At 55.1% G+C, this 55,597-nt stretch overlaps 1 protein-coding gene across 2 annotated transcripts; it reads left to right on the top strand.

Moving 5' to 3' along the window:
* The first annotated feature begins 3,375 nt into the window (after nt 1–3,375).
* Nucleotides 3,376–52,122, top strand: PAPSS2 (3'-phosphoadenosine 5'-phosphosulfate synthase 2). 2 transcript variants are annotated; one of them, XM_038576044.1, is made up of 13 exons: nt 3,376–3,491; nt 32,609–32,726; nt 35,739–35,974; nt 36,620–36,758; nt 37,515–37,633; nt 37,757–37,870; nt 39,498–39,609; nt 42,862–42,876; nt 45,339–45,544; nt 48,326–48,461; nt 49,602–49,870; nt 50,181–50,410; nt 50,812–52,122. In XM_038576044.1, the coding sequence occupies exons 1-13, from the start codon at nt 3,465–3,467 to the stop codon at nt 50,951–50,953; spliced, it is 1,863 nt and encodes a 620-aa protein (XP_038431972.1). In that variant the 5' UTR covers nt 3,376–3,464; the 3' UTR covers nt 50,954–52,122. The 2 variants fall into 2 exon arrangements, with proteins under 2 accessions (XP_038431972.1, XP_038431973.1); XM_038576045.1 differs by lacking the exon at nt 42,862–42,876.
* Nucleotides 52,123–55,597: the final 3,475 nt, after the last annotated feature.

Raw genomic sequence — 55,597 nt, forward strand, 5'->3', positions numbered from 1 at the left:
ACATTTTCACATTTACACACATACACGGTTGTTGGGGAGGGGAGGGGAGGGTTGGCCTATCCGTCTTTCAAGTCTCAAGTTCATGTAGTCTGTTCCCCAAGAAAATTTGACACCTGTCTCCCAGAGTCCAGCTGGATGCCCCTCCTCTGCACTCGCACGACGTCCTTTCTTTGTACACAGTGGCTGGCTCAATCCATGCCCTCCATTTCTCCTAGAAAAGATAGTGACTGGGGCACCTGGTGGCTCAGCGGTTGAGCATCTGCCTTCGGCTCAGGGCATGACCCCGGGGTCCTGAGATCGAGTCCCGCATCGGGCTCCCTGCATGGAGCCTGCTTCTCCCTCTGCCTGGGTCTCTGCCTCTCTGTGTGTGTGTGTGTGTCTTTTGTGAATAAGTAAAATTTTTAAAAAAATCTTAAAAAAAAAGAAAAAAGAAAAGGTGACTGATACCGATAGCCGGGTGAACATTCTCTGATTGTAGGGTGCGCTGAAATGCCCACACCCTCCGGCGTTCCCCCTCCCTGATGTGTACTGAGCTCCATAGTATTTGACCCCAAACCTATTTCTGCCAGTTGTACCTGTAAGTGAAATTAAGTAATTTCTGTCCACGTGACTTAAATGAATAGCACACGAGTGCCAAAAAAAAAAAAAAAAAAAGAGTCGGGCTTTCAATGAGAACAGTGGATGCCTTGGAAAGCTACGCATCTGTGAGTTGTCCTGTTGACTTAGGTGCGACAGAACGGGGATGGAGTGGGCAGCAGGAATCTTGAAGGAGTCTCCTCTCCCGTTGCTTAAGGGCCCTGCGATTTAAAGGCCCTGCACAGAATCCCAAACTGGAAATGGTTGAAGATGCCTAACCAGAGCGCTTTTGGGAACTCCTCCGCGCTTACCCGCCGCCGCCGGAGAACCCTTCAGCTGTGCATCAAGGATTAACGACTAGATCAGAGTCTCACCTGCCCAGGCCCGGGGGAATGAAATGCTTGGGATGCAGGAGGGCGGCAGTTTGTCTCCCTCACTGGACTGAGAGTTTCTCGGGGACAGAGACCACATTTTGCTTCTCTTGGGAGTACCTGTGTGTGGGAAGAGTGTTTGGATCCTTTAGAGGACTTTCTCGAAGGGCTTCTTGACTCAAGGGAACTCCCTTTTGGTTCAGGAGGTGTCAACAAGAAGGTCTTTTTAAAAAAAATTCATCATAGCCACTAGGGGGCGGTGTAGCTGCGTCCTTTGGGAACGGCCCTCCTGGGGAGCTGGTCTCCAGGCCAGATCCCCTAAAATGTGATGAAACTCCCTAAAATGTGTTGGGGAGCCTCCGGCATAAAGATCTCACCAACACGGGTGTGCTTCGTATATGCATTTCCCTTGTTTATTTGTGGGAGCTGATTCCATCTTTTCTAGACAATAAAAGGATCAAGGAGTCACCACCAGCTCATTAAAGTTAATTATTAAGCCCAGTCAGTTCTGGAAGGAAGAAAAATAAATAGGAAGAAGAAGAAGAAAAACAAACCCTCATGCAAGTTAGTGTAAAGATTACAAACTGTAGAGCGTAGCTCGCGGTGCCCTGTAGCGGGGTCTCGGGGGGGGGGGGGAGGCTGCTGAGACATTTATGGAGATGGGGCCGCGAGAAGGGACACACTGGGACCCTTCCTCCCTCCTCCCGACGGGGCCTCCTTTCAGCTCTGACGGGCTGGGCCCGCAGGCTCCCAAAGTGGAGCATCTAGTTGCTCCCACGAGGAAGCAAGCGTCCTCCTCTAGGACCACGACGGTCCTGCGGTGAAAAAGAACCCAAGCCACTGCCCTTAGATGGAAAACAACAACAACAACAACAATTGGGAAAGTAGGAAGGAACGATTAGCCTGCTCCTCAGGGAATTGCCCCGCTCAGCGGGGAAGCTGTGACCTGCATGGGTCTTCACGCGCGTGGGCCCGGGCAGGCCAGGCCTCCCCTTTCACAAGAACTGCTTCCCAAGAAGCAGGAAAGCGTGTCTGTTCTGGGGGCTGTTTGACGCTTCATGAAATCTAAGACAAGAGAAACGGTCCCGCTGACAGTTTCCTCGGCATCTTGAGGCCCGAGCCCGAGAGGTGCAGTGGTTCAGGTCACAGGGCGCTGCGGGGGTCTGTGACCTGGCCTTGAGGTGGCCCCTGCCTCTGGCCGGTGACGACATCAAGGTCCAGGTCCATCTCCTGCCCGGGCACCAGCTCTGCGTTTCCTCTTGGGGAAATCAGGGGGGGGGACAGGGAGGCAACCAAGGATCTCGAGACGTCCCCCAGGTCCAAACACTCATCTGTTCCATCTCCAGGGAGGGACCCTTAGAGACCTGCCTTGTGTGTCAGAAGCACAACTATTTTAGAGGCCAGGTCTCTTTTTCAAAAGAGACAGCAAGTGCACAAATCGCTGTTGCTCCATCCACACTTCGTGTACCTTGTTGTCTGCATCCGGCAGGGTCCGAGACGCGGCTGGCGGCGGCCGCAAGAGGATTTTCCCAATGAAACCAGAACGGGCGCTCCTGTTTAGACCACGCAAATTCAGGGTGTTTGTGTTCGGAGCAGAAACGGACATCCAGCGTTTGCCCTCGAGCTGCTCACCTCGAAGGGGGTGGTGGCAGCTGACCCAAAATGCTAAGAAAATACATATATAGTGGCATTTGGGGCCCGTGCCACGCTTGGCCGCCTTCTCAGGCTTCCGACCCGGGTGTTTTTCCTCCGCACGTCCCCACGGAGCAGGAGGCCGTGGCCAGATCTTCCGGTTCCTGCTCCTAGTAGGACCAGGGAGGCCGCACGGCGGGGACCCCCCACCCCGGGAGGCCCTGCAGGTGCGCTGCAGGGGCTGCGCGTCCTCGGGCATCTTCACGCTTCTTTTCCAGCAGGTCGTGTCCTATTGATCCGTGCGTGGCCTGACGCTAGGGTTAAGGTGCAGGGGGCCGAGGGCGATGGCCTGAGCACCTGCCGCTCCTCCTTGCCCCCCCCCCCTCCCCGCTGCCCCCGGGCTTTGGGGTGAGTGTGGCCTCGCCCTGCCCCGGGGTTTGGGCCTGAGCCCTCTTTGTGCTGCTTCCCCCACCTGGGGGCACCTGGGGACACCCGGGGGCGGGCGCAGGGGGCACCTGGGGACACCCGGGGGCGGGCGCAGGGGGCACCTGGGGACACCTGGGGGCGGGCGCAGGGGCCCGGGGCACCGGGGTCGCCGGCCTCTGCACCTGGGCTGCGAGCCTGGTCTGGATGCCCCCCCCCCCCCCGCGGAGGCCCCTGCCCGCCGGGCGCGCTCAGCAGCGGGGCGGGCCGGAGTCCTTCCTGGAGGAGGCGCGGGGGCGGGGGCGGGTCGGGGGGGCGAAGTCGAGCGGGCGCGGCGGCGGGTCCCGGGCGGGGCGGGCGGGCGGGGCGGGAGGGTGGGCCGAGGGGCCGGTCACGGGAAGTGCGACGTGTCCGCGGCCTCTTATAGCAGCTCCGGCCCGGGCCGCCGCAGCCGCCGCCAGCATGTCCGCAGCCGAGCAGCGCAGCACGGTAGGGGGGCGGCGGGCCGGGCCGCGCTGTCGGGGCGGGGAGGGGGGAGGAGGGGAGGGGAGGGAGGAGGGAGGAGGGAGGAGGGAGGAGGGCGCGCGGGGACCGGGGGCGCAGACAGGAGCCTGGAGAGGAGGGGGCGCGCGGAGAGGAGGGGGCGCGGGAGGAGGGGGCGCGGGAGGGGGCGCGGGGAGGGGCGGGGAGGGGCGGGGAGGGGCGGGGGCCCGACCCCGGGGTGCCGCGGACCCGCCTGCCCCGGGGGTCTCCGCGGGCTCGGGCTCCGGGCGGTGTGGTCCTGGCGCCCGTGCGCCGCGCTCCCTGCGCTGGGGCCCCCCTCCCCCCTCCGCCCTCCGCCCTCCCCCCTCCGCCCTCCCCGGCCTCGGGACCCCGCGGGCGGCACCTCGGGGCTCGTCGGGAGTGAGCCGGCGGGAAGGGGGGCTCGGCCCTGCTCACTTAGCAGCGGGGCTCGGGGGGCGGGGGGGGCGCAGGGCGCGTCTCCTCCAGCGCAGGGCCCAGGGCGTGACCCCGGGTCCCGGGATCGAGTCCCGCCTCGGGTCCCTGCGTGGAGCCTGCTGCTCCCTCTGCCTGGGTCTCCGCCTCTCTCTGTGTCTGGGTCACTATGAATAAATAAACAAAATGCTTTAAAAAATAATAGAGTAGCCTCCACCCCGAGCGTGGAGCCCGAGGAGGGGCTCAAGGCCCGACCCCGAGGTCCAGACCTGAGCGGACATGGGCCGGTTGCTCCACCGACGAGGACAGGCCCCCGGAGATCCTGCTCCTGGACATGTCAGCGGTGGGCGCCGACCCCAGCCGGGAGGAGCTGGCCCTGGGTCCCCAGCAGGTGCCCCCAAGCCCTGCTCAGACCCCAGCGGCGGCGGCACTGCCGGCCCCAGGCTGCTTGTGGCCCTTACTGAACAGGTTGCCCCCTATCATATACTTAGATGTGCACTTGGCACGTAGTAGGTGCTCAATACACGCCGTTACTATCATCTTATAACGGTCCCCACTGGACTGTCTTTGAGGTGCGTTCTGGGCCGGCTGGGAGGAGAGGTGACAAACCAAGAATCGGGGCAGAAGCCTGAGGAGGGCTGGGCTGGGGCTGCAGTGGAGGCTTGGGCAGCAAGAGGAAGGCAGTGGAGTGGGGACTCTGTGGTTTCAGGGGACCACAGGACCCCCAGGAAGGTCCAGGACAAAGGTGGCATCAACCCCAGGAGGGAGAGGGATTGGGGTCCGGCTACCACGTACAGGAGCGATGTGCAAGTGGAGACACTCGGTATCGTAGTATCTTTAAAAATGTTGTTAAGTGAAAATCACTTGTGTGAAGTGCCTATTTAATTTGATTAATTTCTGTAAAATTCTAAACAGTATCTTCTTTTCCTTTTTAAGATTTTATTTATTTGACAGAGAGAGAAAGCACAAGTAGGGGGAGAGGGAGAAGCAGGCTTCCCACTGAGCCGGGAGCCCGTGCGGGATGGGATCCTGACGGGAGCCCAAGGCGGCCACGTCCCCGGCTGAGCCACCGGGCGCCCCTAAGTGGTGTCCTCTCAGGGAGGACACGCTGCGGCCCTGGGCAGCTGCGCATAGCAGTGGGGCTGCAATCCTGCCCTGCCTGCTTCAGGACTTCTCCCCAGTTCTGAGCTTTGTCAAGCATTAGTAGCGAAGGGGCAGGTGGTCTTTCCCTCCATGCCCCCAGTCAGCAAGAGCTCCTGAAGTGGGGAGGGTCCAGGAGCAGCGGCCACACACTGATCCCCGACACTGTGCAGTCGGACAGAGGGAGACATTCGTGGGCCAGAGGCTTTGCTTTTTCTTTTCTTTTTTCTTTCTTTCTTTCTTTTTTTTTTTTGCTTTTTCTATTTACTTGTCTTGAACCTTCTTTTTTTTTTGGTTTGGGGCGTGCGTGTGTTCTGTGTAGGATTAAATTAACAGCTGAAAAAGCTAGCAGGATTCCTGGACTTCTGTTTAGCCAACACGATTATAATCCAGGCACCAGCAACAAGCTCCAGAAGGGCCAGGTAGAGACAACTGGGCAAAGCAAGCCAACTTTAAAAAACCTGTGACACTTCCCAAGCTTTAAATATTGGCTCAAAATATATTCTGAAAAGTTGGGGTCTCAAACAAAATATGTCCCCACGTGCTTCCTCTGAAATAATCCTTATTTGAGAAGTGGGTCTTGCTGAAGAAGCTATCCTAGAAGTGAGGCTGGGCTGCCTTTTTGAGAGACTCACAGGGATCATCACATGATTTTCTGCATCGTCCACAGAGGATGGTCCGTGTACACCACGGTCACTGCAGTGGTTTCAAAGATTGGTTGTGCCCCTACTGTGTGGGATGAATACATCTTTCCCAGGACTTTTTTTTTTTCCACACTCTCTGGATGAGAGAGACTATAGGATGATTCTTCTCACGAGCTTGAGAAGAAAATGAGACGTCCTTTAATAAGAGAAGGTAGCACATTCCTTCTGTGCTAGGCATCCTGACCATGAAAAGCCAAGACAGCTAGCTATGGGTTACATCCCTCCCTCCCTCCACTGCCGCACCTCCAACTCTGGCCACCAACATCCCGCCTACACACACTCGTACCCAGGACAAGGAAGGAGGCAGTCTGCCTCCAGAGGACTGGAGGGAAAAGCAAAGGCTTGATTCTTTTTTTCCTTGCATCATTTCCTGGATTAGCATTTTTCAAGGCAATGTTATCATGTTCAGACAGTGTTAGTATGTCCCAGAGACAGACAACCAATCAACTAAAACAAAAACAAAAAACAAAAACAAAAGCAACAAAAACAACAACAACAACAAAAACAAAAAACAACAACACAACTGAGATAGTAAAATATTTTCCAAAGGATCAAACAGGCCAGTGGTTGGGAAGGGGTGTAGGGCTGTGGGAGCTGTAAAGCAGTCTGTAAATAGAAGAGATTATTTACCTTTCATTATTTTATAGAGTGTGTACAATACCACGTTATTTATCCAGTAGTAGCCGCTTTGAAAACTCTCTGAAGATGCTCCCTCGGGCAAGACGTGAACTTTCAGATGAGTAACTGTTGGAAGGGAGGCGAAACCAGCACGGTGAGGGCCCCGGTGTGTTCCGTGCCATCCAGGCGGCGGCCTGTGCCCGGGCAAGCTGATCCTCGTCCCGAGGGGAGGGGGATCCCGGGAGCAGGTCAGGGTTTGAGTCCAGGTCTGTCCAGCTTCCAAGCTCGTGCTCTCGCGCCCGCTCCGTCTGCTGCAGGATGTGAGCTCCGCGGTGCGCAGCAGCCACCCGTAAAGCGGAGGTGAGGCCGACTTGCCCCTTCCTGGGCCGTGAGCAGTAAATAACTCCTAAAAAGTGTCTCGCACGGTCCCAGGCCCTGAGTGAGCGGCCCGCGCGTGGGTGCGGTGGGCGTTCCTACTGCAGCACGCTACCACGGTTTGGCAAGCAAGGAACAGAAAGCACAGGCCATACCGTTCCGAAAGCTAAGTAAATAAGAACCACGAGAATATTTAATAAGAGCAAACGGATGCAGGAGAATAGAAGGGATGACATGAGCCCTCATTGTGAAAAGTGGGTAGAAGACCCAGGCGGGCCGTGAGTGTGGACACCCCAAAGGAACCCAGGTATCCGCAAGGTCTCGCCAACGAGCTTGGCCAGGAAACAAAGGCCTTCTGCGTACGTCAGTACGGGCCCGGCTTCTCTTCACTTGCCCTGCCCTCGACTTTTGCCAGAGCTTCCTTAACCTCAGCGTTGTCCGGTTCATACTCTTCTCCCAGAATCATCTGTGTGGTCGCCCACAGTGAAAGGTAGTCATCTTTGGCTTTCACCCCCTTTCACCCCCTTTCTGGTCCTGCACGCAGCCCTGCGGTTTGCTCAGGGGATCATCAGGCCCCACCTCCAGGGGCTGGGGGCCCGGGGAGGGACCAGGGATGTCCGTCTCAGTCCTGCAAGAGATTATGTTCAGAATCTATCCGTTAATAGTCACGGGTGCTCCTTCTTCTTTGTGCTGGGAAGTCCAGGAAAACACTGAGACCGAAGGTAAATGAGCATGAATATAATGTCATTGCAACTAACCTTGCACCCGCCGGGTGATTTGTTCCTGCGGGAGCCGGGGTGACACCCGTGCCCAGCACCCTACACAGGACCTGGTGCACACACCCGGTGCTCGAGTAGAAGTAGTTGCACAAACAGCTACAAAATTCACTAAAGGACGAATCTGCTCTTGTAGGATCTAGATTTTTCTTAGATTTTCCCCTTCTCCTCGTGTGCTTGCTTATTTTTGCCTGGACGTTTGTCATTACCACTGAAAAATGACTCGGAGGGGTGCTTTGAGGCTGAGGACGAATGGCCTTTTTTAGGGGTAGAATTTGAATTTGCTTTTGTTTCTGCCAGGAGTCTGGCGGCACCACCAGTCTGGGACCACTTTGACCTAAACCTGCCCCTTTAAAGTGTCTCGGACCACCCAGGTGATGGGACTTTGAGTTGGAATTTCGCACACAAGGGCCAGCCTTTGAATACAAGTTCCCACACCCACCCGCCTCCCCTGTATGAATACTTCCAACCCCAAGGCCCACCGTCCCTGCGGCCTGCCGGGCGGGAGGTGGGTGGCTGCACCCTGCGTGTGGGCTGTGACTCTGAAACGCCTCAGCTTCACTTGACAAGGGCTTTTTTTATTCTTCCCACTGGAGCCCGTTGTAGGCTCCAGCTCTGATCCCGCTCCCCCGTGAGGCTGTGGCATCAGCTCACACTCACAAAGCGCCTCCCTGCAGGCTGGTCTCTTAGGTTCCTACTTCCTCGCAGATTTTTAACCTGGTAGCTTCTTCTTTTTTTTTTTTTTTTATCTTGTCAGCTTTTGATGTTTCTAATTAGATGATTTCCTATTATAACTTGCACGTTTTATCTGTTTTCATGGCAGGAAATGTATGTGAGCTAGACCGTTAGGGCTGGAAACAAAAACCTCTGCCTCTTCTCGATCCCTGAGTGTCATTAACGTTTCATGTCATACCTTCACCTTCCGTATTTGTGCCATTCTTAGAAAGGGAGCACTTAAAAAAAAAAGAAGTGCTTTAAAAACCTGAATCAGCTCTCCAGCCAGAAATATTTATTTTTTTATTTTTATTTTTTGAAAATATGATTAATACAGTCAGAAATATTTATTTATTTATATTTTTTGAAAATATGATTAATACATCAATTAAAAATTTCTCATGGATAAACACTCATCCTTAAAGTAATTTCACACTCGAACAAAGATGTTTCCATTTCTCAGAAATCACATAAGTGATCCCTAATTAGTCCACGAACTTGGTTTTTTAATCCGAGTTATATTCTGATATCTGGATTTTTAAACCAGGACACAAAATCGCCACTATGCATCTGTAAGTTAATTTCGTCATTATCATTTACATTTACTTTTCAGCTATTAGACTTAGTGCTTAAAGTAGCAAGTTACCTAAATTATGAACACATATTTTCAAAGCAAAATCCAGTTCACAGTTATCAAAGAAATACTTAATTGCATCCTTTCCCCTACAGAGCGCTCAGGGCGGGGCCGGGGCGCTGGCTGGTCCTGCGGGCTCTGGCCGCGTGGGCCCCCGGGGAGGTGTGCCCCGCCCGCCCCAACCGTAGCACTGGTCCAGTTCAAGTGCGTCCTGGCCTGAAAGGCCCCTTCTCTCGGACTCTGCACGTCCACCAGGCACCCCTGGGGCCGCAGCTGGCCCAGCTCCCCCGGCTCCCTGGACTGCGGGAGCCCGCGTCCTGGCCTGGGGCGACCGTGCGGGGGGCTGCTGGCGTCTGTCCGTGCCTCCTTCCTCCGGGGTCTGCCCGGGATCCGAGGTGCACCCGCCGCCCCCTGCTCGCAGAGTCCCCAGAGCAGCCGGCCCCTCCCTGCCGGGCCCACCCCGGCACAGGACACCCACCCTCTCAGACGCTCACTGGCACGTAGCACCCTTTGCCTTCAAGAAATAACAAATAAAATTTTCCAGGAAGGTCAATTCACCATAACACTGGATTTGGATGGATTCAGTCTTCTTATTCCTCTTTTCTGCCTTTTCTTTTTTTTTTTTTTTAAAGATTCTATTTATTTATTCATGAGAGAATGAGAGAGAGAGAGAGAGAGAGAGGCAGAGACACAGGCAGAGGGAAAAGTAGACTCCCTGCAGGGAGTCCGATGTGGGACTCGATCCTGGGACCCCAGGGTCACCCCCTGGGCTGAAGGCAGCACTAAACAGCTGAGCCACCCGGGGGTCCCCCTCTTTTCTGCCTTTTCGATCACGAAATAATTTTTTCAGCTTAGAATAATTTGGTACACAAGATGGACTTTTTTTTTTCTCTGCAAGAGAGCCACTGTCTCAAAACTTGAACCTAACTTTCCTCTGATAACACGGTGATCTCCATCAGTTGGCTGGTGTGACTGCCGTTAAAGCCTTATCAGCCGCTCTCTCTGCATTTCAGATTTACTCTGGAAGTTGATTTTGCTATAACTGGTACCAGGAAAACAGGACTGCAGCATAACCATGGCAAGCTCAATTTGTCTTGCACCAAATATTAACTTTTGGCAATAAAACTCTATAGCTCTGACCTGTTATAAAGCTTTGCATAAATGTACTGAATCAAATCCTACGTCAGTAAAGGTGATCGTTTCTTTTTTTTTTTTTTTTTTTATTTATTTATGATAGTCACAGAGAGAGAGGCGCAGAGACACAGGCAGAGGGAGAAACAGGCTCCATGCACCGGGAGCCCGATGTGGGATTCGATCCCGGGTCTCCAGGATCGCGCCCTGGGCCAAAGGCAGGCGCCAAACCTCTGCGCCACCCAGGGATCCCCAAGGTGATCGTTTCTATGCCAGGTTAAGATTTGCTTTAATTATCTAGCGACCATATATGCTTTCATATTTTGTTATGAAAAATTTTGATGTTTATCCCCCAAGCATTTATAGTAATAGATGTAATATTACACTCACCAGCCTAGTAATATTATAATTACTTTTTCCTTCTTTTCCTTATTTTAAGATTTTATTTATTTATTCATGAGAGACACAGAGAGAGGCAGAGACCCAGGCAGAGGGAGAAGCAGGCTCCCTGCGGGGAACCTGATGTGGGACTTGATCCCAGGACCCCAGGGTGATGCCCTGGGCCGAGGGCAGACGCTCAACCCCTGAGCCACCCGGGGACCCCACTTTTTTCCTTTTTAATGTATGCTGGGCTAGTGCTTTGAAAATCACTTGCAGACTTTAGTTAGAGACCTAAATCACCTACGTTAAAGTCTGAGCTGTTATCCCCCTAAGCTCATTCGTCGACTCCCTCCCCAGTCATCATTTATTTATGGATAAGTCATGCCTTCCCGATTTCTAGCAAAATCAGCAACCCAAGATACTGCTGATGATTTTTACTTCCAAGTGTTTCCTACTGTTCAAAACCTGACTTTACTCTTTGCTGCTCCGCTCCTCGTCCTGTCGATCTCTACTTTGTTTTCCTTAAGGTCTCTAAAATCTTTTTGGTTTTTTGTTCCGAAGCCCCACGTACGTATCCATGTACTCCATTTACTCAACAAGTGTTGACTGAATAACCCGCCTGGGATCTGGGCTGGCCCTAATTAACTATAGCTACTAAAGCCTTGTATTTTCTAATTATAGTTTTTTAGCCCTTTCAAACTCTGTCATTAAGTCTTTTCTAAACATAGCATTTACTTTTTTCTAATTGCAACACCCCACCCACAGCCTTTATATTCTTTCCACCTTCTGCGAGGTCAGTACTCCCTTACCATAGGCCCAAATCCACAAGATTCCCAACTGACTTCTCATACAATTTTAAAATCCTTTTCTCTGCTAAGCTAAAACTTTAAATTATTTACTTTCAATTCAGGCTGTCCCTCCTTTAGTTTTGCTTATTTATGTATTTTGAGTAGGGTCCACGCTGGGCATGGACCCCAACGCAGGCCTTGACCTCGTGACCCTGAGCCGAGATCAAGAGTCAGACGCTTTAAGTTCCTACTTTAAAAACGTATTTTCAAAAGAACCCTAGCATTTTACTTCCAGGAGAAAAATTAAGAGCTCATGTTAACAAGCCCCGTATGATTGTGATGGATACGCAGCTTGTGAGAGCTCAGCAGATGAGGCCCAGGGCCGCCCCGTGGCCAGCCTGACTGCTCCCCCACGCTTCTATCACATGCCCTTTGAAGGAGGCCCTACCCACTTCTTTCTACAGCTTTGCTTCTTCTTTTATTGACTGGGAAGTATTTTGCATAGATTGAAAAAAAAAACAAAAAACAAAAACCGCTCCCAAGCTGATTATCAATGAGTCATGATTACACCCCGATTTAGCTTTAGCATTTTGTTTTGACATTATGGAGACAGAAAATACAGACCAAAGCTCAGCCTTCAAAAAAATGGAAGTTTCCCATTTTGAAATATTTTTTGATGGGGCAGCCTATTTCCCTTTAGAAAATTCAACCCGCTCCCTCAACCTCAATCAACTCTTCCATAAGCCTTCTCAAATGGTTTAATCAGTTTATCCAAAAAAAAAAAAAAAAGAACAAGAGATGCCAGTGATTACACGGTGTGTAATAGAGATGAAACTATTTTTGGCAGAAGTCGGACCTCGTCAGTTACTCTCTACAACCTCAGTTCTTGGACTTCTCGGAACTTCTAGTTTAGCCTCAAAATCCATCAATCCCCGTTCACCCTCAGTTTACGAAGTGCCGTAAAGTCTATCATTACAATAATTGTGTGCTGGTCCTGCAGGTGAATCTGCCCATGGTCCCAGCGGAGAGAGAGGGTCTGTTCCAAAATTACACGAGTAATTACAGCTCTTGGGCTATGGGGTCGGTAATACAAGCTATGTTTTGAGTATTGATGGGAAAAAAATAAAAGAAAAATCTGTATAACCATCCACTGTGTTTACCTTAGTCACTTGAGTAAGAAGAGAGCTAATAAAACTTTGACATTAGAAATTCCAGCGGAGGGATTTGCATATTTATCAGGAGTTTTGATGAGTGGGGCATGTTTTCTCGGAAAATTCTTACTGTGTTGTGACTTGTTTTTCGGCAGCGCCGAGCGCCTGTGTGGCGGCCCTTCCTCCCGGCCTGCCTGTGCGCCAGCTCGCCGTGGGCCCTCGGCCGGGAAGCAGGCTCGTGGGCGCAGTCAGGAGGGAACTCATTTGACCAGAGGAAGTCTTTAGAGGGTTACTCACAGGAGAAGCTAAGTCTTAGTGACTCCTCTGGGGTTAACAGGTTGTTTATTTCTTAGAGGGAATGAGACTTAACACCAAGTAGCAAGGGCGGCTAGATTAGAGACCTAGAATTACTGCTTCATTTGTAAAAATTTTTGGCAGCTGCTTAGTGTTAAAATCTCAAGATAATAGTAATGAATTTTTTTTTTTTTTTTGAGAGAGAGAGAGAGAGCGAGCGTGAGTGGGGTGGGCAGCAGAGGGAGGGGGAGAGAGAGACTCCCAAGCAGACTCCACACCCAGCACGTAGCCTGACGCGGGCTCCGTCTCACGACCCCGAGGTCACGACCTGAGCTGAGGTCGAGAGTTGGACGCTGAACCGACGGAGCCACCCAGGCGCCCCGGTAATGAATTCCCTTTGGGGATATTCCCCAGCACTTTTTTAAAAAAGCATAAATAGCACACGGTAGCAAACGTATTCTCCTCTACCTTGACACACTTTTGTCCCCCCCCCCCCGCGGTGACATCAGGTGAATAATTGGAAAATGAATTTTCCTCGTTTTCAGGCTCAGCAAGTGCGGGTAATAGTTTTTATCGCTCAGCCTTGACCACTATGTCAGTATTCAGCAAACGCGGACAGAATGACTCGTTTCCACAAGCTGCTAATACTCGAGCCAAGTACTCAGCGTGATTTGTAGACGACAAAAGGAGACCAGGCCACCAGTGCATTTTTCATGCAATAAAAATTTGACCCAAGCAGAGGTCGAGGCTCACGGATGTTGGCAGCCAGCTAGAGATTGCTTGGATTTCCCCAGGGGCCGAGGAGGAGAGCATAGAAACTCTGAGGGTAAAAGGCGCCTTCCACGATGTTTGGAGGAGACGTCTGGGGAGTGGTCTCTTCTGTCGTCCGAGGTCGGACAAGTCCAGGGCTTGGGCAGGCCTGGGCCGTCTCCTCAGCGACAGCAGCAGGGAGACGGGGTCGCCCAGCCCAGGAGGCCGGTTCGCCCCTGGTGTGCAGGCCAGCAGGACCAGTGGGGCGGTGAGGTTGCGGGGGCGGCGGTGGGGAAATTAAGTCCCGAATCCACGTCTTCACGGCACCAGGTACCTCGGGGACACGGTTGTCCCCAAAGGATGTGTAGTAGCTGCGTGGTCAGCCACTGAGTGGATGGCAAAATCGGGGCCCTCATGAATACCTCGTTTCTGCCACTTTTTTTTCAGTGTTGGGTCTGCTTTTTTTAAAAGATTTTATTTTTTTATTTGAGAAAGAGAGTGAGCGAGCGAGCACAGCAAGGGAGGGGCCGAGGGCACCGGGGACTCCCTGCTGAGCGCGGGGCCCTACTCGGGATTCGATCCCAGGCCCTGGGACCTGGGAGCAGCCCCGAGCCACAGGCAGACGCTCCGGCACACGGGCTGGGCCTCTGAATAGGCTTCGCAGGGCTCGCCGGGCCAGCACTGGCCGATGGCGCCGTGAAGTCCCGGGGCTCAGGGGGCGGCTGGCTGACCGCTGGGTCCCCCGGGCCTTCCCACGCGCGTGCCCGGTGTCCCCGAGGTCCGCGGCCCGGAGCCTGAGGCCCACTGAGGCCCGATGGCTTGCCCTCGGGGGCCGCAGGTGCTGCGGTTCCCTCGGGTCTTTGTCCCTTCCCCTTCCCTGGCTGCCTGGTGGCTGTCACGCACGCCAGGAGGCCGTGGGCGCCACGAAGGGCATCCTGCAGGTTGAAGGCCCCTGACCTGCCGTCTCTCGGCTGCAGAGCAAGGCGGGGACAGGGCGACAAGGATGATGCGGGTGCCTTGAAAGGGACCTTCGGCTGTGGCCTTCTGGAATGTGATGGAGCCTGCAGCGGACGCGGGGCTTAGCAAAGGCCGTTCAAGGCGACACATGTCTAGCGTGGACGAGGCCGCGCGGCCGGTTTGCGGCACAGGGGCGTCTGGAATGAAAGCCAGCGTTTCGCTTGAGCAGCACAAAGCCCCAGTGTCCGGGCTGAATGCACCCCCTCGAGGAGAGGGGTCCTTGGAAGCGGCTCAGGGCTTCCCTGTAACCCGAGCCCTCGCTCGGCTGCTCTGCGGGCGCCGCACAGACGCGCATTCATGAGCCCCGCGCCCCTTCTCTGCGTGTGCTAGAAGCTTCGCGGGCGTTTCCATCCTCAGCACAGACTCTTAGTCTTTCGTGATGCACAAGCCCAGCCCTTTAGCAGGACTAACCGCGGGAGTACGGGGGCGTCGCTCCTCGCAGCCTCCGGCCCACGGCTCCCAGGGCCCGTGTTCAGGAGGCTCCACCCGGCTGCACCCCAGAAGTGGGCGGTCCGGGGCGCCCTCTGATCTGCCGCGCGCTTGTTTCCACGAGGGCGAGCGTGGGCTCCCGAAGGCCCCGGCTCGGCCTCTCCCCCTGATCTTACGTCCAGGGCGGTGGGCACGAGCAGCCGCGCCGTGGCCGCGGACGAGCCGGGCCTTCCTGCGGCCCGAGCGAGAGCGGCAGCCGCCGGGTCCCCGGGACCTCTGCAGACGGCAGCTCGGGGACATCTGCGTGGTGGGGAATGAAGGCTGCTTCCCGGATGGCAGCCACTGTGTCCTGACACGCTACCTGGCCCCGCGTCCACTGAGAGAGCTGGTGCTGTAACTGCCACAACACACGCGTGACACGCGTTTAGCGATTCAGCCCGTTATACGTGTGTTCACGTGTCTCTAAAAGACGCAGGAGCCTGTAACTTTCTCTCAAATGGAGAAAGTTATACATTCAATTTTTCTGCTTCGTGTGTGTGTGTTTATTTTTAACAAGGAGACTGGGGACCAGATCATGTCTTTGCTCTCATTCATCTTGGATTATGTTCTTATTTCCATGGAACGTAAAGTCCTGAAGCCATTCTTTTGATGGTGTCATCCTACTTGGCTTGGTGTGCTGTTGCCTAAGGAATGTGGAAATGGTTAATTATCTTGAACAGTGGGTATCGACAGAAATTGAGGAAAGAGATGGGTGTGAGTCAAGGAGACCCCTGGGGGCGGGGGGCACGTGGCCCTGTGGGCCAGGGGTCAGGAGAGTATGTCCCGGTGGCCCCAACTCCAGCCTCTTGCCTGCTGTGCTATGGCCTGTAAGCTAAGAACGGGTGTTACGGGTTTTAAACGGTTAGGTAAAAAAAAAAAAAAAGAAAAAGAAATCAAAGGAGGAATTCTATTTCATGACATATGAAAAGCATATGAAATTCAAGCTCCCGTGTCGATAAATAAAGCTTTATCGTAACCGGGAAGCGCATCTTCGTCTACACATTTTTCGTGGTTGCTGGGACAGATGAGTATTTATAATCAGGCCCGTGACCTGGAAAACTGAAAATATTTACTCTCTGACCCTTTAAGAAACATTTGCTGTTGACCGTGGGGCCCCCCTGCTGGGTCCCGACCCACCGCGGCCAGAGGCCTGTCAGCCTGCCCTCAGTGCGAATTCAGCAGCTGGGTGCCCAGCCAACCTTCCCGAGCCACCCCTCCTAAGCCCCCTGCTGAATAGTGTTTGGCGTCTTTCCTTTGCTTTGTTTAAAAAATTACTTTTAAAGAAGTTCAAGAAACTCCTTGTCATTTCTCCTATAATGATGTTATGGGGATTATTGGTCGTTTATCGTGGCACAAGATATTTATCTCCTTACAGGGATCCATGGGAGAAATTTCTATCTGGCCTTAGTACCAGAAGGGTTGGGTTCTATTTTTCTGGGGTGTTTGCCTCTTTCTTTGTTTTGTTCTGGTTTTGGCACAATCCTTTGGGCACTATAAACTGTGTGACTTTCTGGGTTTTCCCCTCAACACACGCCTGCCAGCGGACACGGAGGTGAATCTGCGGCCTGCTGTGTATTTTTTTTTTGCGCCAGCTTCATGCGTGGTGCCGTGTTGCTTTATGTCTCGGCATTTTCCTCTTTTCTCTTTCTCATCCATTTCTGCTTCACGAGCTGTTGCTATGTTTTATGTATACAAGCCGCTGTACGTTTTTTAAGGAACCATACGGAAAATATTAAATTAAGAACAAGATTCATCTGGGGACGCCTGGGTGGCTCAGCTGGTTCAGCGTCTGCCTTGGGCTCAGGTCATGATCTCAGGGTCCTGGGGTCGAGCCCCACGTCGGGCTCCCTGCCCAGCACGGAGTCTGCTTCTCCGTCTGCCTCTCCCCTGCTCGTTTGCACTCTCCTTCCCTCTCTCTCTCTCTCAAATAAATAAATAGAATCTTTAAAAAAAAAAAAAAGGTGCATCTCCCCATTTTCAGAGCCTGATGCATATACATATCGTAAGCTTAGAATTGGATAAAAAAGAACAAATGCCAGCAGGGGCTAATGACATAATACCTTTTGTGTGGTTCTGTGCCTGGAATGGTTCTGTTATTGTTTTGATTAATCAAGAATATTTATTGTTCATGTACGGCGAAGCCACGCAAGCTTCATTTGAGCATATCACCCTGTGCTAATATCCAGGTTTTGTAAGTCCCTGGCTAGAATTCTCTTTACACTGGCCCGTGTTTTTTTGCTGTCTTGTGTCCCCGTCATTACACTGGTTCTGTGTGTTTCCCTTAATTGATTGAGGGACCCTGGGGACATCTGTCTTGTCCAGTTTTTTTCAGCCCTGCTGAACTGCATGAAATATTGATGCCTGGGCCCCACTCTGAGAGGATGGGATTGAGTCCGTCTCTGTTGGTTTCTTAAAAGCCGGCTGGAAGGTTCTTCCTTAGTTCTTCCTGGCTGGAGAACCATGGCCTAGCCTGTCCTGCCCTGTACAGATGTGGAGCGTGGTGACGTGCCTCCGGGCCGCCAGCTAACTAGCAACCGTCTGGTTTTCTCTACTTCAGGATGCTACTTGCCCTTTTCAGATTTTTTTTTTTTTGTCCTCCAGAAATGTTAGGCCATTTCCCAGCTAAGGCAGACTGCTGTGATTGGTGCATCCTCGTGGAATATTTAAAATTAAATATTGCAACTGGAATGTTTAAGCGCTTGCCAGGCCCGTCCGGTTTTACCATTACCTAACGAGCAGATAGCTTTCTGGAAAAACCTGGAGAGCAATCTTTTCATCAGCTGTTCTTGGCTGTGGTAACTATTTATCCTTGGAAACTTGCCCCATTCTTGTATCACAATCAAGAGAGTGGCCCGTGTTTGCTAAGTAGCTTGTGATTCTGGATCGTCAGGTGTCCGGTCCTCGCCGTTGAGCCTTGTGTTCTGCCAGGAATACATCTAAAGGAATTCCTTTGTCACATTTGATGGACTGGAGTATTAGGAACCCGGGTTGGAACAACTGTCCCAAAATACCTTTGCCTGGTGAGTTGTCAGTGTCACTGTAGCGTCTCTGGGGAAACGTCTCTGGACGTACCTCCTGGGCAGAGATGCTGCCCCTTTATGTCTTTTGTGCTTGTCACTTAAAATTACTTAGAATGAATCCAATTAATTCATAACCAAGCCTTTTCCACCCATTGTGTGTTTTCTTGCCTCAGTTTTCCTGGGTATGGATTTTGGTCAACTTTACTTATCTCCTTAGGTTTAAAAATTAGTGATAAGTAATCTAGCACTTAGCTTCACAGAGATTATTCATTCTTGATGCGGTAAATAAAAGAAAAAGTAGACATTTATTACACATATTTCGGCTTAAAGAGATGAGATGACTCAGGCGCAAGGCAGTTCTCAAGTTAATGGTAGGCTCGGTGCTTTCCAGCTGGTTTCTTTAGGGCGGCACCTTTCTTTTTCCTTCTGTCTTACTTTGAAGGGAATTTGGTTGCAACTGTTCTGAAAACTATGTGTTCACCTATACTAAGCCTAAAAGAAATGAAAAATTGTCCTTTTACTATAATTGTATACAACCATCAGGAAGGAAAGCAAATTTCACCTCTTGAGGGTCGGGAGACCTTGGCACCAAAGATGGTAGAGAGAACACGGGTGCCTGGCCGGCCCAGTGGGTGGAGCACGGGGCTATTGCTCTCAGGGTTGTGAGTTCAAGCCCCATGGTGGGCATAGAGCTCACTTAAAAAAAGAAAAAATGACAGAGAACAAATGGCTTGGCGTCTTGGAAGCAGGGTAAACAAGAATAGAGAATTATCCAAGCTTCTCACCAGCTGCAGAATCAGCCTGGAGCGCTGCCAAGTGAATTTCCTCCTCAAGGAAGCTGTATGTGCCTCTTTTGGACCATTTTCATTTTCATAGGTGATATAATCTCAAAATATTGCAGAGCACAATCTCTTTACCCAGTTACCACTAGAGGCGTATCTGTCCTCTTTATAGGAAAACATTAACTCTAATGAGGTTTATGTTACACGCCTCTATGTGGACTATACCTTGAACCAATCCATATTGAAGGCTGATTGATTTTAAAGTCTCCCTGCCCAGGATAGAGATAAGAAAAATGTGATCACAAAGTTGAGATAACAATCATTTTTTTTTTTTTAGCTATACTTAGCCTTATGAATAAAGATAAAACATTTTAAGGTATGATTTGAGAACTTACTTTGAAAAGGCTCGGTGAAGCAAAGATTTAAGCATAAAAGAATAAAATCATAAAGCTACAAGAGGTAAACATGGATCGTTTATAGTCTCATAACCCGGAAGCATTTCTAAGTGTGATGCAAACACAGATACTGTGCACACACTCATGCACAAATACAGGTTAATATAAACCATTTTTAAAATTAGATGCCAAAGTGTTTTTTTTTTTTTTTTTTAATTAAAACACAGTCAAAAGACAACAGCCCAGGGGGGAAATTTGTAACTCATAGGAGACATGGGGATGCTTTCCACTAGATAGAGCACTCCTACCCAAAATAAATAAATAAATAATAAATAAATAAATGAATAAATAAATAAATAATCAGCAATCAATAAGAAAAAAAACGTGGTGAAAGAATATGAAATTCACAGAAGAAGAAATGCAAGTGGCTCTTAAACATATGTAAAGGTGCTCAATCTCATTCATTAGCAGAAATACAAATTAAAACTTTGAGATTTCACTTTTCACCTATCAGATTGGCACACAGGTAAAAACTGAAGGGGACATGAGTATTGGCAAGGGTGTAGGTGGAGGTGTATATTGGGACGGTTGTCATAGAGATGGTCGGAAGTATCTGTGAGAATTAAAATAGAGCATAGGTTTTGAGCTAGCGAGTCAAATTCCAAAACTTTTTTTCCCCATAGAGATCTTGCAAACGGGTAAACTGACGTATGTGCAGGGATATTCTTGGCAGCATTTTGTAAAGAAGAGTTGGAAACACCCTAAATACCAATCCAGGGAAGGACTGCGTTGCTAATATCCTCGGTCCCAGTTTCTTACGGTAATACAGCCGTAGTACTGACTGGTTTGCACTTCTTAAAAAAGAATGCGGTATCCCCTAAATAGACCAATATGGAAAGATCTCCGAGCACTTTTTTAAGTAAAAAAAAAAAAAAAAGAAAAAAATGGGCAGAGTGCAAAACAGAGTTCTAGCCTGGTAATATTGGAAAGGAAAAAAGAAACAAGATACCTACAGTTACAAATGCCTGGACTATCCCCGGAAGGATACTAAACTAAAGGAAAACTAAAGTATCACTGCCACCAGCCAAGAGACCTGAGTGATTGGCTAGATTTGCTTTTCAAAAAACAGAAAACCGTAGCTCCCTCCGTCCCTCCCTCCGTCCCAATGTGTATGGTTAAGGCCTGTGAAGGGTCCGTAACTTTATCCCACTCACAATCCAATAAACGTCAGCTTGCCGTGGTTTCCAGGCAGAAAACATGAGACCCGTGGGGTAGGGACAAGGGACTTTATTACTCGTAGCGCAGCAGGCAGTCCGGACGTCAGCTTGTGTTGGCTTTCCTTGCCCTCTCTCCCCCGGGCGAGTGATGGAGGCATCTGGATACCTGCACGGGCTGCGGGTCACGATGCAGGAGAGGAAGCCTCGCTCAGGGACCCTGAACCTTCTACAGATGGGCACTGGGCCGGCTAGTCCTTGGCCCCGTGGAGACGCCCCCTCTGTTATCCAGGCTACGCCCTCTACGAACAGCCTTGAGAAGATGGTGTGGAATCACCCGCAGCTAGCGCCCCACTCGCGATGTGCGGAGACCTAGGACACCGGCAAGCGTCGTCGGCGTCTCGTTTATTTGCAGCTGGGACGTGCGTCCACGGCGGCGAGGTCTGAGGGCTGCTCGTAACTCCGGACACGTGGAGCTTTTCAGAGGCTCAGCTGCGTGGAGAGTGAACTCATCGGTCAGATCAGGAAGCCTGGGGCTCGCGTCCACGACCTCTGCGTGGATCAAAGGTCATCGTGACCACAGACTCCACCCTTGGCTCTGGTGGGCTCTGCGAGGCCGGGCCTTGGTGGCGGAGCCCTCTGAGCCGGCGGGGCGGGGGGGGGGGGCGGGGGGGGCAGCTCGGGCCACTGTGCAGCCACAGCCAGCAGCGCCGGGCGCCCCCGCGGACACAGGAGGGGGGGGCTGAGGCCAGCCCTCCTGGGTCCTCTCGTTGAGCTCAGCCTCACTCCGAATTAGATCAGGCCTGGGCTTTGGGAGGCTGAACTGGAGACGGGTGGGGTGGGGAGAGTGGTGGTGGCTTTCGTGGGTTTGGCACCGGGGCGACAAAGTACCCCAGGAACAAGGTGCCATTCATGAGCGGGACACACTGGATTTCTGTCTCCCTGATGTCTCAGCGCAGGGTGGGCCCGGAGGAGGCCCGGCCGAGGAGTGAGTCAGCAGCCTGCTGGGCCGCCCCCTCGGGGACCGCGGCGCCCTGCGTCCTGCCCCGGCAGCGAGCCCACGGCTCTGAACTCTTGCTGAGGCATGACATACGCACACGGGGAAACCTGTGCCTCGCCCGTCCCGCCCCGCGCACCGTCGCAGCACACCTGTGCGGGCAGCACCCGGCGGGAGGCCCGGCGCTCACCGACTCGCGCTCCATCGGGTTCGTTTTGCTCGGCTTGGACGTTGCACGCGTGGGGCTGTGTGTTTACGCCCGCCCCGGGTCTGGCTTCCCGCGCCCCCAGGAGCTGTGCGGCCGCGTGGCCTCCGTTGTCCTGGCTGGGCCCAGGGGCTCGCCGCCGGCCGGGCCTGTCCCCGGGGCCACATCCTGGTTGTCGGAACCGGGTCGGGCGAGGTGGCTGACGCCGGCCCGCGTGGGGCACTGTCCCAGGGCGAAGGGTCCGCGGTACCAGGGGAGGGGACCCCAGAGCGTGCAGCGCGCTGCGTGCACCCATGTAGCCCTCGCCCCGCAGCGCTGCCTTTGAAATCCCCGCCACCGTCTCAGACACGAGCGAACGGGGGGCGCTCAGGGTGAGTGTGGGAGGCCACCGAGCCCCCGGTGTGCTGCAGGGATCGAGGACTGCGGGGGAGGCTGGCTGCGTGGACGGCCTAACTCTGGGTTTCCCCGGGTGCTCCTCACACGGAGCTTTCTGGAAGTGCCATCTGCGCAGCGTGGGATCCCGCCAGGTCAGTGCGGGGACGCCAGGCGCCGAGGCCCCTAGGACACGCGTGGTCGTGCCCCCGTGTCACAGCCAGGCTGGAACGTGCCCATCGCACAAGGGCCCGTCCCCGTGCCCCCTGCGTGCCCCGTCCCGCCCCGAGTCGCAGGAGCCCGCTGCTGCTGCTGCTGGAGGCCGTGCAGGGCCGGGCAGGGACGGGGCGGGCGTGGGCAGATGGAGGGCGCGCGTGGCCGTAGGTGGAGGACATGTGTGGGGGGAGGATGAGGACATGCGTGGCTGAGGATGAGGGTGCAGTCAGGGAGGAGGGAGGAGGGTGGCGGCACCTGGAGGACACGCGTGGAGTGAGGACACACGTGGGGAGGTGGGCACGCATGGCGGTGCTTGGAGGACACGAGTGGGTCCTCGAGGTCCGAGCGTGGGCGGGGAGCGGCTGACCCGGGGCACATGTGCCCACGAGCCCCACAAAGACAAAGCCCCCGCAGCGCACCCTCCGCAATGGGCCCAGGCCTGCGGCTCAGGACGAGGCTGATGGGTGGGCGGCCGTGGGCAGACACGGGCCGGCTGGTCCACGGGTGGGCGCTCCCCGTGGCCTCCCTGAAGTCACAGCGTGGCCGCCGCCGAGACACCGCCTTCCCTCCGTGCTTTTCTTCCAGACACTCTTTCCACGGTGGAATCTGTGAGCCTTGCCCGTGGGGAGAGTGGCAGTTCTCCAAAAACAAGAAAAAAAAAAAAAGAAAAGCTGTCTCACTCATTGGCGGGGAGGGGGGAGGTACAGTTCCTGGGGCAGAGCGCGCTCTTGGATCCGGAGGTGACTCCAGACAGACAGACAGACACAGCCGCACCCCAGCCGCCCCCAGCCAGCTTCCAGGCCACGTGCCAACGCTGCGCGGTCCTCCTCCGGGCTCCTGGGGCCTGCTGGGAAGCATGACCTGAACTTTGAAAAATTGTGATGTCTGAAAACATGAGAACTGGTAAAACCTCCGTCTCCTGGGGGGATGCCCACGGCTCCCGACCACCCGTTGTTTCTAGTTGTTTCTAGCAGCTTCTAAACTGCCCTCTCGCTGTGGCTGCCACCGAGGCCTCCCCTTGAAGACTCTGGAAAGAGAGATTCTTACGCACGGAGTGTAGAGGAACGAGGTGCCGCGACACACATGCCCAGGGCTCAGGCTGTGGGGTCAGTGCCAGGCCGGGCCCAGTGTTCTGAGGAGGAAGGCCTGGCAGGATGCCAGCTAACATACGACATTTCCAGTCACGTTTCAATTTCACATGAACAACGAATGATTTTTATTTTTATTTTTTTAAGATTTTAGTTATTCCTGAGAGACACAGGGAGCGAGGCAGAGACACAGGCAGAGGTAGGAGCAGGCAGGCTCCCCGCGGGGACCCGATGCAGGACTCGATCCCGGGACCCGGGGTCACGGCCTGAGCCGGAGGCAGACGGTCCACCCCTGAGCCACTCAGGCGTCCCAACAATGAATGATGTTTAGTGTGTCCCAAATACTGCATGGGACATACAGTATTTTTTATTTTTTGAATCTGGCAACTCTGGCAATATATTTTCAGTATGATTTCAATCAATTGATGTTTTCTGAGTATTTTTCTGAACAATGGTTGGGCCGGGAGGTGGTCTCGGAGGCTCAGTAGGCGGCCTTGTGCACGTCTCTTGCTGTTGTGCCCACAGCCCCTGGCACGTTCTTTGGCATGTAGCTGGTGCTCGATGAATATTATTTGAAAAAAATTAGAGGAATACAGGAGGCACGGCACGTGATGGGTTCATGCTGCTCGTAACCCAGGTCAGACGGGACGCAGGCTCACGTGTGTGCACAGAGCGTGACTGAGACTTAGATTTTAGCTGGTTAGCTTACTTACGAGTCTAGCCCACTTACCTGGTAAAGGAACTGGCATCCACCTACCTGGAAGGTGACTCCCACGTCAATAAGAAGCGATGATTGAACAGGAAATTGCACATGGTCTTATCGGAGTTTGATGTCATCTACTAAATTATCTGATTTAAAACTGCCCCACTAGGCGCAGTGTCGCCTTCCCTCCTTCATATACTAGTTTGTTCTAAATCTCTCATCAGATGAGTTACACCTCTTTAATACCCTCGTTTCTCACGGGTTGAATTTATCACGGGGACAGTGGATGCGTACAACCTGGAGCCTTACCGTAAACTAAAATTATTGTGGGCTCTTTAGGGACCTCAGTGTGGGTTGGTTAGGTTTTCCTTTTACCGGATACATCCTAGACTTGGAGATGCTGAAACTGAATGTATAATTCATCGCAACACTTTCATTTACAATAGCACTAAATGAGAAGCTAATGAACATCTGTTTCTCCAGAATTAGGCACGTGCTGGGCGCCGGGGTGGCACAGCCCGTTAAGCACCTCACTCTTGATTTCTACGCAGGTCATGGTCTCCTAGTTGTGAGATCGAGCCTCATGTCAGGCTCCGTACCGAGCGTGGAACCTGCTCCAGATTCTCTCTTTCTGCTTCTTCCCTCACTCGTGTGTGCACGTGCTCTCTCTCTCTCTCTCAAATTAAAAAAAAAAAAAAGGCATGTAGAACTTCTCCTTGTTTGTTACAACAGTATGTTTTATTATTTTTCAAGATATAATGATAAAACAGACTAGTGCGCTTGATAGACTCACAAATCCGTCAAATCTCAGGATTGTAAGGACTTTAAAAGTCCTATTTACCATTGAGGTTATATATTCTCTTTTCTTCGGAGGAAAATCCTTAAGAATCATAGAAATTTCTTTTTTTTTTTATGAATCATAGAAATTTCTAAGAAACAAAAACCCAACCAGTCTTTTTTATTCGGACTTTTTTTTTTGTAAGACTGACTGAGCAAAACAACATTGTTTTTCTTTTCTTACTTTTCTTGCTTGAAGGCATGCTCACAGTCGATCCCACCAGTTGTGTCCAAGCTGTCATATAACCAAAAAAATTACAGTATCAATTAAAAGATTGATAAATTTAACTGCACTAAAAACACTAACTCTGGGCAGCCTAGGTGGCTTAGCAGTTTAGCACTGCTTTCGGCCCAGGGTGTGGTTCTGGAGACCTGGGATCGAGTCCCACGTCGGGCTCCCTGCATGGAGCTGGCTTCCCCCTCGGCCTGTGTCTCTGCCTCTCTCTCTCTCTCTCTCATGAATAAATAAATAAAATCTTAAAACAAACAAACAAACAAAAAACACTAACTCTACGGCCAGCAACGTCAGAAGGGAAGCCACGAGTAATACCAGTCATAAAGTCGAGAAACAAAGAACGAATGGGGAGATTACCACAAATATAAAGAGCTCCTATAAATGAATTGGGAAAAGACAAAAAAAATATGCAGTGGGGAAATGGAAGAAGGGCATAAGTGAGAGTCTAAAAATAAATAAATAAAGGAAGTACAATCCTAACATCATAAAACGTGTGCAGCACCACTCACAGTAATGGAGATGCGAAGTACAGACATAGTGAAATACCCTTTTCCATCCATTAGCTTAGAGGAAATCCAAAAGTCTGGATCACCTGCTCTGCGCCAGGGCCGGGGGGAACCTGGAGCTCAGGCGTGACGGTGAATGTGTAGACTGGGGTAATTCCCAGCAGCACACACCTTCCGTGGAGGGCGATTTGATGCTCTGTCTCCATATTACGAATGACCAACCGATTGGCCTAGTGATCCCGCTTCCGAGTCTTCGTCCCCTTGACATATCTTCCCACGTGGGAGACGAGGCGTGTGGCAGTTCGCTGCGGCATTGTTGGCAGTAGTAGGGAGCACCCTGACCGCCCCGGAGCCTCAGTCTTGCCGTCTGTGAAGTGGCCGCGATGAGGCGATGTTTCATGGAGCTCGGGCGCGGCTTTAGAAGCTCTAAGGTGACAAAGGACGGACCACGGCAGGTCATGTCACATGTGCTTCGGCGCGTAGACACAACAGTGCATGTGCGCCCAGGAGAGAGGGCCCCGTGCTGTTTGGGGTCAGGAAGGCAGCGCAGGAGGGGGGTTCACAGAGCGGAGATCGCCCGCCTTTGCAGGGATCGCCGCCCTGTTCCGTGGCAGGGGAAGCCCCAGGGCTGCCTTGATGATCTGAGCTGTAACAGCCACTTAATTCTTGTTATTATAATTATGTTATTAGTAATAATAGCTAGTTTAATTATCACGCATTACGGCTCTTCTTCTAACCGTAGCTAACCTTCAGGAGGGCTCGACCCTCGGTCAGGCCTTGCCGTGTTACGTACATTTGCTCCCCTAACCCTCCCACAGCTCAGGGACGCAGCGACTGTGCATCGCCAGTCCTTGTGCAAGGGGAGGACCGAGGGGCTGGGTGATGCGCTCAAAGGCATGTGGCTGGCAGCTGCACCAGCAGGATGCACCTGCCCGCAGTCCTGCCTCATAGCCCGTGCTCCTCACCTGTGGAGCAGGCCTTCGGCTGCTCCCGGCTACAGAGGTGCGTGGGGGCCGGAACGTCTGCTTATCTGTAGGGCCGTTTTTTTAAAAAGATTTATTATTATTATTTATTTATTTGAGAGAGAGCACGAGAGCAGGGGAGGGGCAGCGGGGGACGGAGAGGGAGCCTCAAGCAGACCCTGCTGAGCACGGAGCCTGTGGGTGAGTCTCATTAATATTGTTGAATTCACCTGACGGGACTCGTCGGCGCGGCTGCCTCCCAGCCTGTAACTGTGCCGAGATTTTGAAAAGATTTCCGACGTTCCTGTGACCCATCGTCCCACCCTGGCTGCCGCCTTCTTCCGAGAGCATCTCCGTGCCCGGCCCTCTGCCTTTGCCCCTAATCGACGTTCGAATAACAGATCGCGTTTCACGAGCTGTCACGGGCACGGCACGTTAGTTTGAGTGCAAACACTTCCTAGCCGCTCAGCGAACCGTCAGCTCCCCCGAGACAGCAGACACGGGGTCCGGGGGGCAGCGGCGCCCACGCAGCTCCTAGGCGGGTGAGGCAGACGGACGCGTCGGCAGAATACCGCGGTCGCCGTGGATTCTCTGACACAGGTTAGCATTCCCGCGACTGGCCGGCGCGTCCAATCATCCGAGCACTCCCAGAACCGACCAGCCAACCAGCCAGCCAGCCATGGTGTCTTGGGCCTCACCCCAGGCCAACCGAGTCACAAGTCTCTGGGGGTCGGTCCTGGGAATCTGTATCTTGAACAAATACCCCCTTGAGACGTTTACGATGAAGTTGGGAAGCGCTGTCAGCAGACACAGGCTCCTGCGGGGTCAGCGGGAGAGCTAAGCCCGCCGCCGACGGCAAGACGGGCAGAGGCTCCGTGTTGAGGCCACACGTCCAGGGGTGAGTCCGCAGACTCGCAGGGAAGAGGACATTACGGGGTGACCAGCAAGGCCAGTGCGGGCCCAGAGCTCGGAGGAGGCTGGTTTGTTCTGGACGGTGCACAGGGTTGAAGGCCCAGACGGGAGTAGGTTGTGTAAGAAAGGTGGTCATGGCCCAGGGTGAGGTCTGTGGCCTTCACGTAAGCCAAGGGACTCCGATGGCAAAGGAGAGGCTGACCTACGGGGGGAGAGGCAGCGAGTCCACCCCGAGGGCCGTCGGGCTCTGGTTACCCCGCCACAAGCGTCTCCGGGCTCCCCTGGACTTCTTCGGATCGAGGCAAGAAGCAGCCACTTGGAACGTTGTGAAGAAAACTTGGATGATTTTATTTCCACGGAGGAATATATTTTAGAACAAACTAATATTGAGAAAGGTTTTTAAAGAAAGAATTTTTATCTTTGAATTTTTTTTTTGTTTTTAATTTATGATAGTCACAGAGAGAGAGAGAGAGAGAGAGAGGCGGAGACACAGGCAGAGGGAGGAGCAGGCTCCATGCACCGGGAGCCCGATGTGGGACTTGATCCCGGGTCTCCAGGATCACACCCTGGGCCAAAGGCAGGCGCCAAACCGCTGCGCCACCCAGGGATCCCCTATCTTTGAATTTTTAAAACACGTCACAGAACAACGGCCCCCAGAACCGTAGGTGACAACACCAAGGGAAAACGTCCATAGAGATTCTTAAGAATACGTAAATTGCAGACATAGAAGAATTATAAATACGCAAGAATTCTAGAAATAGGTTCACAGTATTAAAAACTTTTGAAAGTAATGGGAAATCAGTTATAATATAACGAGATCACTGGATATAATGAAAGAAAGAAATGAAGTTGATCCATATAAGCATCTAGCACATGCGAATGTCAGATGTAGCAAAAATAAAATAAAATTAATAGTTAATTTAATCATATCAAAATAGGTAGAAGTCAGAAGAGCTTGTTTGGTCCAGCTGTAACCGATGATCAAACGGAAGCCATCAAAGACAATAGGAATATTACGTATTCTTAAAATACCATTTACTATGCTATAGCACGTGTAATACACGTCATAATCTACGCGATCTGCGATAAAGTAACATCAAAAAAGCAAGTGAACAAAAAGTATACGACTAATAAAATTTTTACTATACAAAATACACAAAGAACAAAAATGCATTTTGAAAAAGCGAATGAGGTCGTCGTCCGGATTGTTGATTTGCATGAGAAGAGACAAGCGAACTAATGGCACGCGTGACTTACTGCGTGGAAATGCCTGTTCTTGCCGGTAACTACTCTGGGGGAGAAAACAGTAAAACTGCAAACCCAACAGATTAGTTGGATTATTTGGGAGCAAGTATAGGGTAGCCGGGTACCTGGGCTCTGTCGTCCTGGAAAGTGAATCGGCGACGCATCATGGGAGCTGTGACGCAGTTCACGACTCTACGCGCAGGCGTTTCATTTGGGGTCACAGGCCCCAAGGAGTAATATCAAAGGAAAGACACACGTTGATGATCATTGACCGTTTGAAGCTGCTCGTGCTATTAAGTCATGCAAACGACGTGAGAACCGTGTTTCGAATTCCCGACATTTTCACGCGGCGCCCAAAGCCCCAATATGTGCGATGTCATGAGGTCCTCCCCGGGGTGGCAGCGTGTCGCAGAAGTGACCCAGCTGGGCCTGGGAGCCCCGGGGAGGCAGGGGTGAGACCTGGCCCCACTCAGGAAGCCCGGCTGCTCGGGGTTTGGGGCTTTGGCCGCAGCGTCCGGGTGCAGAGACCGGGTCACCTGGCCGGTGGGCCCCGCTTGCAGGCGGGGAGCTGTGGGGCGCCGGCCGTCCCCACCCCCGTGACACCAGCCCGGTGGCGCCAGGGCCAAGTTCAGAGGGACCGGGAAGCGCCGCTGGGGACGCAGGGCTATAGAATTCCAAGCACTTGCTCGTCCTTTGTCACAGATACTGTGCAAGTGTCACCCAAGCCTTGGGGCTCAGGGAAATCCCCAACCTGGCGCTGGGTTTCCTGCTTCCTGGTTGCTTGGCCGCCTGCCTTCCAGCGCCTTCCAGCGCCTTCCAGCGCGTTCCCAGGACACAGGCCCCACCAGCCCTGCCCGGGCGCCCGGGGACCCTGCCATGGGGCCCTGGCTCCAGTCCCGCAGCGTCAAGGCTGAGGCTTCCTGCCAGCACCACCCCCCCCTCCCCCGGGGCCCAGGAGCTCTCTGGGCACTCCCCCTGCGCGTTGCCAATGGGACTGAGGGGTGGACCTGGCGGGGCCGTGTGACAAGGTCCCGCAGCAGCAGCAGCGCGCGACGCCGACCTGGGGCAAAGGCCACCCTGTGCCGCAAACTAAGGGGTCATGACCCAGCCGGCCGGCTCCCAGCTGGGAGCGGGGGTCTGGGGTACAAAGAGGAGACCTCGAGCTGGTGACTGGTGAGTCCGCCGCGGAACGTGTGTTTCCTGGCCGTGCTTTGGGTGGAAGGGAACAAGAACTGGAGCCGGGCGGTGGCGTGGGGCTACGTGCGCGACTCTTCCCGCAGCAAAGGACCGTCCTGCGCGGGCTCTGACTTGACGCTGAGCCCCAGGTCCCCAGGCCCCAGGCCCCACGCCTGTCACGCTGGGCGATTGAGACGAGCTACCCCATCTCTCCAGGTAGACCAGATGCCACCTGCGCCCCGGAGCTTGGGCGCCCTGCTGGGTGCTGTGTTTGCCTTGCTCCTTTCTAGAGAAAATCCTTTTATTTAGTCCTTTCAGCAACCGCAGGAGGAGACTGTTCCGGCCCGGGTTACAGAGCGGGGGGCGGAGGCTGTGATGTCACTGACGTGCCCAGGATCCCAGAGCAGGTTTCAAAGCCAGGTTTGCTGGACTCCAGAGCCCATGCTCAGGCCACACGTGCACACGCTGGGGGGAGGGGGGGGCGGATTCTGGGCCGGCGACCTGGGAAAAGGTAGGGATTTTTGCCAAATTCTATTTGGGGACGTAGGAAAGGAGTACACCACCAACTATGCGGTTTGTGCCGAGCGACACTGAGAGAGAGGGCAGGTGCCAAGGGGGTCTGCGTGCTCGGTTTACACCCACAGGGACGCAAACATTTTCTTTCTTCACCACGGACTGCGTTTTCCATAGAGAGAATTCTTTTCCTGACAGCCACTGTCTTTCCCTGGCTTCGAGCCCCATATGGTCTCTCGGAGGGAGTAAAGGTTTCAGCAAAGCAAAGTTTTTGGCTGCCCCGCCCCTTTGCAGTTCAAATATCATTCAAAACATCTATTTTGTTTGCCTTTTGGAGAGAATCAAGGGTAAATATAAGATAAATAAGAAACCAAGTGCTCTCTGCAGAACCAAAAAGCCCAGGACCCGGCCGTCTGAAAAGACTGTGTTTGTTTAAACACTGCCGGAAAAAAAATAATAAACACTGCTGGAATGGGAGATACCCCGTATGAGCACCTGCGATGAAGACTCCACTAATAAAAAAAAACCCAAAAGGTTCAGAGGCGAACTCTTAGACACTAAAGGAGAAGCTCCTTCTGCCGGATTCCGATCTGGTTTTGAACACCAAGCGCTTGGTTGGGGACGCAGTTTACAAGATCTTCACAAAGTTTCCATAGATTAACAAAGTTTAGGGTTTATTCTGGATCACTGCCTGTAGGGAGGGGGGAAAAAAAAGAAGAAAACAGCCAAAAGAGGCGGGGAAAGAAAGACCTTTGTGGACAAATTAAGCTCCGGGCGGTGCTCATGTGCACAGGTGGGCGGCCACACCTGGCGTCAGGTATGAGTGGGACCCGAGGCCTGTCTCTTGAGCGAGAGAATTCCAGCACTTGAGTCTGGGTGTGTATCCCCTTGTTGGCTTACTCTTTTCTTTTTTTTTTTTTTTTTAAGATTTTATTTATTAATTCATGAGAGACACAGAGAGAGAGGCAGAGACACAGGCGGAGGGGGAAGCAGGCTCCATGCAGGAAGCCGCCACGGGACTCGATCCCGGGACCCCGGGGTCACGGCCTGGGCCACCCAGGCATCCCTGGCTTACTTTTTTTTTTAACGGCTCTATTTTTTGGTGTTTGGTAAAATTTACATATAACCCAAAGCCCATCGTGGGTGTACATGTTCGGTGAGATCGAACCAAAGCAAACAGTGCGTGTTTTTTTTAATTGAACTGAATTTTAATTTATAAAATTTAAAACTCTCCACAAGTATTGACCATGGGAAAATACAGAAAATCAGGTTAAGAAAATAAATAGGTAAGGGAAAATCGCATTACTGCCTTTAAGTCTAAGAAGGTCTCTTATGGGGATGCTCAACAGTTGCAGTTCGGGTTCAGAGGGAACCAAGCGAGAGGATATGTACTTCAAGCAGACGAGATTGTGGGCGGAGTATAAGGAGACTGTTCATTGCTCGTGGATACAGGCAGCTTAAGGACAGTTGCCCACAGAGCTGAAGAATGAAGTTTTTGCAAAGCACTGCTCTGCTCGTCCCGCTGGGAAGGGATCCTTGAGGCCCGTTGCTGCTGTACCAAGGCAAATGTAGGCAAACAAGAAGCATTCTTCCGAGATCAGGGCAGATTCCCCAATGCCAGGAGCAATGTCGCCGTGGGGATATTCTCCCAAGGACCCCCAAGGACAAGTGCGCTTCTGACCCGGCCGGGTGTGCGTGCGGGCACGTGTCACCTGTTTCCCCGTGGATGGTTACTTGGCGAGGCGCAGTTTTTGTGCAAATAAAGTTGTATGTGTCTTTTTGCGGATACGTGTTTTCCCTGGAGTAAAGGCCTGCGCGTGCGCTCGCCGAGTCATTGGGGACGTAAGTATTTAGCTTTAGAAGAGACCGCCAGCTTCTCCCCGGGATGGTTGTCCCCCTGGATACCGCTGCCGTCACCGCGAGCACGGGTCCTCGCTGCCATGGTTCCCGGGGCGTCCCGCGCGGGTCTCACCTGGCTCTCTCCCGCGTGCTTGCCCACCGCTGCCCTCCCTGGGGCTGTTTTCCAGCAGCATCCGCAGGATTTGGGCAAGAGCAGCACCTACGGAGACGAGGACCGGCCGAGCTGCGCACCTGTGAATGGCCCCAAACCAGGGCTCTCGCAGCGCGTCAGTGGCCGTCTCCCCCAAGGTCTACGCTCAGGGGGTCATGCTGCGTGTTCTAAGGGCAGCGTCTTTTCCTAATTAATACTTGTCACTCTGGGCGCCAGTCCTAGGAGAGGAGTTCCGGCGAGGGATGACTGTTCGTGCCACCTGTCGTTTGATCGTTTCGTCACATGTCTACGTATTGCATTGTTTCATTGACACGATCCTGGGCTTGGTCTTGTTCCGTAGGGAAGCCAGCAGAAATCCACCAACGTCGTCTATCAGGCGCACCACGTGAGCAGGAACAAGCGAGGACAGGTGGTCGGCACCAGGGGCGGATTCCGAGGATGCACGGTGTGGCTGACGGGTATGCCGTGTTGGTTTATAGATTTTTTTTTTTTAATTGAAAATTGGTGTGTGACATGCGATTCTAAGGAACTTCGGGTAACATGTTGCACATAGGACGTGTTTGTTTCAACGTCGGGACGAGGCTGAGGGCAGGGGTAAGGAGCCTGGGCTCTGGCGCCAGTGGGAGGAAGGCCCAAGGCGAAGGCTCAGAGCTCGTCTCCCTCTTTGGCAAGAAAAGGGGCGTTGATGACGGCACCTCCCCTTTGGCTCTGGGGGATCCCGGGATCCTCATGCTTGTGCCCAAACCCACGTACTGGCCATCGTGGGGCCTTCCTAATTTGACAGCAAGCGTTTGGCCGTGTGTGAGGTTTGGGATGTTTAGAGATACTCTCTATTGTTCTCTGATGTCTTTACGTGGTCGGAGACTATTTCTCTTAATATTAAACAACAACAGAGCCTGCGAACGGAAGGATCACCCCTGTAACGACACGTCCTTCATTCCCACGCATGCGGCCAAGTGACTCTCCCCCGCCCTGTGTTTTCAGAGCCTCAGGAAGTCAAAGCCAAGGCTTAGTGACCCTAACCCTCAGCACAAGGTGCAGGGGTTGGTCCGAGGGCCTAGCAGTCGTAGACGCGGTGTTTCACTTAGACGCAAGGGTGTTGACCAAGGTCCTGAGGTCGGCTGCGTCTACTGCCCGCCCGCGAGTGCTGGTCTGGCGGGCGCCTGGGCCGCTCCATCCGTTAAGCCACCGACTCTCCATTTCGGCTCAGGTCCTGACCGCGGGGTGGTGAGGCCCGGCTCTTGTCTCTCCCCCTCCCTCTCTCCCTCCTCTGCCTCTCTCTCCTCTCTCTCTCTCTCTCTCTCAAATAAATACATCTTAGAAAAACCAACCCAAACCCCAAATGCTGATTTATCCAACCTGAGGGGGATGCTGAAGCCAGTGACAGGCTGGCGCCCGCCTCACCCACCCCTGCTACTCCGTCTTTCCTGTTCCCGTCTCCACCTGCCTCCTTCTTTTTTGGGTTTTTCCTGGTGCCTGAGGCACCTGCCTTTGGCCTCTGGGTTTCACACCCGCGGCACGACACCCTCTCCCAGCTGGCAGGCTGGGGACCACGGCGGGCGAGAAGCTTGCCGTATTCCAGAAGGCAGCGCTCTCCCTGTCACGGTTCCTGGCCCCCCCTCCCCAGGCCTGCCCAAGAGCCTTGCCAAGGGGCAGCAGGTACCACGGCTGCGTTCCAGACGCTGCCCTCCTGTTACGTGTGTGTCTCATGCGTTTGCCCAATTTTTGTGTCAAGACATACACACGGGGGCCGCTCCATAGAGTGTGGAACAGCCTCGAAAACAAAGAGGTAACTGGTGGAAGAGAAAAAAAACACCCTAGAGGATGGACGTCCCTGACTTTCCTTACTCTTCAAACACCACCACCGTCTTTTCCCACTTTATTCTCTGCTCTTACGTCCCGGAGATCGGGCTACGGAGCAGGGTGACCAGGAGAAACCGAACGCTTCGAGTCCAGGGACGCGGTTTAGAGCCCGAGCTCCACGCGCACGGGCTGTGCGACGTCGGACAAGCCGGCTGAGCTGCCTACGCCGCAGTCTTCCCGCCCGTAAGCCGAGCTGGGTGTAGCGGCCGCCCCTGGGGATGGAGGCGCAACGAGAGGAGAGAGGCGCCCGCGCCGAGCCAGTGCACGCGTCTGCCGACGGCCTGGTGTCATCCAGTCCCTGCGATTCAGCTCTGAGGTTCCAGACCCGAAGCAAAATTGAAGATCTCTATTAGTTCCCTCATTTCCCAGTGCGAGAGGACATGCCGGGGCTTCGGGAGCCCCATTTCTTCTCCCCCAAGAGGCCTTTATACCCTCACGTCCGTGTTCAAATGAAACTCGGTGACACAAATAACCTAAGAGTGCGTCGGACGGTGACTCCCACGGAGGACGGCGCAGCCCCAAGCCCTTTCCTCTCCTGGATCCTCGAGGGCCGCGGCCGGGGAGCAGAACGCACGCCGTGGAGACTGTTTGCTCGCCCCCCATATGTCCCCTTTCCTTCCAAGTCGCTTTTTTAAGTTTATCTGGTTCTTTTTTTCCAGCCATCTCTGCGCCCAGCGTGGGGCTCAAACTCACAACCCCAAGATCGGGAGTCGCACACTCCAGCGACTGAGCCCGCCAGGCGCCCCTCTTTCCGAGTCTTCGTTCCCCTCTGTCCTTCGTCCCTGCTTCTCTGTCTCTCTTTCTCTCTCTCTTTTTGGCCTTTTCCCTCCTTCCTGCACCCTCTGCACCTTCTCCGCGCCCCCCTACCTTTTCCTCTCCTGCGCCTGGGGGCTGCCTGACGGTGGCTTGGCACAATGCTACGTTTTCCAGGTCCAGAGGTCTTTGGGGTGACTGGGTTTCTGCAGAGCTCCCTTCCTCCCCATGATTTCCCTCCTACAGAAATTATAAAGTGCGTCCCCCGCCAGTGTGCTTTGAAACCACGGTTTCGAAGAAAACCGCACGGCAACTCTGTTCTCATGGAGAGACCCCGGACACCTAAGCGTGTAGGGCAGCTCGAAACATGCCCGCAGCCCGGCTCGGGGGTCAGTCTTCATGTTTTGAGGGTCATTTTGGAAAAATCTTGAAGCCAAAGAGCCCTGATGCCAGATGGTTGTTTGGCAGCCTCCCTAAGGAAGGTGGCCTCCCAGCCTCCCGGGCTGGCCGTCCCTCCGTTCCAGCTGGTGGCTGTCGGGACAGGGACACGAGAACATGGTCACCCGATCTGGCTTTTTTTTCCGTCTGGATCTGCACGCACCATGTTCTAATCTTTAAAAACACTCTGCAGGCAAAATACGACGCACCAAGAACCATGTGTAGCCCCCCCCGCCCCCGGGCCCCCTACTTGGGAACCCCACTTGCTCTGAAATGCTGTTAATTCTCGTAGGCGACAGATGGTTATTTCAACGTTCAAAAAAAAAAAAAAATGCAAGTACGTGATGCGTAGTGAACTATGCTCTTTCTAGATCTTGGTGGGTTTTGACCTGAGGTCCAATGATTATAATGAACAGGTCTCTCTGGTGCTGGAAAAACCACAATAAGTTTTGCCCTGGAAGAGTACCTGGTGTCCCACGCCATCCCGTGCTACTCCCTCGATGGGGACAACGTCCGGCACGGCCTTAACAAAAACCTCGGATTCTCCCCCGGGGACAGAGAGGAGAACATCCGCCGGATTGCCGAGGTGGCCAAGCTGTTTGCTGATGCTGGTCTGGTCTGCATCACCAGCTTCATTTCTCCTTTCGCGAAGGTACCGTGATTGGCGACGCCGCCGAGACCCGCGCTCGGTGCCAGGGGCTGGGGGGACCCCGGGGCCGCCGTATTTTCAATTTCCCCTGCCTGTTCTTTTCCCGCTGCCTCATTTCCTCTACTTAACGTTGCTTATGTAAAGAGCGGATGCCAGATGCCAGGGCAGCTGACGCGAACCCTCCCCCGCCGCCGGCCGACGCACAGCTGGCCCGGCTTAGAGGGAGGACGCTCAGCAAGGCCCGCCGAGGGCCCTGTGGTCGCCCGTGTCCCGTGTCCCGGGAGGCAGAGGCTCAGCTCGCTGCAGGGACCGGCCGTTCGCGGTCTGAGCACCAGGTCGCACGGGCTGCACGGACGCCCTTGTCCGGAAACCGCACTTGGGGGACCCCAGTCAGACGCCACAGGCTCCGAACCCGCCCTCTGAATGAGATGCTCAGGTCGCCAGGCCCGTCCTTTCGCAGATTCTTCTCCGCGGGTTCCTCCGACGGCCCTTGGAGGCCCGTGCTCCCCGGAGGCCGACCCGGACGTCGCGCGGCCCAGGCTCCTGCCCGCCCGCAGAGCACCAGTGCCGGGGGCTCCCCAGGGCCGTCGGGCGCCACGGATTCCACGGCCAAACCCCTGCCTTACCTCCCCCTCGCGTGTCTTCCAGGACCGTGAGAACGCCCGCAAAATCCACGAATCGGCAGGGCTGCCGTTCTTTGAAATATTCGTCGATGCGCCTCTAAACATCTGTGAGAGCAGAGACGTGAAAGGCCTCTACAAACGGGCCCGCGCCGGAGAGATCAAAGGTAAGAGCGCCAGGCCGCAGGCCCCCCCCGCCTCGGGCCGTCCCCCGGGAACCCGCCCGAAGCCTCGGAGACCCTTCTCCCAAACCGCATCCAGCGCACACGACTGTTTAGGGGGCCCCCGAGTAGTCGATACGGCCACGGGCGCAGCAGCACGTGGCTTGTGTTCTCCCACAACTGTCCCCTCGGCCGCGAGCAACAAACTTCAGACCTCCGAGCTCGGTGTCTATACACGAGTGTGCGTCGAGGGGTTTTTTGCTTCTTCTTGTCTCCCTTTGGGGTTCTGATCAGCTGCAGGGGGCTTGGACCTCATAATCTGGGGCTTTCTATATTGAAGACCCAGCTGTGAATATACACACACGCGCATAAATATGTATATAATACTCTTATTTTTCACTCTATTTGTTTCTTTACCTGTGGCCAGAGGTCAAGGGTGGCCAGTGATCCTTTCTGGTCTAATCTAAATTCTCAGTGTAATGCATCATTCCAAGTGGGTTAGGCCTCGCTGTGTAAAATGACTGTTCTATGGGCAGCCCGGGGGACTCCGGGGTTTAGCGCCGCCTTCAGCCCAGGATCCTGGAGCCCCGGGGTCGAGTCCCACATCCGGCTCCCTGCATGGAGCCTGCGTCTCCCTCTGCCTGTGTCTCTGCCTCTCTCTCTCTGCCTCTCATGAATAAATAAAGAAAATCTTAAAAAAAAAAAAAAAAAAAAAGACTGTTCTGTTGGTGCCAATGTGGTTTTTGCCCCTGTGCCTTGCAGGGTTTACGGGTATTGATTCTGATTATGAGAAACCCGAAACTCCCGAGCTTGTGCTTAAAACCAACCTGTCCTCAGTGAGTGACTGTGTCCAGCAGGTGGTGGAGCTCCTGCAAGAGCAGGTGGGTGGACCCTCTCTCTCTCTCTCTCTCTAATTGAATAAAGCCATGAAAGATCATTCATTTCCCAAAGCAGTCTTTTCGCAGTTTCCCTTTCAAGTTGTTGCCGATTCTGCTTCATTTCAGAACATCGTACCGCACACTGTAATGAAAGGCATCCATGAACTCTTCGTGCCTGAAAACAAGCTTGACCAGGTCCGAGCTGAGGCCGAGGCGCTGCCTTCCCTAGCAATTACCAAGGTAGGACGCTGCAGGCCGGCCGCGGGCGAACCCGGCCCCGCATCCCTCATCATAGTCCGTCTCTTGATACTAAAGTGACTCTTGATAATAAGGAAGGTACAGATGAAGGAAATGCAACGTCCCTAAGAAAAACACTTCATCTTTGCCTTTTTTTCTTTTAAAGATTTTATTCATTCATTTATGAGACACAGAGAGAGAAGCAGAGACCCAGGCAGAGGGAGAAGCAGGCTCCCTGCGGGGAGCCCGATGCGGGACTCGATCCCGGGACCCCGGGGTCACGCCCTGAGCCCAAGGCAGACAGACACTCAACCCCGGAGCCCCCGAGGCGCCCCCCTTTCCCCCACTCCCTTTTTTTTTAGAACCTCTTTCCCAGCAAATCTCTCACCAAGAGCTGCCACAAGGTCGCTGACCGATGCCACGGGCAGAGGCAGGCTGGGAAGGTAACTTGGCATCTTCGGTCATGCCAACCGGCAGGCACCGGGCAGTATTGATTTGTTGGTGCCGCTGAGAGAAGTTTGTCCAGAGTGCAAGTAAAAAACAAAAAGAAAGAAAAGAAAAGTGTGTTTTTGGACAATCGAGGAGGAATTTGGAGAAAACAAAAAGCCACCCTGATCTAAAGTGATATGAATCTTTTTCTACTCTGCAAATCCCACTCTTTCCTAATGGGGTGGGGGGGAGCATAGCCCGGCCAAAGGACAAGGTGTGGACCGCTTTGGTCACATTGGTTTCACTGCCCAGACCGTGTAGGATGCAGCCCCAGCAAGTGCACAGCAGCTGCCTTTGCCTGTTTGTGGGTCAGGACTCGTTGGTCCCTACCAAGCGGTCAGATCTTCCCCAGTGACTTTTTGTTGATCCCTCATAAACCCCGGACATTTTTATGAGACGCGAAGTAAGCTGGGAACCTGTGTCAGCTCATTCATACTCTAATAAGTCATGACATTTATAAGCAGAGCCCCCCGACCCTACAAAATACGTGCTGAGTGCTCCAATGCTCCGGGCAAATGAGCAACACGTAATTATAATCCCAGTGCTGGGAGTTGCAATCAAATGGGCTGAAAGGTACAAAAGGAGCTCAAATATTCTAATAATTTGGGGGAGGGGGGTCTCGAGGTGGCAGGAAATGTCCTCAGAGCAGTGACCCATGCTTCGGGGCCTAAAGGAGGACTAGGAATTTTCAGGTGGGAGGAGGTGGAAATCTCTAAAATGAGCCAGCGGGCCAGAGCCTGAAGGGCTTTCAGTGTCATGCTAAGAATTTTGGACCTTGAGAGTCAGTGATTTCCCAATTTCAACTAACTAGTACATTTGGTGAAAATATGTGGCCAGACCGGAATTTTTGTAGGGAAAAAAAAGGGAAAGAAGGAACAGCAAATGTTAACCCGGTTGCACATGATAAGGACGTGTGCGCCCTGGGGTGTTCAGGTGGGTCACCCCAACCTTCCATCACCACTCTGCAGGAGGAAGGTTCTGGACTCCAGCCTACCCGCCTCCCCCACCCTAGATCCTGGGTCAGCCTCAAAGTGGAGCTGCCTTCCTTGTCCTGACGGCGGAATGAGAGGGGCCTGCCCTGGGGCCAGGAGGCGGAGGAACAGGGCGCGTGGAAACGTTCACCTGCTTTTGTGTTTTGCAGCTGGATCTTCAGTGGGTCCAGGTGTTGAGCGAAGGCTGGGCCACTCCCCTCCGGGGGTTCATGCGGGAGAAGGAGTACCTGCAGGCCATCCACTTCGACACCCTGCTGGACGGTACGGGCTTTGCCGATTCGTTTCTTCCTCCTCGTTATTAGAGGAAAAAATTGGTGATCGGCAGCGTTCGCGGGAACAGGAAATGTTCATTTTTGGTATCGATTCTTGGTTCACAGTCTTACTGTGGGGATCCTTAGAGGGCTTGGGGTGGTCTGATTCCATCATGTGTAGGGTCCACCGTTAGGAATGCAAAAAAAAGTGTTTTTTTTTTGTTAGCCTCTAAGGATTATTGACTACGTGAAAGTAAGGATCCGAAAACCAAGGGTTCATGGCAGGCCAAGCCAGGGGGTCCCATCCGTCCTGCTCCACTTGCTCGGAGCCGGGGGGGCGGGTGGAGGGGGGCGGCCAGGAGCCCTCTGCGCTGTGGGGCGGCCGGGCAGCCGGGGCAAGGACCTTGGGGCCCGGGTCCTTCAGTGGGCACGTGAGAGGGGCTGCACCCCCGGGCCATGCGGGGGCCCCGAGTCCTGGGCCCGGCCTGTGGTCGCCTCCTCCCCGCACCCTGAGCTCGTCAAGCGGGGCCCACGCATTGGGAGCCCCCGCGGGTGGTGGCCCGGCGGCACCGAGCCTGTGACACTCGGCCGGGCTCCAGGCAGGTCCCGGCCCCGTGTCGCCGCCCCCAGCTGAGGCCCCGCGGCCGCTCCCCCTCTGGCCGGCCTCCCCGGGGCCCGCCCGCCGCCGCGTGAGGATGTTGGGGCGCTGGGCCTGCGAGCCCCACGCTTGCCTGCTGGGCCGGGACCACACGCAGGCGGCCTCGCGTCCCTTCCTGAGCTGCGAGCGGCCACCGCGCGCCGGAGCAGACAGCCGCACCTCGGGCCCCGGACTCCCGGCTCCTGGCGGGGACGCTCGGCTGGGGTCAGCTGTCTGGGACCCGACTCTGCAGCCCCGGGGGCCCTGAGGATGCGCAAGCCCCCCCCCCGCCGTCCCAAAGCCGCCCCCACCCCTCTGTACCCCAAGTAACGGAAACCGACACCGGGGAGGCACCGTTCTGCGCTCGGCCGTGTGTCCGTCTGTCTGTGCAGAGGCAGGACATTGTGGTGGGGACTCGAGCAGCTCCGGAGCCCAGTGAGGTGGCGGCCCCAGGCCCTGCCCCGAGTGACAGCTGTGCCTATGACCCCGACGGTCCCGTAGTAGAGGTTCCCTGTGTCAGCAGACTGGCCCTGCACACCGGACGGCCCGTGTTCTGAGCCCCGGTACAGGGTTCTTCTCCCCACATCAGTCATCGTCCGGCCTCTTAAAAAAACATGTGGTTTATTTATCTGGGGGGCGGCGGAGAGAGACGGAGAGAGAGTCGCGAGCAGACGCCGCTGAGCCTGGAGCCTGACGCGGGTCTCGGTCCCAGGACCCTGAGATCATGATCTGAGCCGACACCAAGAGTCGGGCGCTCCACCGGCGGAGCCACCCAGGTCCCTTAGCCTCTTTGTTAAAAAGCGAAATAATTTGTCATGTCAGTGAGATCTGCAGCGATGCATGCGCGCAACTGGATGAAGATGGGCTCCTCCGGGAGGGGTGGCGCGGCCCGGCTCCCACCCGCACGGCGGCCCTGCCTGGGGGCACCTGGAGGGACCGCCCGTCCCACCGCACGACAGTCCCAGCGGCTCCCTGGAGGCTTCTGCGCTGTGTGGACACAGTTAAAGTCCAAAAAAAGTGATATTTGTGTATCTCAGAAGGTCGAGTGAGCTCTCATTCATTCATAGGGATATCATTTAACTTTAATCAGTTCATGGAAGTTTGAGTCGCCGCCGACTGAAAATCTGGTTTCTGGGGCCACAGACATGTAGCCGGCGTCATCTGCCGTCAAACAGTTGCACATTTCTTGATCACCTGCAATCGGCAGGCAGCGTCTCTTTTCAAATTTGGCCCGGGTCTCCCAAAAAGACTTTGTTGGTTTTAATTTTCTCAAAAGTTCCCCTGAAGTTAAAAAGCAAAACAAAGAAGAGCCAAAAAAAAAAAAAAAAAAAAGGCTACTTAATCCAAAAGGAAAAGAAAAAAAACATTTTTTTTAAGTGTTTCTGACGATTACACGAGGTTAGTCCCAATGTCACCCAAGGACCTACTTTCATGTTGGTTCATTTCACCACCTTGCTTTCCACTGGACAGATAGTTGGAGGCTGTCACCCATCTTCCAGCCGTGAATATCTCATCTAGATGGAAAATGGAACCTCAAACTCACGTTCTTGACGGGTGGCATCCAAGCAGAGTCACAACACCGAGGCCTCACGAGACCTGACCATTTGGTGTTTTTTTTTTTTTTTTTTTTTTTTATGATAGTCACAGAGAGAGAGAGAGGCAGAGACATAGGCGGAGGGAGAAGCAGGCTCCATGCACTGGGAGCCTGACGTGGGATTCGATCCCGAGTCTCCAGGATCGCGCCCTGGGCCAAAGGCAGGCGCTAAACCGCTGCGCCACCCAGGGATCCCCGAGACCTGACCATTTGACGAGAAGTCGCCCCCAGCGCTGACTTCCCATATCCACCACCGCCATTTATTCAGCCCCAATGTGTTCTGACCCCAGCGTTGGACGCAGGGTCACATTCAATCCAGATAGCACTACTTTGAGGATATTAGTAACTCACGTGAAGCCTGGATTCAAATCCAAGCTATTCTGGTTCCAGTTTCTGTACTTGCTCTGCGAGGTTTACTTCCATGTCCTCTAAAACGTCTGGGATTTTTTTTTTTAAAGATTTTATTTACTTATTCATGAGAGACACAGAGAGAGAGAGAGAGAGAGGCAGAGACCCAGGCAGAGGGAGAAGCAGGCTCCACGCAGGGAGCCCGACATGGGACTTGATCCCGGGACTCCAGGATCACGCCCTGGGCCGGAGGCAGATGTGCAACCACTGAGCCACCCGGGCGTCCCACGTCTGGGATTCTAGAATGTTCCAGTAGCAGTTAGCTTCTTCACCTGCCAGGGCCTGGTTTGGGACTCCTGAATAGTAGTCGTAGCGTCACGTATGTGTGAGAGACGACTCTTCGCTGAAGCTGGAGGTGCTACTGACATGTGTTATAATTATTTCAAAACAGATAATCATCAGAGTCATGCTTCTGGATTGCCCTGAGCAACATTCGGTACAAATTCTGGTTTCACTAGTTTTTTGCTGTCGTATATTCTTTAGAGCAGTAGCAAGGAGCCCGGGACATCTTATACGTCGTATGCGGGGCGTGTTGTAGTAGGAATCTGTTCTCTGACATTGTTGCTTTAAGATCATCTCGGTGGAGAGCTGAAAACATGTTTCTTGTGTTTGTGTCTCTCTAGGCATGGCCCTTCCTGGTATGTACTTCAACTTTCCAAGTAGTTAAATCATTATAATGAGATACTTACATTAATTGGAAATGGTTAACAACATAATTAAAAAAAAAAATCCAAATGAATCAGTTGAAATTGTTAACAGTTCATGATCCATCAGTTATAATTGAATAATAATGCCAAATTCTTCTGTTAGAGTCCAAATAACAGGAAACTTCTGGATCAGATGCAGCTGTTGTTTATAATGTCGTATTTGGCTGACAAAGTAAACTCGTTTCTAAATTATTGTTGTACATTCTGTCCCTGAGACTTAAAAAAAAAAATGCATGATCCTTTCTGCTAATTACTTCTGCTGAGTGTTGGTCCTCAGTTCGCAAATCTGGATTTTTTTTTTCCCTATTGCATTTATAAGACATTTTTAATTGTCAAAGGATAAATTAATTGATTTTAGGTGCAATTTAAACGGAGGCACCTGGCTGGATTGTGCTTGGTTTGATTATGCATGAATTTGATTTCAGGCTATGATGATTGATAGTTATAGAACCGAGAATAAACATACGCACATACATAAACTTCTACATCTTACCAGATGGAAAGGTGGAGTTCTGAAGGTATCGTTTATCGCTGGTGTTGTTTTCATCATTCCTGTTTTCCTTTTAAAAAGCCTAGTTAAGGGATCCCTGGGTGGCGCAGCAGTTTGGCGCCTGCCTTTGGCCCAGGGCGTGATCCTGGAGACCCGGGATCGAATCCCACATCGGGCTCCCGGTGCATGGAGCCTGCTTCTCCCTCTGCCTGTGTCTCTGCCTCTCTCTCTCTCTGTAACTATCATAAATAAATAAAAATTAAAAAAAAAAGCCTAGTTAAGCTCAAAGCCATGATGAGACCCCACCTCCCACCTGCCATAATGGCTAAAATTAACACCACAAGACGACAGGTGTTGGCGAGGATGGGGAGAAGGGGGACCCCCTGCACTGCTGATGGGAATGCAGACGGGGGCAGCCACTCTGGAAAACAGTGTGGAGGGTCCTCAAAAAGTTAAAAATAGAGCTGCTCTAGGACCCAGCAATCGGACTGCTGGGGATTTACCCCAAAGATACGAAGGTACGGACTCAAAGGGGCACGTGCGGCCCGGTGTTTACAGCGGCTTTATCTACAACAGCCGAGCTGTGGGAACAGCCCAAGTGTCTGTTGACTGATGAGTGGACAGAGAAGATGCGGTGTACACACATCATATATAATGGAATATAAAAAAAAAAAACCATAAAAAAGCCATAAAAAAGAACGAGATCTCGCCATTCGCAATGACATAGGTGGATCTCGAGAGTACAATGCCAAGTGGAATAAGTCAGAGAAAGACAAATACTGTACAATTTCACTCCTGTGTGGAATTTAAGATACAAAACAGATGAACACGGGGGCGGGGGAACAAGGGGGAGGCAAACCGTAAGAGACTCTTGACGATAGAGAACAGACTGAGGGTTGTTGGAAGCGAGTGGGCAGGGGACAGGCGGGTGAGGGATGGGGATTGGGGGACACACTTGTGATGAGCACTGGCGGTTGTGCGTAAGGGATGAATCACTGAATTCTACTCCTGCAACAAAAAAAAAAAAAAAAAGGAAGGCCCAGTTGTGCTTTTTCCTGAGGACCCAGAATGCTGGTTTACTTACGATCCTTTTTTTTTTTTTTACTTACGATCCTTTTAGAGCAAGATACTTAGTGTAGAGGGGGGAGGAGTGTGATCACTCTCCCAAGTCAATGCGGGAACTTTAGTAAATCAGCCTTACATGGTTTTCCCTCCTCCGTGTTTTCTGACTGACGGGTCCCGACTGCAGCTGAGCTAGCAAGGGCTGTGATCCCCCGGGGAGTGTTCTCAGCGCCGCGTAAGAGGTGATGCTGAGCCGGGACCACAGTAGACTGACAACGCCGGCAGGACCGCTGGCCTGGGGTCCTCTCTGCTAGTGTTCGTTGTCTGAGTTTTGTTTTCTCTTTCAGGACAGGTGTGTCGGTAGCACAATTAGAGCCTAAAGAGATAATATAAGAGACTTGCCAATGTTCTTACAAGGTTCATTTCCAAGAAAGACTAGAAGGTTTTTGTCTGGGTTTGTTGGCCAGCCTTTAGTTTTGTGTAATTGGCTTCTTAAAGTCATCACACTCTCCGGTGTGTTGAGGTCAGGACCACGCTTTCAAAAGGGAACTCAGAAGGGAGATGCCCCTTCCTCATCCCCCAAATTAGATCACTCCCTGAAGCCACCTCCGCGACTTGAAACTCAGCCCACTTAGCACAAATGCCCCGTCTCTTGCGTTGAGGAGCATCTCAGGCACTTGTCATCCCAGACTCTCGAGAAGTTGGTGTGGCCAACGCAGCCGTGTGGGGTTGAGGGCTTCCTGCCCTTTGCAGGGAAGGTTTGGGATGGACGCTGTGCGCACCCTTCAAGCACAGCACACCTGGCATCCCATGGTCACTGGTCACCTGGCTCTTCCTACAGATGGGGTGATCAACATGAGCATCCCCATCGTACTGCCCGTGTCTGCGGACGACAAGACGCGGCTGGAGGGGTGCAGCGAGTTTGTCCTGACGTACGAGGGACGGCGAGTGGCTATCTTACGGGACCCCGAGTTCTACGAACACAGGAAGGAGGAGCGGTGTTCCCGCGTGTGGGGGACGATGTGTGCGAAACACCCGCATATCAAGGTAGGCGGCAAGACCCGTGGGAGGGCTTTCTTGGTCTCTTTCCTTTTTATCCCATCACGAGGGCCTGGGAAAGGCCGGGGCTCAGGTGGAGGCCTGGCAGCCCTTGCCTTCGGAGATCTTTTTAGAAAGGGGTAGAGGTGCGTTTCCGTCTGAGGGCCGCTCTGAACGACCCGCTGGGTCGCCAGATGCTGCCAGGCTGGCTCCCTCAGTGGGAGGGACACAGCTGCCCCGGGTGGGTGACTTGGTCTGGCGTCTTGAGTAAAGACCAGAAATCAGAGCCACGGCTGTGCCCCCAAACCGGAGCTTGCCGTGCTCTTCCGTCTCGAAAATTCACTGGGGCATGGGTCCGGCCAACAGCCCGAAAGAGACTCAAGCGCGTGCTCTGTGGCCAGTTGCGGGGGTCGGTGACATCCCTTCAGTAAACGAAAATCAGCGCGGATAGTGGCCGAGTTTCGGGGGGAAATAGCACATTTTCATCGGTGGATGTTTAAGATCCTAACCCTCTGGTGGGGATCGTTTTGAGTCTGTCCTGCCCAAAGGCAAACTCGGCGAAACCTCCTCCTGACTTCTGCTCGGTGGGGGTGGAGGTGGGGGTGGGACTATCGTGGGCTGCTGGGCGCACCTCATTTCCCATAAAGGAAAGTTTGTGACACTGAAGGGAAAAGCCGTCCCCCACCCCAGAGCAGAGCCGGAGGGTGGAACCGTTACGAGCCACGTCCAAGGAGGCGCCAGAGTCCGCGTGACTCCAGGACCTCTTCCGGCTCCTGGCCCTGCAGAGTGGATGTTGGAACGAACCTACTGGAATCTGTTGAGCGAATATTTGGTCTTGTTTCTCGCCGCGTGTAGTGTGGCAAAGGTGGGAAGGGCTCTGTCGAGGCCCGGACACCGGCGGTTAGTGAGCACAGAGCCCCGCGCTGGCTGCAGTGCCCGCCCTGCGCACCGGCGCCGGGTCGTCTGTCGGGTGGTCCGCGAGGCCCCGGCTGGCCTCGAAGCTGCCGGACCCGGGGCCGCCGGAGGACTTGTGTTCTGGGCCTTGGTGGGCCCGTGTTTCTTTGTGGTCACTGCGGTTGGTGACCCGAGAAGGGAGGCTGACCTTCGTCCTCCCACCCTCAGGCCCGACCTCCACGTCCCCCCCAGTCGCCCGGATGAGAAGCCTCGGGAGGCTCTCGGGCAATGATTTCTCCTGCTGTTGTACCCACAGCTCCGGCCTGGGGACAGCTGGAGCACCCGGGGACACAGACGCCCTTTGTCCCACCCCAGAAATGCCAAAAGCATTGGTTCAGCATCTTGAGGCGGAACCACGTTGGGGGAAGGTGCCCCCCCCCCCGCCCCACAGAGCAATAGCGGGAGCCCCCTCGCGTCCACCACGGGTTACCGCACCCCCTGGGACATAACCGGGGGTCTTCGTCCTTCCGTCCCACCCTTCCCTTCGGGCGCCCACTCTTCCCGCCAGTCCCCCCCACCCCCGGCAGGGGCCAGGGTGGGCACAAGGGAAGCCCGCACGTGTTCTGTCCTGGTCTCGGCCGGCGGCGCCTGGAGCGTGACCTGGAAGGTCAGTCCGAACCCCTAGGTTCTGTGCCAGGACACGGTGCTGTGGGGACAGTGCGCTCCTGGCCTGCAACCCACCCGCCTTTGCTGTGCGCGGACTTCCCTGCGCCGCGGGGGCGCCCTGGGCTGGAGGTCAGAGACCCCGGCCTGCCCGCCGCAGAGCCCGCTCACTTGGTGGGTCCCCAGAACCAGGGCTGCCCGGCTCTGTGACCCTCACCCCCGCCCCCCCCCCACCCCAGAAAGGCAGGCCGGCGGAGGAAGCGCAGTGCGGGGAATTCTGGAGCTGCAGGTGCACAGGCCATGACCTCCACCTGCAGGCGGACCCCCGAGCACCAGCCCCGCTCACTGCTCCCCAGAGCCTCCTTCCCAGGCGAGGGCGTTGGGGGTAACCCCCGCGTCTCCCTCCTCCAGGAACCTCGAGGTTTCAGAGCTCGCGTGCAGGGCCTTAGCCCGGGTGGGGTGCATTTCCTCGCAGGCTGCACGGCAAGGCTCTCGCTCTAGTCCTTTGCGTGTGAGCGTCCGGTTTCCTCGACGCCCTTCTTTCCCCATCGAGGGGTCTGGGCGCCCTAGTCGAAGACGGTTCGAGAAAAAGAAGCTTTCAGCGAGTCGGCCTGTGCTTAGCCTTGGACGTGGATGAGGCTGCGAACTGCTGCTCTCTGCACGTTCGAATCGGAGAGAACTAGGGAGGAAGCCGCCTGCGGGCGCCTCCTTCCAGGCTGAGCTTAGCGGGCGTCACCTGCTGGAGAGCCACCCGCCCGGCCAACCCCGCGTGTCCACCCGGGCCCGAGAGGCCAGTCCAGGGAGCGCCGCTGCGTCAGGAGTGTGCGAGCCGCGGTCCCCGGGGAGGCTCGGGAGGCGGGGGCCCCGACCCCGACCTGCCCCTTCTCGGCCGGGCGCCCCGGCTCCGCGCGCCTCGAACCCCTCACCGCCAGGCTCGCGCAGGAAACCGGGGCCGCCTTCCTGCCAAGGGTGCTCTTGGGGACGGGGCGCCCGGCCCGGGGCGCTCTGCGCCTTAAGCGTCCGGCTCTCGGTTTGGGCTCAGGTCGTGGGTCGGTGCTGAGTGGGGACGCTGCTGGGGCTCTTCTTCGCCCTCTGCCCCTGCCCCGCTCTCTCTCTCCCAAAACGGAGATTATGTGTATGGGACTCGAGAGACCAAAAAGTCTGAGAAAACGTTGTTCAGACAAACTAGAAGTCGACACTCCTGTCTAACAACTTGACCAATGGTCTTTCCAGATGGTGATGGAAAGTGGGGATTGGCTGGTTGGTGGAGACCTGCAGGTGCTGGAGAGAATACGCTGGAACGATGGGCTGGACCAGTACCGCCTGACGCCCCTGGAGCTCAAGCAGAAGTGTAAAGAGATGAACGCCGGTAGGTGGGGGGCTCCCGGGTCCCGGTTGGGGCTCCTCGCCACCCTCTGATTACGGTCGGAGACACCAGGAACCGCACGTCGATAGTCTTGGGAGGCTCAAAGGCCCCGTCCGGGTGCGTGCCGACCCCAGGTGCTGCATCCTGGAGGGTGGAGTACATCACGTGCAGGGAGAGCGTGCGGCGCTTAGACGTGGGCCCCCACGCAGAGAAATACCCGCCGCGTGTTTATCAGGCATAAACACAAATTGCAGAGCAGCAGGTGCAGCATAGTTTGGGGAAACACAATAAATGATAAAAACTGTTCTTAAAACCGCAAGGTACCTCTGTGTCTAGAAGCGGGGGTCTCTGGCGCGCCCCACCCCGGAGGTGACAGGTGCCTCGTGGGGACGCGGTGAGACCCAGAGGCCGGAAGGCTTTCACGCAGTTTTGAAAAGGGGAGAGAAAAAGTCAGGATAGGATCATAGGATCATGATGGTGTTTTACACCATTTCATGGACTCCAGAAGGAACGATGAAGCCTCTCAGGAGCCCACCACCAAGCGGAGTTGTTTTGAAGATTTTTTTTTTTTTTTGCAGTGAAGGTGAAATCTGTTTTTAGGTCTTTAGGTCGCAGAGACTGTCGCGGGCGGAGACGCAGGGTCGGCTCAGCCTGAGCCACGCTTGGCAGCACGCGGCTTCCTTTCTTTTTTCTTTTTTAAGGATTATATTTATTTCTTTGGGAGGGAGAGAGAGTGAGAGACGGAGGAGAGCGAGCACAACCTGGGCGGGGGAGCCCCCGGGCCCCCAGGGGCTCCTCTGTGGGGCCGGCTCCCCGTTAGGGCTTCCTGCCTGTGTCCCGCCCGTGGGCCCCTCCGAGGAAGCAAGGAACCCCCGGGGACTCCGGTGGAGACCGAGGATGGTTTTCAAAAGCAAGTGGCCTAGTGAGTGCACAGTAAACGGAGCGGTTTCCTTTCCTCTAAGAATGTTTTATGTTTATTTTTACGTGATCTGCACGCGCACCGAGGGGCTCGAACTCACCACCCCGAGGCCAGAGCCGCCCCCCTGCCTTCCCCTTGGGCCGCAAGGCCGGGTTGGCTTTACCGGGGGCGGCGGCCAGGGGCCCGCGTGCGTTGCTCACCGGCCTCGCGTGTTCCCGTCCCAGATGCGGTGTTCGCCTTCCAGCTGCGCAACCCCGTGCACAACGGGCACGCCCTGCTCATGCAGGACACGCGCCGCAGGCTCCTGGACCGGGGCTACAAGCAGCCCGTGCTCCTGCTGCACCCGCTGGGCGGCTGGACCAAGGACGACGACGTGCCCCTCGAGTGGCGCATGAAGCAGCACGCGGCCGTCCTGGAGGAGGGCGTCCTGGACCCCTCGTCCACCATCGTGGCCATCTTCCCGTCGCCGATGCTGTACGCCGGCCCCACGGAGGTGCGCGGCCGGGGGCGGGGGGCGGGGGGCTCCCGCTCACGTCGGAGGGCCCGTGAGCAGACGCCGGCACCTTCCAGGCTCTCTCTTTCCAACCTTCTAAAATAAAAGGTTTCATGTATTCCTGGGAGACCCAGACCCAGAGACAGGGGGCAGGGGCCCGGGCCGGGGGAGAAGCAGCTCCCCGCGGGGAGCCCGACGCGGGACCCGATCCCGGGACCCGGGGTCACTCCCAGGGCAGAGCCGAGCGAGTCTGTGAGCAGGGACCCAGGAGTCGGCGGGCGCTGACCGGCTCCCGCGTGCCGTCCCCCAGGTCCAGTGGCACTGCAGGTCCCGGATGATTGCAGGGGTGAACTTCTATATCGTGGGCCGGGACCCCGCAGGGATGCCGCACCCCGAGACTAAGAAAGACCTGTACGAGCCCAGCCACGGGGGCAAGGTCCTGAGCATGGCCCCTGGCCTGACCTCCGTGGAAATCATCCCGTTCCGGGTGGCGGCCTACAACAAAGCCAAGAAGGCCATGGACTTCTACGACCCGGCGAGGTAGGTTTCCGGGCTCCCGGACCGCGGCGGGGCCCCTACCGTGACAGGCGCCCCGATTCGTGCCCCCGGAGGTCCGGGCCCCTGCGCGTCCGTCCGCGGCCCTCAGGCTCCCTCCCCGTCCCCCTCGCACCTGCACCGCGGGGGGACTTCGGGGCCGGGCCAGCTCCCTGCTCCCGGAGCGGCGGCGGCAGGTGACCCTCCCCGCGGGCACAGCAGGGCCCAGAAGGGCCCCGAGCCCCGCTGCGCCGGGTCCCCTCCTCTGCAGGCCCCTGTGCCCAAGGGCGAGCGAGCCGCCCCTTCCAGAGGCGCAGCTGTTTGCAGGAAGGGCCTGCAGCCCCCCCGGGGTGTCTCTGGGGCGCGCGTGACTCACCCGCTGTGCGCTGCGTGGCCCCCCGTGACAGGCACAACGAGTTCGACTTCATCTCGGGGACGCGGATGAGGAAGCTGGCGCGGGAAGGCGAGAACCCCCCCGACGGCTTCATGGCGCCCAAGGCCTGGAAGGTGCTGACCGACTACTACGGCTCCCTGGAGAAGCGCGACTGAGGCGCCGGGCCGCGCCCTCTTCCCGCCGCCCTGGCCCCCCCATTTCTGTGATTAGACGCTCTGTGCACAACGGCTTCGCGGTGGCTGATTGCGGGTTTTAGGATGAGCTAGAGATCGTCTGCTAATTTAGGGCCGGCCCCAGAGAGACGAGGGTGGGACGGAGCCCCCGGAGCAGGGCAGGCCGGGGCGGGAGCCCTGCAGGGCCAGCCGCCGTGTGTCCCCTACGGCGCGGGCCTCGGCGGGTCCCCGGTTTCCTTAAAGCCCTGGTGGCCAACACGCCAAGCGTATGTCGGGCCGTGCCCACGGCCACAGCGGAGCCCATCCGCCCAACCTCCCGTGTCCAGGTGACCGAGGGCAAAGGGCCGTTCTCCGCCCTACGCGGGGTGTGGCTCCTGGGGGGGCTCCGCCTCCCACGGCCCGTGCCCGGGCTCCCAGGGCCCAGCCGCTGAGCACGTTGCACAAACTCAGTTGGTGTCATGAGGAAGTTCTGGTGGCCCCGAGGAGCTTGGTCCCCAGCCTGGTGCTGCGTCTACACCGTGCAGCACAGGGGCCGCCCCCGCCCCCGCCCCGGCCCCCGCTGCTTAGCCAAGCTCCTTGCACACCAGGCCCGTACCCAGCAGTCTCTTGGAGGCCGCAGGCCCAGAGTCCCTGACCCTGCTGACCTCGCTGCTCCAAAGACTCCCGCGGTGCCCACAGCTAACGTCCTTGGCTGCACCTCCTGGCGGGTGCCCCCCGGCCCTGATCCCGATTCCTCGCTGCGGAGAACATGTGAGGACACTGTAGCCTTGTAGCTGGGTCTCTCTGGAAGAGACAAACTGCAAAGAGAAAACTGTGATTTTTGTCATATTCTCAGTTAAAAACAAAACAAAAAAAACACTGATCTTAGCTAATGAAAGCTCTTCTGGAAATCAATGACACACAACGGCCACAGCAGCGCACGACTGCCTCTCCCAGTCCAGTCGGGCCCCTCGGAGGCCTCACTGCCGTTTTAGAGAACAGCGTATTTATTGAAACCATGAGAAGGGACAAAGTGCCTTAATCGATATATTTTGTGATTTTTTAAAGATCTATTTAAAACTGCTTTTCTGCTCTTCATACCGCACTTAGTGCAAATGACTATTTCTCTGTACCAGTGATGCTTCTGTTTTAATAAATGCCTCAAAATGAAAGTGGTGTCTTTTGTGCCTGTGACACGGACCAGGGCCTGGCCAGGGACCAGGGAGGGGCTCCTGATGTCTGCGGGGCTGCGGGGGCGGGGGGGCTCCTAATGTCCACGGGGCACGAGGATCTGACCGAAGCTCACCCGCTGCCCCAAGCACCCCCAGGCAGGGTCCTGCGTGGCTCTGAGCCCCTCTCCATGGGTGCTCTGCGGTGAGAAGGGGAACCTGCCCCCCCCGGGACCCCAGGCATCGGGCCATGGGCTGCTTCTCCTCCCTGCTGCGGCCCTCGGGGTCCCACCGGGGAACAGCCGCCCAGAGCTGCCACCTGCCGCCCCCCTCCCGACACCCAGAGCCTTGCCTGGTTCCCTGGGCGGTAGGAGGACAAAGTAGGGCAGGAAGTGGGTGAGGACATGAAGATGCAGGTGCCGAGGGGGATGCCAGGCTGCACAGGTGGGGACCGTCCCCAGGGGCCCCTGCAGGTCACTGGGTCAGGTGAGGGCGCAGCCTGCTAACCTATCGGCGCCGAGAGACATCCTGGTCCCCTGGGGAGAGCAAGTTGGAGTTTGTTTCTTCCTCTTCCTCCTGCGCGCGTCGGCGGTCAGGGCTGCTGCTGCTCTCCAGCACTTTCCTGACGGTGGGCGCCCCAGGGCGGCCCCAGGGCGGCCAGTGCTCCGGCGTGTGGGGGGCTGACGGGAGAAGGGCCCCCTTTCGCCTGAGCTGGATGCAGGTCTCCACCACCTAAGCACGTCCTCACTAGCAGCACGCACCAAGGACCAGGATATGGAAAACTTCTTTTTCCTCCCCGCTGCATGCATTTGGGTCTTGGATGAATACTATTATTGGGCCTCTCACTTATTTGGAAAGAAAAAAATCTTGCTTTATATGCACTTCATAAGCCTGCTTTCCAGACATCGTTCAAAGGTAAAATTCAGCTCCCCACATGCTGACATAACAGTGGGCTGCTCTTACGTACCCAGCTCGCATCCGGATTTGGTATTTTGGACTTGTTTAAAGATTGGCTCCTACAAGTGTGTTCACCAAAACGAACCTACATTCATGAAGGGTATTAGTCCCGTGAGCCACTAGGGAGGCTGCATCCCCATCCTGTCCTCCGAGGGTAAAAAGCAATTCTAGAAAGTACCAGATCTTTGCGTAAACAATAAAGCAAGCTTCCAACTCCCGGAGTCGGGGAAATAAACCCGTTGAGTACGCAGAAGCCTTGGGGCCCACGCAGCACCTGCAACCTGGCACCTGATGGCCTATTTCATAACCTGCGCCTCATCCACCAAGGCTGACACCCACCGGCAGCTGACAGAGCCTCGACTAGGAGGGCCGATGGTCAGTCAGCATGGCCGGGGGTCCCGCCCCTGTCCCGCAGTATGGCCACCACTGCCACCACGTGTGAGCAGGGGCGGGAAGGTAGGCTTAGGGACCTACGGCAGCATGCCCACCCCCGTACACACAAAGTGAGCCTAGAAGTGGGCCACAGGAGAGGGTTTTCCTAAGCACACGAGCGCCTGCAGCCGTATTCGCTTCCTAGCTCCCAAAGCACTTCCATAGGATTCCTAAAACGATCCCAGAAGGTACACGGTTTGATTTCTATTCACAGACCAGGGAGCAGGTGCTCAAGGAAACAGACTTTGCCCAAGGCTACCAGGCCGTAGATCTAGGTGGCGTGCACACACACGTGTAAAATTATATTACGTATGTATAAGAGTTTCACAGCTGGGATCGAAACCTATAAAGTTGGAAATGAACTTCACATGACAGAATTGTGCTAGAAAGTGGGAGGACGTGAACGGCCTTCACTCGCAGAGTGACAAGGGAAAACCGAGGCAGAATAAAAGTGATGCTTCCCACTAGCCGGGAAGAGTGGGTGCGGGGCCCTTCACCAGCTGCCCTCTGGGGGGGGAGATGGGGCCTGCAGGGGAGCGGGAGGCCGGGCGCCCGTGTACGCGGCGGGCGAGGCCCCTGCGTCTGGCCGTGGCGTGTGGAAGGGCAGGCCTGCCTCAGCGGAGATGTGGCGGGGACGCAGGGACGTCAACCAGCTGCAAGAGCTAGAGACACATCACCTTCACAAACCATCCGCCAGGTGACAGTCCCCTCCCCGGGCCCCCGGCGTACGTGGTGAACGGGGGGCTCTAAGTCCTGTGCGTGCTCCTGGTGACCGGCCGCCAGAGCCCGTGCGACCTGAGCCCTCGCGACGCCTGAACGGCCGCCAGCAAGAGGCTGCTGCCGGACAGGGCGGGGGTGCAGTGGGGGGCTGGGAGTCCAGGCCCGGCCGACTCCCCGCAGCCCACACCCGGCGCGGCCGGCCTCCGGGAGCGGGGCCACCAGGCCTGCGCCACAGCTGCCCGTCACGGGGAAGGTGCGCACTCCTTGGACGTGAAGCAAAACCCAACACTGGACTCCGGGCCCGTGTTCTCTTTGTACCCGTTACCTGGAACAGAATAGATCACAAATGGAAAGTGCTCACTCCGCTAGAGCTGGACACGCCAGGTGCGCTCCAGCATCAGGTGAAGGCCCCGGCCTGCGGGCTGCGACGGAGCAGTCCCTGGAGGCTCAGCTCACACTCCGCTACGCCCGCGAGTCAGAGAACCACCTCCACTGAGCGCGACGTATGGCTCCCTGCGACCAGCTGTCATTTGTCATTTTTTACTTGGCCAGCCGCCTCCGCCGCCGCTCTCCATCTCCTTTGGTCGAAATACTGCTGTCTTGAGCATGTAGCCTTGAGGGTGGGGACATCCAGGTACCCGCTGTGCCCCGTTCGGGCCACGGTTCCTGGGGGTCGTCCCCGCAGCTCCAGGACCGCGAGCAGGGATTCTGACTTGCGCTCGCGCCCCTCCTTGCAGGATTCAAGAACGGGGCAATGTAAAGACCAATGGACCTACCTAATCCAACGGAGGAAGAAAGGCAAAGATTCTTGAGCAAGTCCTGCTACAAAGCCTTTGGGACCTTCCTAAGTCGTTCTTTAAACTTCCTGCTGAGCTCAGAGGCTCCCACAGCCTTCGGGGGGGCCCGATTGCTGGTGGGTGGCTCGCGGCAGGACCGGCCGGGCCCTCTTCCGAGACTGAGCCTCTGGCCCCGTAGGCAACGCTCGTCTCCCTCCGACGCGTCTGCGGAGTTTGCTTCACCGGATGACAGGTCACCGAGCCCACTCGAGTACCTTCGCCGCTCCACGGAAGCTACGCCTCTCGGGGACACGACAGTGTTGCAGCCTCAGCTCCGAGGCTCGCGTGTCGCTGATGGTCTCGCTGGGGCTTTGGCTCTGGTTTTGGAGCCGGCGGTCAGGCCGGCACACGGCGTCCCGGCTACGGTCCACCAGCGTCACCGGCCCCGCCGCCGCGTGTCCAAGCAGCAGCTGGTGCCTACAAGTGTTCTCCGGGGCAGGATCCGCCAATTCCCGGTCGCCACGGACACACACTCCCAGCGCGCTCTGCCACCGACCCCTCACGCTGCGGGAAGCGTCCACGTCTCCAGCAGC

The sequence above is a fragment of the Canis lupus genome, chromosome 26, assembly GCF_011100685.1.
Source record: "Canis lupus familiaris isolate Mischka breed German Shepherd chromosome 26, alternate assembly UU_Cfam_GSD_1.0, whole genome shotgun sequence".
NCBI lineage: Eukaryota > Metazoa > Chordata > Mammalia > Carnivora > Canidae > Canis > Canis lupus.

Bases quoted from the DNA above. Each gene is read 5' to 3' on its own strand.
- PAPSS2 (XM_038576044.1), top strand. From the start codon at position 3,465: ATGTCCGCAGCCGAGCAGCGCAGCACG. The intron at 32,727-35,738 runs GTATGCCGTGTT...TATAATGAACAG, and splicing joins ATGCACGGTGTGGCTGACGG to GTCTCTCTGGTGCTGGAAAA. The intron at 50,411-50,811 runs GTAGGTTTCCGG...CCCCCGTGACAG, and splicing joins GACTTCTACGACCCGGCGAG to GCACAACGAGTTCGACTTCA.